A 71,857-nucleotide genomic window follows, 5' to 3' on the forward strand; every position below is an offset into this window, starting at 1 on the left:
AAGGAAGGAAGGAGGAAAGGGAAAGCGGGAGGGGCAAAAATAAACCAAGTTGTTACATACATTCAATAAGACTTCAAAGACAATTTTTACATTGTCTCCTCTGCAGCCCACTGAATTTAAGAAAACGCCTCTTCTAGCGGTCTACAGGCTTCAGCTCTCTGCCTGAAGTCTGGGAGAGAAATAGAACGTGTGGAAAACTGAATGCAATAGTGATGTTTGGCGTTTGCCTGAGGAGAATCCTCCAGGACGCATCCCTAAGATTCGAATGAGCTGCTCCAATAATGCTCTTGGAAAAGTCTCTCTTTGATTTTAGCCGGTCTATTTGGATTACGGTGGGCTCGCCAGCTTTCGTGCGTCGCCCTCCTCGCTTCTGCCTTTGTGCAGAGAGCAGCGGAGCGGTGTCTGAATCCCGCAGGCTGCACAAAGACCGGCTATCCGGTAACGCGCGCGGTCTCCTTACCGCGGGGCCAGGCGTCTCCGGGACGCTCGAATGCCGGCTCGGGGCCCCGCTTATCGGGGGCATCTGCGAGTCGCCTGCCAGCGGGCCTGGCCGTGCCCGCCCTGGCCTATCTGGAGGGGTGGGGGCGGAGGGGAGGGTGGAGACTGGATTTGACCTCGAGCTCACGCAGCTTTCGACTTCACGTCTTTGCTACGTGGCATTTCATTTTGCACCCAGGATTTCAGGACCGAGGACAGCTCCGCCGAGGGGGCAGTGTTAAAACCCACACTCCTTTAAGCCCAAGGGGTGGGCGCGGGACAGAGATTGCACATGAAAATCGAATAAAATAACTGGCTGGGGAAGGAAGGCATTGCCACGCTTTCGCCCTCCAGCGGGAAACTTCGATGGAAGAGCAGGTGGGTGCTCTAAAGCCAGCAGGGCAACTTGCTTCTTTCTACGCTCACAGCGCCCCACTTTCCATCTTGAAGTTGTTCTCGAGCTCTTGGTCACTGCAAGTAAATCTCCCTCATGAGAGGTGACCGGGTCACCCGCCCGAGCGCACCCACGCTCGCGGGGATTCCAGCCACTGGAGCGTTCGCAGGAGGGAGATGGCAGGAAGCCTGGGCGCTGGCTCCTCTACCCGCTGCTAGATCAAGTGGCTGCAGCGCAGGTGGCTGGAAGGCGCCCACAGAGAAAAATCGAACGCCATGTTCCGAAAGGTCCATTCCATCTTCCACGAGCGGAAGGCTGCGGCGGAAGAGAGTCTTTACTACGGGGCAGCCAGCCCGGCCGTCAGGCTCCTTCGCAGCAGCTCCGTGTATGTGGTCGGGGATCACGGAGAGAAATTCAGCGAGTCCCTAAAGCAATACAAGAGCGCCAGCAGCATGGACACAAGCCTGTACATCCTGCAGCGGGAGGAGGACCGCGCCTGGATGCATTCGCGCACCCAGGACTGCCTGCAGTATCTGCAGGAGCTGCTGGCCCTGCGGAAGAAATATCTCAGCAGCTTCAACCACCTGAAACCCAGCCGCACCCCCGGCATATCCTCGACTTCCTCCAAATCCTCCAAGGGAGGGAAAAAGGCCGTGATCCAGGCAACCCCCAAAGAAATAAAGGTGAGTGCCTGCAGGCAGAACCATTCCAAGAGTCTCCCAAGCTGTTTGAAAGCTGGACCTAGCCTCTCCTTCTCACCACCCGTTCCCAGCTTGATCTGGCACATTTTGAGTAAAGGCTAACTAGTTCACAGAATCTTTGCACGCTGTCTTCCCAGGCTGGGAAATGAGATGATGATTGAGTGGTATTTGGGTGACAGGGCCTGGCAAAGAATTTCTCAACAAACTGTCATTTTCATTTTTTTTTTATTTATAATTTTTACCTTTTTTTTAATGAGCACATCTAAAATTCCAAGTGGAGGGTGAAATCTTTATAAGAACTATATATTTTCAAATATCCAGCCCCCTGCAAGCCAAACAACTGGAAAGTTTATTTTGTCTATATCTTGGGTGCAGGCATTTTGGGGGCTCAGGGACAGCTTTAGAGGAAACAGGAAGCTTCAAGCCCAGATAGGCACAGCAGGACAGTAATAAAAGAAACAGCTTGATTTTATCTTGGTATTTATACTTATCACAGTACTACCAACCTAATCTTTGAGTGTTCTGGTGAAGAAGGCAGGAAGGAATTCCCTCTGTTTCACAGATGGGTAAACTGAGACTTGGTGATCCTGCCTCTGTAGGTTAGGCCACCTGATTTCAATTATAATCCCCTACAAATTCTGTTACTCATTCTTTTATTTCCCATTTCTCAATTATTATTTTTATAACTGTGGCTTGAGGCTGTTTTATTTCATACTTTCATGAATGGTTTTCTTGATAATTGGATTATTGGGTGTTCAAAGCAGACCCATCTCCCCCACTTATCTCCCCCACTTTCTTGCTGTCTCCCTAGGGTGCCCTGCAGAACTGTGTAAGCTCCATTCCTGTTGAATGATTAATTGGCTTGTGATCAGATGTTTAGGGCTTTGCCTAACTCCATTGGTTTCAACTGACTATACTTTATACAAAGTGGGAGCAGCTAAATAATCCTTTCCAGACTCTAAAAATACTCTGGAATTGGAGACTATACAAAAGGGCCCTAGTGCTTAGTGCCTCTGTGACCAGTCAGCTGTAGATTTGTGGGTCAGTCACTCAGCTTCAGCCCTCCCTGTTGAAGGAGGGGATTGCAGTGGCTTCTGGACTCCCCAACAGCTTGGATCATCTGGGGTTCTAGGTGCTAGTTAGATTTCTTCCAGGTACTACATTTCCCCACAACATGGAGTCCTTCTTGGTAGAACCAGCCTTCCTTCCACCCTCCTCCCTTCCTTGTTCAAATGGGGGCAGGTTAGAAGCAGAACTCTGGCCAGCTCTGCACCCATGAGAATGGCTGCAAAGAGGGGCACGGACATGAAGGAGATGCGTGTTCTTTGGAAAGGTATCCTATCATGATGTCATCAGCAAAGAGTTTGGGCTTTGGATCAACCAGACTGAGGTTTGAATTTTAGCTCTGCTATGCACCAGCTATGTGACTTTGTCAAGTTGAGTGTACCTCTCTGGACTTCTATTTCTGTTGTGAGAAATGGAAATAATAACATACCTTACGAAGAGTAAGCAAAGTTGTGCTAGAGCTAGCACTGGGCACATGCTCAGCACCCAAATGTTTACTGGCTCTGAAAGGTAAGGTGCAGGTGATTGTTAGTGGCCATTAGATGTGCTGCTTCTCCATCTGCAGGGGCTGTTAGTGGCCATTAGATGCGCTGCTTCCCCACCTCTCCTAAAGAAACAGCTGTCTGCGGGGTGTGTATGTGGGACAATGGGCACAGGCGCCAAGGTTAGCAAGGGGGCCCATGGCTGCTGTGTGGGGCGTTGTCAGGCAGGAGACTGGAAGGACTCCTTTCTCCGGAAATGCCATTGCCCTCCTGCATTGGTAGACAATGTCTGCTGTACTTCAAGTTTAGCACAAACACCCATTCCCCATCTCCAACCTTAGCCTAAACATACTTCCTTTCTAGCATCTATTGCATTCTATTGTATGGTTTGTTAAAATCTATCTGCCCCTGGGCTTGTTGAGTTTGGTGGGACTGAAACTGTATCCTTTTCAACTTTCTGTCCCCAGAGCACAGCAGCGAATGCGTACGGATGCTTTCCAAACCTTGAAGTCTGATTTTTGTGCCGTAGATCAGTGGAGAGCTGCATTTAGTATGGGACGTGAGTGGTGTCCCCCATGGTTCCAGGGCGCTAAGGCAGACCCTCACTCTCTCCCTCCAAATACCAGCCCCTGGCCTGGCCACAGAACCCAAATTCCCCCCTCTCTCCCTCCTTAGGGAAAAGATAGTGGCTTTCGAACTACTTTGATGAGAACTACCATAAAGAATATACATTTTAGATATTGGTTCCATTTCCCCAAACCATGCAACCAAAACAAAAGTTTCATGAAACAGACTCATTCCGGTTTCTTGAACACGCTATGACATTCCCAACCCACCCTGTGCCGTTCTTTTATTTATTTGTTTGTTTGATTTAAATGCTGTTGGCGACTGCCAAGTTGATTTCACAAGCTGCTTCTTTTTCTGCCCTGAGTCTACAGCAGCTAACCCTTGAAGCATTGGGGTACCAAATGGTTTGTTAGCCCAGTTCCCTGGAGATGCCAAGAGCCTGGAAGGGCACTTGCGTTGGCCAATGTGGGGTGGGGCGTGAGAACAGGCAGACATGGGGTGAGTCTGGGGGGGCGTGGGAAGCTGCTGTGGGAACTTGCTAAGGGGATCCCCCACCAGGCCCTGTGATATCTACTCCTCCCTCAGAGTGTGTGTGTGGGGTCATTACCAAAATGAATTAATCACATTTGTGTGGGGGGGAGTGGGGGGGTGGGCAACATTGAAAAATCAAAGTATAAAAGAAACCCACACCTGAGATTTTTGTGGTGTTATTGGGCTGGTCTGGGACTCACGGTTTGGATGTACAATGTTACAGCTTCCCAGACATGCACAGTGCACTCGGTAGAAGGACAGGGTATTTGAAACAGGTGCTGCCCTGGAATGGATAAGCTCTGCATCAGTTTGATGGCACCGGTGCTGACCTGGATCCCTTGGTGCCTCCGTCAGAGAAGAGGGGGTGATTCTTCCACACTGGCTTCCCTCCGTCCTTACCATAGCCTGAGCACACTCAAGAGGAAGCAGCATATTTCTCACTGCTGATGGTCCAGCCCCGTTACAAGGAGGAGAAAATCAAGGCTTGGAGACATTAAGCCATTTACACAAGGGACCCGAGGAGGAGGAGAAGGGTGCTGGGAGCCAAACCCAGTCCATGAGGTGCCGCAGCACCCCAAAACTTAGTAGTAGGCAAGACGCAGCGGAGAGTCCCAAAGATGCTGAGAGGAGGTACCCTGAGCCAGTAAACCTGAGCAAGGGAGGGTCATTAACCAAGTATCTGCCGGACCAGAGCAAAGTGCCCCCAAAGGTGGCTGCATAGCTTGGCTTCCGTCCATCCGGGGGAAACCTGGCTGAAAGGAAGTGACCCGAAGGCATGTTTTAAGCTCTCTTCTCTCCACCAATACATTCCGTTAAAATTTCCCTCTATCCTGAAGCCTTCTCATTTCATGGCTACCTCTGATGCCATTAATTTTTAAAAAAAAATTTTTGTAGAAATTAAAATCTGCCGTTTTAACCATTTTACGTGTACAGTTCAGTGGCATTAACTACATTTACTGACCGTAATCATCACTACCACACATTACCAAAACTTTTTCAGCACCCCAAATAGAAACTCTGCACCCATTAAGCAAAAACGCTCCCATTCTCCTCTCCCCCACTCCTGGTAACCTCTAATTACTACTTCTTGTCTCTGAGTTTGCTAATTCTAGATATTTCATATAAGTGGAATCATGCAATATTTGTCTTTTTGTGTTGTGATTCCATGTTTACTCTAGTTCTCCAGAGCATTTAAATATTTAGCTTGTACTTTTTTTTTTTTGCAACTTCCTGAAGCCTCCTATAAAAATAGCTGGTGAAAACAGTATGGACCCAGCCAGACATGAACTTTGTGAGATAGGTGTTGCCTCTTCAAATCGTTTCAGCAAAAAGTACGTGTGACCCTCTCAATTCAATCTACAAAATATCTGAGATGAGCCACAAACCAGAGTAATAAAATAGGAACCGAAATAGGAAAATCAGGAGTGAGAGCATCAACTGCAAATCAAGACCACTCAAAAGAATATGTGGGCTCTATGAGTTAGTGCACTTGCTACAGATGAGCTTTAAATTTGGCTCTGCACTCGCTGGAAGCTGTGGTAGGGAGCTGGACTCGCTTCAAAATTGCGACGAGCTGTGCATTAGAGCATACCCATTGCTGAGGGAAAGCGAGATTTTTTTCCAGCTTTAAATTTCAAAGTTTCTTGCCTGAGACTTGATATGGGGAATCTTGCATGATATGGTTCGAGTGCCCTCAGTAATATTTTAGCAACAATTCGTTCATAGATGTATGACTTATTCATTTATCAACACGCAGCAAGAGTTAGAACATGTCAGGAACAGATTCCTGTTCTGATGGGAGAAAGAGACCATAAACTGATTTCTGGAGGTGATTTCTCAGAGCCTCTGCTATGTCAACCGAGGGCCTGAGAACCATCTTCTGTAGATCCCTTCGATCTCAGGAGAGGTTCAGATGCCCAAATGGGACCTCACCCCCTCCCAACAATGTTGTAGAAATCCTCTGTAGACGTGGTTCCCTCTTGAAGAGAAAAGGGTCTGTGAAAAGCAAAAAGTTATCCCATTGTGTTTCTTGCTTTGTTCCCTTCCATCCCAGGGACCTGAAAAGCAAACTGCTCCTTCTATAGTTTGTTCTCAGGTCACGTTTGGGATGTGACTGTTTTTGACTTCTGCTCGTTTGTCCCCTCACCTTCATGGTAATTTCTCCAAGCTGCAGTTTCCTCTCCTGCTTTACAGGAATCTGGGCTATTTCACCTTCTCCCTTTACACTTCTCATTAACATCTTGTGACTCAGCTTGACATTTTTAAGAACAGCTTTATTGAGTTATAATTTACGTACCATAAAATCCACCTTCTTAAAGTGTACAATCCCTGGTTTTTAGTCTATTTCCCAGAATTTTGTGACCATCACCACTATCTGTCTGAGAAAATTTCTATCACCCCTAGAAGAAGCCTTGGCCCATTTCAGTTTGGCTTTTGATAGGAAGGGAAGGGGGACATTTGGAGATTCTGCTCCAACTCTGATCAGGGGTCCTCACTGCCACATGCTCGTCGGGCCAGGTGAGCAGGTAAACAGCCAGCATCCTGCCACGCGGGAGTGGGTGTCGGCCTGGGCAGACGGCAGAGAAGGGTCTGGGAGGCCGTCTAGAGCCAGGGCTGGCCCTTGGGAGCAGTTTAGGGTTGTCTGCAGTGCACCATGGGACACCGGCTGCATGGTTTAGGCTGGAAATTTTCCGAGGCTGGGGTTATTGGTTGCACTTCATAGCCAGAAGAAACTGCTTTAATTCTCCCGTGGTTTATCTGGCTCCAAGCTGCTTAGATTCCTGGTAGTGCTGCCTGGAAGAACCAGCTGCAAAATGTACCCCTTCCCCCCCCACCCCCCGCACCCACCGACTAAAGAAACCCACCTGCTATGAGAATGGTTTTAAAAGGATTAATTGAACCCTGGAGAATGCCTGCCAAAAGTGATGGACTCCTATTTTAAATAGTTTTATTCTGACAATAGCAAGCTTTTCTGAATTCATTTTCTATTGAAGCCACTCAATCCTGGTTCGTAAAATAAGACCACATCAGTAGCAACTGGACGACTCTTTCTTCTTGATGGCAACAGGGACTGCACCTAAAAATATTCTGAATCATCCATATCTAGGTAACATGTGGACAGGAAGCAGGTTCTGTTTTATAACTGCTGGGAATTATTTTTTTAGATCTGCTGGGAATTTTCTGCAAATACAGATTTTTTTTTTGCAATGATATTAAAATGTAGGTTTTCTAGGAGCATCAGTTACTGGGAGAGAAGGGATCTCTGTCATTTGGCCCATATCTGGTTCACAGAGTCAAAAGGCAGAGAAAATTCAATATAAGCTGCAAAGGATATTCCATTACATCGTTACACGCTCTTCTCAAGATGACAGTATAATAATGATTGATAACAGGGCCCGTGATTCCTGCGGTCCCTCTCAGTCAAGCCACAACATGTATAATTATATTCCCCACTTTATCCTCAAAAGCACATGCTGGTTGCTTAGCCTAGCAATAGCACTTTCTGCTCTCTTTCTCCTCTTTCCCGTCCCCTGTTCACCTCACTGACTCCTTGTGTTGTAGGAACTCAGCACAGAAGTCACTTCCCCAGGAAGCCTTTTCTGACATCCACAATCCAACATGAGGGGTTTCCCACCTCCTGTATTTGATTCTGATCTCAGCTCATGGAACTTGCATACCCCTTGCACTGACGTGGGCTCTCTGAAGGAGGCACTGAATCTTATCCAATTTTGTATCTCTACCATTGGAGCATGGTTTCAGGCACAGAGTAGTTGCTCAATAAATGAACAGCTACAGAACCGTCAACTATAATTTACCAAGAGCTGCTCTAAGATTTGATGGACAAGCTGGAAAAGTTATAGGTCTGTGGTTTTGAGGAGATAGAAGTTTGTCTTTTGTTTTAAAGAGAGGAAAACGTGGTTTGTGTATAGTCATAAGGAGTTGTATCCTAGTAACTAAAAGATCCAGTTTGCAATGAATCAAAGCTCACCATTAAGAAGACACTTTCCGAGGCGAACATTTTTTTTCTCAACAAAAAATTATATTTGCTCCTTCCATGAAATTTGTAAAACACAAAGCAGTGAAAGGAAGAAAATAAAAATAACTTAGAATATTTCATCTAAGTATAACCACTTTATAATGTTTAGGTGGATTTTCTTTTTTTTTTTTTTTTTTTTTATTAATTAAAAAAAGAATTAACAAAACAATTAGAAATCATTCCAATCTACATGTACAATCAGTAATTCTTAATAACATCACATAGTTGCATATTCATCATTTCTTAGTACATTTGCATCGATTTAGAAAAAGAAATAAAAAGACAACAGAATAAGAATTAAAACAATAATAGAAAGAAAAAAAAACAAAAAAAACAAAAACAAAAAACCTATACCTCACATGCAGCTTCATTCAGTGTTTTAACATAATTGCATTACAATTGGGTAGTATTGTGCTGTCCATTTCTGAGTTTTTATATCCAGTCCCGTTGTACAGTCTGTATCCCTTCATCTCCAATTATCCCTTCTCTTTTTTTTTTTTTTAATTAACAGAAAAAAAGAAATTAACCCAACATTTAGAGATCATACCATTCTACACATGCAATCATTAATTCTTAACATCATCACATAGCTGCATGATCATCATTTCTTAGTACATTTGCATTGGTTTAGAAGAACTAGCAACATAACCGAAAAAGATATAGAATGTTAATATAGAGAAAAAAATAAAAGTAATAATAGTAAAATCAAAACAAAACAACACAAAACAAAACAAAAACCTATAGCTCAGATGCAGCTTCATTCAGTGTTTTAACATGATTACTTTACAATTAGGTATTATTGTGCTGTCCATTTTTGAGTTTTTGTATCTAGTCCTGTTGCACAGTCTGTATCCCTTCAGCTTCAATTACCCATTGTCTTACCCTGTTTCTAACTCCTGCTGAACTCTGTTACCAATGACATATTTCAAGTTTATTCTCGAATGTCCGTTCACATCAGTGGGACCATACAGTATTTGTCCTTTAGTTTTTGGCTGGATTCACTCAGCATAATATTCTCTAGGTCCATCCATGTTATTACATGGTTCATAAGTTTATCTTGTCTTAAAGCTGCATAATATTCCATCGTATGTATATACCACAGTTTGTTTAGCCACTCTTCTGTTGATGGAGATTTTGGCTGTTTCCATCTCTTTGCAATTGTAAATAATGCTGCTATAAACATTGGTGTGCAAATGTCCGTTTGTGTCTTTGCCCTTAAGTCCTTTGAGTAGATACCTAGCAATGGTATTGCTGGGTCGTATGGCAATTCTATATTCAGCTTTTTGAGGAACCGCCAAACTGCCTTCCACAGTGGTTGCACCCTTTGACATTCCCACCAACAGTGGATAAGTGTGCCTCTTTCTCCGCATCCTCTCCAGCACTTGTCATTTTCTGTTTTGTTGATAATGGCCATTCTGGTGGGTGTGAGATGATATCTCATTGTGGTTTTGATTTGCATTTCTCTAATGGCCAGGGACATTGAGCATCTCTTCATGTGCCTCTTGGCCATCCGTATTTCCTCTTCTGAGAGGTGTCTGTTCAAGTCTTTTTCCCATTTTGTAATTGGGTTGGCTGTCTTTTTGTTGTTGAGATGAACAATCTCTTTATAAATTCTGGATACTAGACCTTTATCTGATATATCATTTCCAAATATTGTCTCCCATTGTGAAGGCTGTCTTTCTACTTTCTTGATGAAGTTCTTTGATGCACAAAAGTGTTTAATTTTGAGGAGTTCCCATTTATTTATTTCCTTCTTCAGTGCTCTTGCTTTAGGTTTAAGGTCCATAAAACCGCCTCCAGTTGTAAGATCCATAAGATATCTCCCAACATTTTCCTCTAACTGTTTTATGGTCTTAGACCTAATGTTTAGATCTTTGATCCATTTTGAGTTAACTTTTGTATAGGGTGTGAGAGATGGGTCTTCTTTCATTCTTTTGCATATGGATATCCAGTTCTCTAGGCACCATTTATTGAAGAGACTGCTCTGTCCCAGGTGAGTTGGCTTGACTGCCTTATCAAAGATCAAATGTCCATAGATGAGAGGGTCTATATCTGAGCACTCTATTCGATTCCATTGGTCGATATATCTATCTTTATGCCAATACCATGCTGTTTTGACCACTGTGGCTTCATAATATGCCTTAAAGTCAGGCAGCGCGAGACCTCCAGCTTCGTTTTTTTTCCTCAAGATGTTTTTAGCAATTCGGGGCACCCTGCCCTTCCAGATAAATTTGCTTATTGGTTTTTCTATTTCTGAAAAATAAGTTGTTGGGATTTTGATTGGTATTGCATTGAATCTGTAAATCAATTTAGGTAGGATTGACATCTTAACTATATTTAGTCTTCCAATCCATGAACACGGTATGCCCTTCCATCTATTTAGGTCTTCTGTGATTTCTTTGAACAGTTTTTTGTAGTTTTCTTTATATAGGTTTTTTGTCTCTTTAGTTAAATTTATTCCTAGGTATTTTATTCTTTTAGTTGCAATTGTGAATGGGATTCGTTTCTTGATTTCCCCCTCAGCTTGTTCATTACTAGTGTATAGAAATGCTACAGATTTTTGAATGTTGATCTTGTAACCTGCTACTTTGCTGTACTCATTTATTAGCTCTAGTAGTTTTGTTGTGGATTTTTCCGGGTTTTCGACGTATAGTATCATGTCGTCTGCAAACAGTGATAGTTTTACTTCTTCCTTTCCAATTTTGATGCCTTGTATTTCTTTTTCTTGTCTAATTGCTCTGGCTAGAACCTCCAACACAATGTTGAATAATAGTGGTGATAGTGGACATCCTTGTCTTGTTCCTGATCTTAGGGGGAAAGTTTTCAATTTTTCCCCATTGAGGATGATATTAGCTGTGGGTTTTTCATATATTCCCTCTATCATTTTAAGGAAGTTCCCTTGTATTCCTATCTTTTGAAGTGTTTTCAACAGGAAAGGATGTTGAATCTTGTCGAATGCCTTCTCTGCATCAATTGAGATGATCATGTGATTTTTCTGCTTTGATTTGTTGATATGGTGTATTACATTAATTGATTTTCTTATGTTGAACCATCCTTGCATACCTGGGATGAATCCTACTTGGTCATGATGTATAATTCTTTTAATGTGTTGTTGGATACGATTTGCTAGAATTTTATTGAGGATTTTTGCATCTGTATTCATTAGAGAGATTGGTCTGTAGTTTTCTTTTTTTGTAATATCTTTGCCTGGTTTTGGTATGAGGGTGATGTTGGCTTCATAGAATGAATTAGGTAGTTTTCCCTCCACTTCGATTTTTTTGAAGAGTTTGAAGAGAATTGGTACTAATTCTTTCTGGAACGTTTGGTAGAATTCACATGTGAAGCCATCTGGTCCTGGACTTTTCTTTTTAGGAAGCTTTTGAATGACTAATTCAATTTCTTTACTTGTGATTGGTTTGTTGAGGTCATCTATGTCTTCTTGAGTCAAAGTTGGTTGTTCATGTCTTTCCAGGAACCCGTCCATTTCCTCTAAATTGTTGTATTTATTAGCGTAAAGTTGTTCATAGTATCCTGTTATTACCTCCTTTATTTCTGTGAGGTCAGTAGTTATGTCTCCTCTTCCATTTCTGATCTTATTTATTTGCATCCTCTCTCTTCTTCTTTTTGTCAATCTTGCTAAGGGCCCATCAATCTTATTGATTTTCTCATAGAACCAACTTCTGGCCTTATTGATTTTCTCTATTGTTTTCATGTTTTCAATTTCATTTATTTGTGCTCTAATCTTTGTTATTTCTTTCCTTTTGCTTGCTTTGGGGTTAGCTTGCTGTTCTTTCTCCAGTTCTTCCAAATGGATAGTTAATTCCTGAATTTTTGCCTTTTCTTCTTTTCTGATATAGGCATTTAAAGCAATAAATTTCCCTCTTAGCACTGCCTTTGCTGCGTCCCATAAGTTTTGATATGTTGTGTTTTCATTTTCATTCGCCTCGAGGTATTTGCTAATTTCTCTTGCAATTTCTTCTTTGACCCAGTCGTTGTTTAGGAGTGTGTTGTTGAGCCTCCATGTATTTGTGAATTTTCTGGCACTCTGCCTATTATTGATTTCCAACATCATTCCTTTATGGTCCGAGAAAGTGTTGTGTAAGATTTCAATCTTTTTAAATTTGTTAAGACTTGCTTTGTGACCCAGCATATGGTCTATCTTTGAGAATGATCCATGAGCACTTGAGAAAAAGGTGTATCCTGCTGTTGTGGGATGTAATGTCCTATAAATGTCTATTAAGTCTAGTTCATTTATAGTAATATTCAGATTCTCTATTTCTTTGTTGATCCTCTGTCTAGATGTTCTGTCCCTTGATGAGAGTGGTGAGTTGAAGTCTCCAACTATTATGGTATATGAGTCTATTTCCCTTTTCAGTGTTTGCAGTATATTCCTCACGTATTTTGGGGCATTCTGATTCGGTGCGTAAATATTTATGATTGTTATGTCTTCTTGTTTAATTGTTCCTTTTATTAGTATATAGTGTCCTTCTTTGTCTCTTTTAACTGTTTTACATTTGAAGTCTAATTTGTTGGATATTAGTATAGCCACTCCTGCTCTTTTCTGGTTGTTATTTGCATGAAATATCTTTTCCCAACCTTTCACTTTCAACCTATGTTTATCTTTGGGTCTAAGATGTGTTTCCTGTAGACAGCATATAGAAGGATCCTGTTTTTTAATCCATTCTGCCAATCTATGTCTTTTGATTGGGGAATTCAGTCCATTGACATTTAGTGTTATTACTGTTTGGATAATATTTTCCTCTAACATTTTGCCTTTTGTATTATATATATCATATCTGATTTTCCTTCTTTCTACACTCTTTTCCATATCTCTCTCTTCTGTCTTTTTGTATCTGACTCTAGTGCTCCCTTTAGTATTTCTTGCAGAGCTGGTCTCTTGGTCACAAATTCTTTCAGTGACTTTTTGTCTGAGAATGTTTTAATTTCTCCCTCATTTTTGAAGGATAATTTTGCTGGATATAGGAGTCTTGGTTGGCAGTTTTTCTCTTTTAGTATTTTAAATATATCATCCCACTGTCTTCTAGCTTCCATGGTTTCTGCTGAGAAATCTACACAAAGTCTTATTGGGTTTCCCTTGTATGTAATGGATTGTTTTTCTCTTGCTGCTTTCAAGATCTTCTCTTTCTCTTTGACCTCTGACATTCTAACTAGTAAGTGTCTTGGAGAACGCCTATTTGGGTCTAATCTCTTTGGGGTGCGCTGCACTTCTTGGATCTGTAATTTTAGGTCTTTCATAAGAGTTGGGAAATTTTCAGTGAAAATTTCTTCCATTAGTTTTTCTCCTCCTTTTCCCTTCTCTTCTCCTTCTGGGACACCCACAACACGTATATTTGTGCGGTTCATATTGTCCTTGAGTTCCCTGATACCCTGTTCAAATTTTTCCATTCTTTTCCCGATAGTTTCTGTTTCTTTTTGGGATTCAGATGTTCCATCCTCCAAATCACTAATTCTATCTTCTGTCTCTTTAAATCTATCATTGTAGCTATCCATTATTTTTTCTATGTTTGCTACTTTATCCTTCACTTCCATAAGTTCTGCGATTTGTTTTTTCAGTTTTTCTATTTCTTCTTTATGTTCAGCCCATGTCCTCTTCATGTCCTCCCTCAATTTATCGATTTCATTTTTGAAGAGGTTTTCCATTTCTGTTCGTATATTCAGGATTAGTTGTCTCAGCTCTTGTGTCTCATTTGAGCTATTGGTTTGTTCCTTTGACTGGGCCATATTCTCAATCTTTTGAGCGTGGACAGTTATCTTCTGCTGCTGGCGTCTGGGCATTTATTCAGATTTCTCTTGGTGTTGGACCCAGCAAGGTTGTAATATTTTTCTGTGAAATCTCTGGGTTCTGTTTTTCTTATCCTGCCCAGTAGGTGGCGCTCGTGGCACACGTTTGTCTGCGGGTCCCACCAGTAAAAGGTGCTGTGGGACCTTAAACTTTGGAAAACTCTCGCCGTCCTGGGGGTTCGCTGGCCCGGGGTCCGAACGCAGGGAGGGTTGCTGGTCGCCGCAGCCAGGGAAAGAGCCCGTCCGAATTTCCTAGTCGGCCCTGGGCAACAAGCGTGGCGGGAGGGCGCCAGCGGCAGCGGCCCGCCCGAGAGAGTGCACGTTCCCCGGGAGTCACGGGTTTGGAAGGGGCCTCCCCCACCCGTCACCGTTCTCCGCGGCCTGGGGGTTTCCGATCCAATTCTCTCAGTTGGTCCGGGGGCTGCGCGTGGTGTGGGCGCCAGCTGTCTTTGTTTCAGGGGACCGCCTCTCCAATTCTCCCAGCCGGCCCGGGAAGGGGGAAGGGAGTAACTCCGGCCGCTTGCCACCCCGCCCGGTAAGGCCCGCGCGCCTCGGCGATCTCACCCGAGCTGCTTCTCTCAGCCAGCCAGCCGTTCCAGGATGGGGTACGCTGTCTTTTTTATCTCTGTTGTGGCTTTGGGCGCTTTCTGTATCGTTTCTACTCCCCTAGTAGGTGTCCTGGAGAAGAAACTAAGATCCGCGCGTCTTACTAAGCCGCCATCTTCCAGGAAGTCCTAGGTGGATTTTCTTCTAGTAATTTTTCAATTGTGTTTGCATATAAATGTAAGTTCATGTATTTATATTTATATTAGAGTTGCCAGATAAAAAAAGGATGTCCAGTTAAATTTGAATTTCAGATAAACAATAAATAATTTTAGTATGATTATCCCATGTAATATTTGGTACACACTTATACCAAAAATTTATTCATTGTTTATCTGAAATTAATATTTAACTACCATGTGTATTTTTACTTGGTAAATCTAGTAATCCTAATATGTGTGTGTGTATAAATTTACTAAATTGGTTCATACCATATATACTTTTTATATTTTCTTCTTTTCATGTAATATTACATATTGTAGGCTCTTTTCCATTTCATTAACTGTTTTTCTTTGAAATTGCAGGTTTTATTGAGATATATTCAGAAGTATACAATCAATGTCTCATGGTATCATTATATAGTTGTGCAATCATCATCATACTCAATTTTAGACCATTTTATCGCTCCAATAGAAAAAATATCAGACACACAAAAAGAAAGACCAAAACACCCCATATTCCTCCCCCTCCCTTCGTTATTAACCTCTATTAGTGTGATATACCTATTACTATTGATGAAAAAATATTAAAGTATTGCTGTTAATTATAGCCTATAGCTTGCAATAGCAGTTTATCCCTATATACCACTCTATAGTACATTTGTAGTAGTTCATGCAAGAACTTATTTATATTTCTAGTGTTAATCAGTGACACACATGACTCTAAACAACCCCTTTCAACAAAATTCACCTACAATGTGGCACTATTACTTATAATCCCCAAAACGAGCTGCCATCACCTGTACCCATTCCAAAACATTTAAGTTTAATCTCATTAACAATTCTGAACATATTAGATGACCAATCCATCTCCTCTAGCTTTTGTCTATTCTAGGTGCCCTATATTCTACGTTTTAAGACTCTGATTTGCATTCTCTAGTTAGTTCACATTAGTGAAATCATAAAGTATCTGTCCTTTTGTGCCTGGCTTATTTCACTCAGCAGTATGTCCTCAAGGTTCATCCATGCTGTCACATTCTTCAGGACCTCACTCCTTCTTACTGCTGCGTAATATTCCACAGTATGCCACATTTTGTTTATCCTCTCATCTGCTGCTGGACACTTGGATTATTTCCATCTTTTGTCAATTGTGAATGATGCCATTATGAGCATTAGTGTGCAAAAGATGGTCTGTGTCCCTGCTTTCATATCTTCTGGGTATATACCGAGTAGTGTAGTGAAGTTGTCGGGTCATAAGGCAACTCAATGTTTAGTTTTCTGAGGAAACACACCAAACTGTCTTCATAGAAGCTGTTCCGTTTTACATTCCCACCAGCAGTGAATATGTGTCCTGGTTTCTCCACATCCTCTCCGACAATTGTAGCTTCCTGTTTGTTTAACAGAAGCTATTCTAGTAGGTGTGTGATAGTATCTTATTGGGTTTTGATTTGTATTTCCCTAATAATTAATGCAGATTAGATTTCTCATGTGCTTTTTAGCCATTTGTCTTTCTTCTTTGGAAAAATGTCTGTTAATATCTTTTGCCCATTTTATAATAGGGTTGTTTGTCCTTTTACTGTTGTAGGATTTCTTTATAGACACTGGATATCAAACCCTTATCAGATATATGATTATCAAACATTCTCTCCTGTTGAGTTGGCTGCCTCTTTATCCTTTTGATAAAGTCCTTTAAAGGCCAGGAGTGTTAAGTATTGAGGGGTTCCCAGTGATCTATTTTGTTGTTGTTGCTTGTGCTATGGGTATAATGTCTAAGAAGCCACCTCCTATCACTAGGCCTTGAAGATGTTTCCCTATATTTTCTTCTAGGAGTTTTATGGTATTGACTTCTATATTTAGGTCATTGATCCACTTTGAGTTAATTTTTGTATAGGGTGTGAGGTAGGAGCCCTCTTTCATTCCTTTGGATAAGTTCTCCCAGCCCCATTTTATTGAAGAGACTATTCTGTCCCAGTTCACTGGACTTGGGGGCATTATCAAAAATCAATTGACCATAGATCTCAGGGTCTATTTCTGACCTCTCAATCTGATTCCATTCATCAATATGTCTCTTTGTGCCAATACTATGCTGTTTTGACCATGGTGGCTTTATAATAATTTTAAAGTCAGGAAGTGTAAGTCCTTCCACTTAGTTTTTCTTTCTCAAGATATTTCTGGCTATTCAAGTTCCCTTTCCTTCCAAATAAATTTGATAACTAACTTTTCCAAGTCCACAAATTATGTTGTTGGAATTTTTATTGGTATTACGTTGAATATGTAGATGAATTTGGGTAGAATTGACATCTTAGTGACATTTAGCCTTCCTATCCATGAGCACAGAATGTCTTTCCATCTGTTTAGGTCTTCTTTGATTTCATTTAACAATGTTTTGTGGTTTTCTGTGTATAGGTCCTTTACATCCTTGGTTAAGTTTTGTGGTAGTTAGATTCAGGTGTCAACTTGGCCAGGTGAAGGTGCCTCATTCTATTGCTATGGACATGAGCCAATGCATGTGAACGTCACCTGTTGCTGATTACATCTGCAATCGGTTAGGAGGTGTGCTTGCTGCAATGAATGATGTTTGATTTAATTGGCTGGTGCTTAAATGAGAGAGCTCAATGTAGCACAGCCCAAGAGGCTCAGCATACCTCATCTCAGCACTTGCAGCTCAGCCCAGGCCTTCGGAGATGCAGAAAGGAATCACCTCGTGGAAAGTTGTTGGAACCCAGAGGCCTGGAGAGAAGGCTGGCAGAGATCGCCCTGTGCCTTCCCATGTAAGAAAGAACCTCAGTTGACAGCTACCTTTCTTCTGAAGAGCTATATGTTAACTAAATAAATCCCCTTTTATTGAAAGCCAATCAATCTCTGGTCTGCATTCCAGCAGCTAGCAAACTAGAACAAATTTATTCCTAGATAATTGATTTTTTTTAGTTACTATTGTGAATGGAACTTTTTTTCTTAACTGCTTCCTTGGATAGCTCATTACTAGCGTATAGAAACACTATGGATTTTTGCACATTAATTTTATATCCTGCCACTTTGCTGAATTTGTTTATAAGCCCAAGTAGCTTTTCATTGTTTTCTCAGGATTTTCCAAACATAGGATCATATGATCTGCAAATTATGAGAGTTTTACTTCTTCCTTTACAATTTGGATGCTTTTTTTTTTTTTTTTTGCCTAATAGCTCTAGCTAAAACTTCTAGCAAATTGTTGAATAATAGTGGTGATGGGGCATCCTTGTTTCATTCCCAATCTTAGGGGGAAGGCTTTTTCAGTCTCTCAGCATTGAGTACAATGTTGACTGTGGGTTTTTTATACATGCCCTTTAACATGTTGAGGAAGTTTCCTTTAATTTCTACCTTTCCATGTGTTTGGAACAAGAAAGGATGCTGAAAAAAAAAAAAAAGGATGCTGAATTTTCTCAAATGCCTTTTCAGAGTCAATCAAGGTGATCATGTGATTTTTCCCTTTTGATTTGTTAATGTGCTGTGTTACATTAAGTGAATTTCTTGTGCTGAACCAACCTTGCCTACCTGAAATAAACCCCCATTGGTCATGGTGTATAATTCTTTTAATGTGCCATTGGATTCGATTTGCAAGTATTTTGTACAGGATTTTTGCATCTATATTTACCAGGGAGATTGGCTTGTAGTTTTCCTCTCTTGTAGTATCTTTATCAAGTTTTGGCATTAAAATGATGTTACCTTCATAAAATGAGTTAGAGAGTTTGTCCTTTTCTTCATTTTTTTGGGGAGAATATGAGCAGGAATGGTGTTAGTTCTTAATGGAATGTTTGATAAAATTTCCCGATGAAGCCATCTGGCCCTGAGCTTTTCTTTGTAGGGAGATTTTTGATAACTGATTGTCTCTTTATTTGTGACTGGCTTGTTGAGGCCCTCTATTTCTTCTCGAAACAGTATCAATTCATCTAAGTTGCCTCAGTCTGTTGGCATATAAGTTGTTCGTACTCTCCTCTTATGATTTTTAAAAATTTCTTCTGGTTCCTTGATAATGGCTCCCTTTTCATTTCTGTTTTTATCTATTTGTATCTTCTCTCTTTCTGACTTTGTCAGTCTAGCTAAGAGTTTGTCAATCTTGTTGATCTTCTCAAAGAACCAATTTTTGGTTTTATTGATTTCTCTATTGTTTTTTGTTCTCCAACTCCTTTACTCCTCTTTGCTTTTCGTTATTTCTTTTCTTCTACTTCCTTTAGGGTTAGCTTGTTGCTCTTTCTCTAGTTTCCTAAGTTTGTTCAGTTAGGTCTTTCGGTTTTAGCACTTTCTTGCTTTTCAAGGTAGGCATTTAGAGCTATTAATTGCCCTCACAGCACTGCCTTCACTGTATCCCATAGGTTTTTACATGTTGTATTCTTGCCTCATTCATCTCCAGAAATTTGTTGATTTCTCTTGCAATTTCTTCTTTGACCCACTGATTGTTTAAGAATATGTTGTTGTGCAAATACTGGTTCTTTGGTGGTTATTACTTTGCAACTTCATGTCATTAAGATCAGAGTGCTTTAAATAATTTCAATCTTTTTACAATTATTAAGACCTATTTTGTGCCCTAGCATATGATCTATCCTAGAGAGTGTCCCATGAGCACTTGAGAAGAATGAGTATCCTGGTGTTTTGGGGTGCAATGATCTATATATGTCTGTTATGTCTAATTCATTTATCATATTGTTTAGGTTCTCTATTTCTTTACTGATCCTCTGTCTGGTTGTTCTGTCTATTGAAGAGAGTGGTGGTGTTGAAGTTTCCCACTTTTATTATTGTTGCTGAAGTATCTATTGCCCCCTTTAGTTTTGCAGTGTTGGTCTCATGTGCTTTGGAGCACCATTATTGGGTGGATAAACATTTATGATTGCTATTTCTTGTTGGTGAATAACCCCTTTTATTAACATATAATGCCTCTTATGACATTTGTGCATTTAATGACTATTTTGTTCCACTATTAATATAGCTAGTCCAGCTTTCTTTTGGTTACTAACTGCATGGAATATCTTTTCCCATACTCTACTTTCAACCTATTTGTATGTTTGGGTCTAAGATGAGCCTCTTGTAAACAGCGTATAGATGGATTATATTTTTAAATCCATTCTACCAATCTGTTGTCTTTTGATTAGGGAGTTTAATCCATTAACACTCAAAGTTATTACTGTAAAGGCAGTTCTTGATTCAACCATCTTACCCTTTGGTTTTTATTTATCTGATCTATTTTTTCTCTCTCTCTTTTTATCCATTAAGTTATCCTGATTAATACCATTCAATTCTGTACCCTCCTCCAGACCTCTCTTTTCTGTCTTTTGTTTCCAGCTGACATAACTCCCTTTAGTGTTTCTTGCAGGGTAGGTCTCTTGTTAACAAACTTTGCAGGGTAGGTCTCTTGTTAACAAACTATCCCAGTATTTGTTTATCTGTGACTATTTTAAACTCCCCCTCACTTTTGAAGGACAGCTTTGCTGGATAAAGAATTCCTGACTGACAATTTTTCTCCTTGAGAATCTTAAATGCACTATACCATTGCTTTCTCACCTCTGTGGTGTCTGATGAATAGTCAGCACTTAGTATTATGTGGCTTCCCTTGTATGTGGTGAATCACTTTTTTCTTGCTGCTTTCAGTACTCTCTCCTTCTTTCAACATTTGACAGTCTGATTAGTATGGGTCTTGGAGTGGGTCTATTTAGATTTATTCTATTTGGAGTTCATTGAGCTTCTTTGATTTGCATATTTATGTCCTTTATAAGGGTTGGGAAATTTTCCCCAATTATCTCCTCAAATAATCTTCCTAGCCCTATACTCTTTTCTTTCTGGCATACCAGTGATTCTTGTATTTGTGTGTTTCATGTTGTAAATTGGATTCCCTGAGATACGATTCAAATTTTTCCATTTTATTCACTATTTGTTCTTTTGTTCATTCGAATTTGGTTGCTCTGTCCTCTACTGCACATGTTCTTTCTTCCTTCTGCCTTTGTGTGTCTCTGTTATATTTTTAATGATTTACAGTGGCTTTCATTTCCATAAGATCTGCTACTTTTCTATTTATTCTTTCAAGTTCTTCTTTATGCTTTTCTAGTGTTTTCTTGATATCCTTTATCTCTTTAGCCATCTCACTAAAGTTATTTGTTTGAGTGTCTTTGATTAATTGTTCCAAATTCTGTATCTCCTCCAGCTTTTTAATTTGATCACTTGGCTTTTGGACATACATTCTTTCTTCTTCATGCGCTTTGTGAGCTTTTGCTGGTTTCTTGGCATTTGATTATCTTGATAAGGTTATTTTGAAACTTGACTTCCCTTGCTTGTCTAAGACTCTGTAATTGTTTCTGCTTGCATTGAAGGTCCTCTTTGACACTTGGTTTACTAATAATTCCCAGCAAAGCCAAACTGGGGCTTCACACAGGGGAGCAGCCATTTTCAGAAATCTGTTAAAGGCTAGGTAGAAAAGTAGTTTGCCAGACTGCACTTACCCACAGAAGACCCTTTTGGGCCACCTCTTTCCCATAACCCCACCTCTCTCTCACTGCAGCACCCACTGGGTAGAGACCTGACCAGGCAGCAAGCAGACAAGGCTCCAGGTCTCTATGCACATGGGAAGCCATTGGCTCTGTGGGGTGGGGGGTGGGCACTGTGCACCTAGGCCAAGACCCCACTTGTGGGCACAATGAGTCTGGTGATTCCCAGGTTCCTACATAGAAACATTTCAGACTGCAGGACTGAGAGGTTCAACGTCTTCAGCCAGCAGCTGGCCCAGAACTGCCCTGCTTTTTCCTGATCAACAAGACCACCTGAGGGGGAAGGGTGTCTGGTCTTACAATGCAGCTCCCTCCCTCACCCCCTTCTCTCCACTTGTGCATGCAGTGAGTGCTCCATGCTTCCTTGGAGAAGGAACCAGAGTGTCTCTCTCACCAGCCAACTGCCAGGTCAGCACTGCTCTATGTCCTCTTCTCTTCCCAAGGAGAGGGCCCCTCAGTTGTCCCCCAAACCAGGTGCCCATAGCAGACTGTCTCAGGGATGGGGGTAGGCATTTGATAACACAACAAGGCCATATGTGTGAATAAAACAAGTCTATTGGCTCCTGGGTTCCCCATGGGAAGTCAAGGCTGCAGGACTGAGAAGGTTGCCCTCCCCAGCTGGCAGTCAGAGTGGGAGTGTGCTGTTCCTCAGCTGCCCTCTCTGGTTGGTGTGCAGCAGTGGGCCTCAGGGGTGGTCATAACTGAACACACTCACCCCAGATTCCAAGTCATAGTTTCTCCATTTTTCATCCAGGTCTTCCCTATATAATGCAGATGTCCTTCTCTGGTTACCCAGACCCTGGAACTGATGTCCTGGTTGTTTTCTGCCTTTACTCTGGCTGTTTTGTGGTGGAGGAGTGAGCTCTGACTACCCTATTCTGGCATCTTCCTGGAAGCCAACCGTAACTGGTGTGATGGTTTGAAAATGTTATGTACTCCAGAAAAGCCATGTTTCTTTTAATCCTGATCCAATATTGAGGGTAGAAACTTTGATTTGATTGCTTCTATGGAGATAAAATCCACTCATTTGTGGGTGTGGCCTTTTGATAAGATAGAGCTGTGACTGTGCCCATTTAAGTTGTGTCTTGATTAGTTTACTGGAGTCCTTTAAAAGGGAAACATTTTTGAGAAAGTTCAGAGCTGATAGAGCCAACATGAGGCCCATACTTTTGGAGATACAAAAAGTAAATGCCCCTGAGGAGGCTGTTTGAAACCAGAAACCAAAGGCTCCAGCAGACACCAGCCATGTGCCTTCCCACATAACAGAGGTGGTCTGAACCCATCGACCTTTCTTGAGTAAAGGTATCTTTGTCTGTATGCCTTACTTTAGACATTTTTATGACCTTAGAACTATAAATGTGGAACTTAATAAATTCCTTTTATAAAAGCCAACCATTTCTGGTATATTACTTTTTGTCAGCTTCAACAAACCAAAACAGATTTTGGTACCAGAGAAATGGAGTGCTTCTGCAGTTTGCAAATACCAAATATGCTGTAACAGCTTTTTAAATGGATAAGGGAAAGATTCTGGGAGAGTTGGGAAGATATTGATAGAGAAGGCCTAGAATGCTTTGAAGAGACTGTTGGTAGAAATGAAGACTTTCAAGATACGCTTGATGAGGCTTTAGACAGAAATGATGAATGTGTTATAGCAAACTGGAAGGAAGGTGATCTTTGTGGATGGAAGACAGAACTTGAGAGTGATGAACTTGGATACTTAGCTGAAGATATTTCTGAACTAAATGCAGTATTGCTTCTCCTTGCAGCTTAGAGTAGAATGTGACAGGTGAGAGATAAGTTGAGAACTAATTTCTTGGATGAAAAGAAAGCAGAAATTGATGGTCTGGAAAATTCTGGGATTCTAGAGAGGGAGATCTCAGAGAATAGAACCTCATATGAAGATTTAACCAAACGTGGAAGCAGTCAGCCATTATAGGACAAGCAAGTATTAGAGATGGAGCTATCAAGAAAGGATTTGTGGAAAGTCCTTTAGTATGATGGTTATGATCTCTGAGTACTGCATAGAAAACCAACAAGAGTATTGTGGGTTCATACAAATGGGACCACTGCCAGTCTGAACTAAAAGGGCCAGAAGAGGGACAAATTGAAGGAAAAATGATTTCAGAAGCAGAACTATGAAAGCTAAGATCTGGAGTCAGGAAATCTCAGGCTTGGTCACTGGACCCATCCACACATGTGGAGAGGGTGAGTTTGCCCTGGAAGCAGACAGCAGGCCTTCCACTTTGTTGTTCAGGAATAGTTTTGGTGCCCCAGGCCTTAGAGAGGGTGAATCACATAAATGGGATTGAAGGGAGCCTGGTGATCATCCCATTCTTCTGAGGGAGTTGAACATGTGCCCTAGAAATTGTGGAGAGCTTGGGTGCTGCCCCAATGTTTGGAGAGTGTGGGGCCAAGAATAAGGTGGTTCTCCCAATGATCCCCAGTGTTGCAACCTTCACCCCAGTGTTTTCAGAGAGCAGGGCTGCTGCCTAAGCCTTTAGAAAGGGTGGGACTGCCACTTTCTAAATCCCTGAGGATAAATGACTCTCAGCTTTGAAATCTGATGAAGTTTGCCCTGCAGATTTTTGGAACTGTTTTGGCCTTGTGGCCCCTGCTCTCATTTTGATTTCTCCCTATGACAATGGGAACATGTATCTTATGACTGTCTGTCCTTTGTATATTGGCAGCAGATAACTTATTTTGGGTTTTACAGAACCACAGCCAGAAGAGAATTTTGCCTTAGGACAGATCATGCCTGTAACTGACTTTGATAAGATTTTGTACTGTTTCTGACTTTGTGTTGTATTTATATTGTTACTGAATGGTTTAAGGCTTTGTGACATTGTGATGGAATGAAGGCATTTTGTATATAGAAAGAACATGTCTTTTGGGGGTTCAGAGGGTAGAATGTGCTGGTTTGAAAATGTTATGTACCCCCAAAAAGCCATGTTCTCTTAATCCTCCTTATGAGGCTGGAGCCCTTTGGTTGGATTGTTTCCATGGAAATATAAGTCACTCAATTGTGGTGTGACCTTTTGATTAGATGGAGCTGCGATTGTGCCCATTTAAAGTGTGTCTTGATTAGAGTACTGGAGTCCTATAAAAGGGGAAACATTTTGGAGAGAGTTCAGAGTCAACAGAGCTGAAGAGTCTCAAACATTTGGAGATGCAGAAATTAAATGCCCAGGAGAAGCTGTTTGAAACTAGAAGCCAAAGACTCCAGCAGATGCCAGCCACATGCCTTCCCAGTTGAGATGTTCTGGACCCATCAACCATTCTTGAGCCAAGTTATCTTTATCTGGATGCCTTACTTTGGACATTTTTATGGCCTTAGAACTGTAAATTTGCAACTTATTAAATTTCCTTTATTAAAGCCAATCCATACCTTCCATGCAGGAGAACCAGGTTTGAGTCCCAGACCATGCACCCCTTGTTCCCCCCCAAAAAGGTCAATCCATTTCTGGTATATTGCATTCTGGCAACTTTAACAAACCTGAACAACTGATCTTTGAAAACAAAAGTTTTAATGGCAAAAAAAGTTACTACTTGCCTTCTTTGAACAATTGTTAAAATTGTGAATAAGATCCTTATACCTATATCTTGCATAAATACATATTACTCTATGTCTGAAAGGTATTTTTAGCAGAGATTACTAGATGTGTGATTATTGGGTCAATGGTGCAATGTCATTAATTTTAAAGATTCTTCTACATTTTGCTTTCCAGAAGTATCTTATCATCTTACACTTTTCATCAGCAGTGGATCAGATGCCCTTCTTACTTCATTTTTGATGGAACAAAATATTGCCATTAATTTTAAAGTTTAACACTTTAAAAGACAATTGCTTTGTTTTATGGTACTTTGATTATTGCTTGAGCAAAGAATAGCTCTTTTTTCATACTACTGTGTACTTTTTTAATGGATTCTGTCATGCTTTTATACATTTTTATTTTGGGTGTGATGAAGTTATTTATTTGGAGAGATACTTCTTATATTAAGGATATTAACACACTGTTTATCATTTACATTAAAAAATTTCCCCAAGTTATGCATATTTAATTTTATTTGATATCTTTTGGTGTACAGATGCTACTGAGTTTTTTTGTGGTCAAATATGTAAATTTTTGTCTTTGTCATTTCTTCCACTGTTTTCATGCTTAGAAGTTTCTTCCATTTCCCAAGACCCAATGGCTATTCACTATTTTTCCTTTCTATAGTTCCATTTTTAAAAACCCAACTCTTTAATCTATCAACAATTAAAATTTTCCCAAATAACAAATTTCTCCAATACCATTTATTGACAAGATCATTCCTTCTCTTATTGGATTGTACTGTTCCATTTATAATATGTATAGATATTATATTATGTTTCAAGGCTAAAATTTAATTCTATCAATTCAATTCCTAATGGTTTGATAAATGTGAGGACAAATTTTTCACCCAGAATTTTGCTAGGTAAAGGATCATATAGATGATGAATAAAGGGGAACAGTTGCCAAGTGTCAGTAAACAATTATGGCCTTAAGTTATAAAACTGGGGATAAAAAACCTAACCCTATTAGCCGGAACCTATGCATCTACATTCTCTTTTACAAAGACAGAAACTGTACAGCTATGTGCCCAAAACTATTTTAATTTTTAATGTAATAGATACTACCAAGGCTTAATTATGCTAGAGTTCCTGACAGACCGTTCTGCTATTCTAATCACTTTGTTTGATTTTCTCAACTCTATGTCTATTCTTCAATTCTTTCTTAAACTCTGGCGAAGTCTACCAGTTAGCTTAACTATTGAGAATTTGTATTTGAGCATATATGCTTATGCATTTCCAAGGTGTTTTTCATACCTACCTGTTCTTGTTTCATAAACTCCCATTCTTTTTCACAAACCCCTTTTCAATTGGGAGTGCACATTTCTCTAAGTGCTGTACTATAAAAGGCATCAGATAAGACTCATTTTTGATTTGGTCTTAAATATCTATCCCAAGAAAGGCAGAAGGCTCAGAGAATGTATTATAGTTCTTGCTTATAATTGACAGAAATTTGATTTACATGGCTTAAGCAATATGGAATGTATCAGCTCATAAAATCAACCAAGGGAAAGGAAGGGCTGAAGCTGGTTGTAGAGACAGTAGGTGTCAGGAAATTAGCCCTCAGGACTTCCTCCTCCTCCATTTCTAATCTCTGCCTTTCCCGCATGTTACTCTCAAACTCTTCTACCACACACAAGCATTTTAGCCAGTGTGTCAGTCAGCAGCTTCCAATTCACAGCATCCTATTTTGGTCACCATAGGGGAAGAAGCTTCTTCTCTTAGCTATGGTTACAAAAATCCCAGGGCAGGGCTCTGACTGGCTCCTTTTGTATCAGGTGCCTACCGTCTGGCTAGTCTCTGTGGTCAGGAGGTGTGGTCTGGGGAAGGACTCACCCTTTTGTAAGTCATGGAGTTAGAACAAACATTAGTCTTGAAGAAGAGAGTTGAAAGTGTGAGAGGTGGGAGACCAAGCACATGTCCACTCCAGAAGGTTATGTGACCTGGCTGGAGTTGGCTGGCTTGTAAGAGCCAATTGTTAAATTTCAAAACTTTTGTGAGAAGACTGTTAAATACAGTCTTTACCAGGTTTTCTTCAGTGAAATGTATTTCACTCAGTCTCAGAAACTAAGCAACATGGCAGATTCACAGCTTTCTAGGTAAAACTTGTGTTTTAATGAGCTCTTAGAGAAGAATGAGCCAGGGTAGACCCTTGACTTGCCCCCACATGGCGTAATTAAATGATAGATTAATAACTGTACCTATTTTCTCTTCTATTTATGTCACAACTTGAGCCTAAATTTGGCCACTTTAAATACTAGCAGCTCTGACAGAGCATTTCAACACAACTTCTCTTTCACATTGTTAGCATTTTATAAACTAACTGTACAAGCTCCTGGTTGAGTGTTTATCAGCAGGAAACAAAGGCAAAGAAAGATAATTTATTTAGCTGAATGCCTGATAACAGATATGTGACCAAGAATGAAACACATCTTGTCTTTTCTCTCTCTTTTTAAGGTCATTAGAAATTCATTAAGCCATGGTCATTAGGGATCTGGGATACCCCTGCTGCCAGGCACTGTTTCAAATGTACCTTTTTGACCCTACAGATTTGAGTAATCCCATTATGATTTAGTTTTAGCCACATTCAATCCTTTCCATGTTTTATGGCTTCCATTGCAAGGGCTCTCAGAGACTGAGTGGGCCACGCTCTCTTCTCTCACCCACCTCTAGCAGAATGCCAGCTCCAGGAAATACTTACAATTCAGCGCGGATGTGGCAGAGGCCATGGCCTTCTTTGACTCCATCATTGCAGAACTGGATACAGAGAAACGGCCCCAGGCTGCTGAGACGGACCCACTGAATGAGGACGTGGACTTCGAAGGTAAGAGCTCTAGAAGGAGAGTCTCTCAAGGAGGGCTGGTGGAGCCCAAGACACAGTGGAGGGTGAGTTGGGGTCTTCGGAGGTGACTTCTCTGGCCCCAGGGAAACACCACGTCTGCAAGCAGGATCCTGGCCCTGAGCTTGTTCTCTTTGGAGCCTCTTGCTTAATTGCCCCTGCCTCTGCAACTCCAGCTACCCCTCCAACACTCCAGAGACAACATTTGGACAAAAGCTCCTCTCCTATGGTCCATTTACCACAGCTGAGATGGGCTTAGAACTTTCGTAAGACTTCATAATGGAAAACAATTATTATGTAAAGGGAACAGATATATTATCTTTCAAAATCCAGCTTCTGACCCTGCTTAAGCTAGCTTGTCCCTGGGGCACCACTGTCCACTGGCCCTTTGCCCACTCTGTCGCCCCTTTGCACCCGCACCCCTCTGCATGGCCTTGGGGGACAATGTAGGCAAGGACTGGGTACCATAGAGGGGACAAAAGGAAGGGCTGATGACATCCCTTCTCTCCTTATCAAGCTGGGGGCTTATCACCGGCTTTATCCAGATGGAGAGCAAAGAATTCAACCTGGGAATTAGTTGAGCCCATTTTAAAATTCCACTACTCGGTCATAAATTTCATTAAACTTTGACTTGCCCCAGCACAGTAATTACATGATAATTTTATTCTGGGGATTATTGATGTCTGGTAATAAACAGCCTTTGGTACAAAATACAAAGCTTTTCTTGATTTTTATCTAATGTGCAAAAGATCGCATTCTTGGAGTTCATTGTTGTTGCTTTGGTTTCAATAGACCTGAGATTTCAGTTTTCACTGGATTCTGCAAAATTTTATAGACAGTTACACGTACTCTCAAAGTTCATTACACCTTGCAAGGTAATTTGCTTGTCTTCCTTTCTCATCCAACCCTTTTAGTCCTTGACAAAGGACACCCCTTGCCTTAGGAGTCAGGCCTGGGAAACTGAGGATATTCGAGAAAGGATTATGAAATCCATTGAAGATGGAGATGTCATTTTCACAGCAATAATAAAATGAAAATGCTCTTATGTTTTTTTTTCTCTGATAGTAATATCTGCTCATTGTAAATCAAATTAATCAAATAACTCACCAAAATACAAAGAAGAAAGCTAAAAGTAGTACCTTTAATTCTATCACCAAGAGATAATAACATGTTTATATTTCACGTATACACTTATACTCACTTAAAACAAACAAACATTCCAACATTGAAAAGTTAGAATGGCCATAGCCCAAATACCCCTAAAGAGTGGGATAAAAAGATCAAAGGTGATGGTGGAGCTATACAGAGAAGGTAGGGCTTAACAAACGTATGATTGCTGAATCATTAAATTGATAATTCTTTTAGTTTCCAGTATCTTAGAGCAGCTAGAAGTAAAAGCCTAAAACTAGAATTGTAACACTTAACAAATTCTGAAATCTGTTCTATAACTAATTACTGTGCTGTGCTTTGAAATTTATTGCTTTTTTGTGTGTGCATATGTTATTTTTCACAAAAGGGAAAGAAAAAAAGTTGATTGTGTGATAAAAAAATGTTCAAACCTTCATAGCCTCCTATATTCCGGAGCAGCTAGAAGGAAAAATCTGAGAGGATGGTATGGGAGCCCATGACAAACGCTGGGATCTGTCCTGTAACTACTTGTTTTTTTGTTTGTGTTTTTTTTTTTTGGCATGGGCAGACTCCGGGAATCTAACCCAGGTCTCCAGCTCAGCAGGCGGGAATTTTTGCCACTGAGCCACCATTGCACGGCCCTCTAACTGCATGTTGAAGAGTGCTTGAAAACTATTGCTTTTTTCTTACTTTGCTCTGTATATATGTGATATTATACAATAAAAAAGTTAAAAAACAAACAAACGAACAATTATAGCATCTCTTTGCTATTTTGTTGCTGCTCTTTTCACTTAACAATTTACATCACATCTTGGACATTTTCCCGGGTCAGTACATATAACCCTATCACATCATTTTTAAGGGACGCTTAACATTCCATCATCTGCCTACGCCATAATCTCTGTGTCGAATCCCCTTCTCCGGGGTACCAGGACTTTTCTAAGAATGGGCAGTTGTGACCATTGTGTTTTATTAGTATTTGCTTTGAGTCCCCAATCTGATTCACTTTCTCCTTTGCTTTCTGCCCCTCTTGAGGGCACCTCCTTCTCTGCTGCACCCCCTGCTTTTCCCTTCTAGTGGCCACCAGCTCGCGGGAGCACAGCCTGCACTCCAACTGGGTCCTGCGGGCACCACGGAGACACTCAGAGGCCACTGCCGAGCAGGCTGTGCACTCGCTCCACGGCCAGTTCCAAAAGAGCATGGAACGAAGGACCATCAGCACGCAGAGGAGACTCGAGAGGCACCCCATTTACTTGCCCAAGGCCGTGGAAGGAGCACTCAGCACCCTGAAGTTCAAGCCCAAAGCCTGCAAAACAGAGTGAGTGCCTGGACTCAGTAGGATGACCGAGACACTGTCATGGCCTCCAGACTTTTGGGGGTGTTTACGATAGCTTGAGCCTTCCTCCTACGTGAATAATTGTTTTTGTGTATTTTTTTGCTGGGGGATGGTCTTAGATTTTTTTATTTTGTAATAGCCTGTACTGTAACCCATTCCACTGCTGTCACCAATGGTTGCTTCTGTTCTGGATCTGCCCCCCTTTCCTTCTGGCCCCTTCACCCTCACACTTTGTACCTCCATCTTCCATTGTTTCCCCCCAGTGCCAAGGATGCGGGGTCATACGCTACTGAATTGTAATGAGACTTTGGGTTAGAAGAGGGTAGAGTGCCAAGAAGGAACCAATGTCAAATGAATTAGATGTCATTGCCTTTGCCACTCTCTGAGATGGAGTGGTTGCTGGCTGACATATCTTTGGCTACTTTCCTTCCAGATCCTCTCTCCCTCAAGCCTATTTGCCAACTCCAACTATACCCCTTTCCCGTTCTTATTATCTTCTCACTCAGAGCTGTAAGTTCTCTTGGCAGCCCAGGCCATGTTGCAGGGACCTCACCTTTTACAACACAAGGCTGATCCAGCTGTTTTCCTTCCTTTCTGCAACAGCTGTCCCACTATGATGGATTCAGGAAGGTAGGGGCTTTCTAAATAGCGTTTTCCTCCCATAGAAATAGACTACATATTAGACATGGCAAAATCATGACCCAGACCTCATCACCCAAACTCCCCTTCAAAGCAAGGAAGGGTCCAGCCTGGGGGCCATCCACGGCCCCCACGATGGCACTGCTTTGTGCTCCACCAGGGCCAGGGCTGGGGAAGCACATGCTTCTCTCCCCTGGGATGGTGATGACCAGAGAACGCCTTTCCCCCAGGTGACCAGCCAAGCTGTCTTTAAACCCTCTGTCTCTTTCCTCCCTTCCAGCCTGGGGAGCTCCAGACAGTTCCTCTTCAACTTCTCGGGAGAAGACATGGAATGGGACACTGAGCTCTTTGCCCCAGAGCCCCTGGAGTCTCCTGGGGAGGACTACTATGAGACAGAGAACCCCAAAGGACAGTGGCTGCTTCGAGAGAGACTCTGGGAGCGGGCTATGCCCTGACTCCACTCGGGTCCCTCGGCCTTTCTCAGGCCAGGTCCAGAGAAAGTGACAGTTTTCAGCGTTAAAGATGGCAATCACAGCCAAGTAAAACCCTTCAACGCATTGGTGCCCAATGAGTGCCAAACAAGACCAGCAGCTTCCCAGAGGATTTGCCTCAGGACACCTGTGGAGCCTTGGTGTCCTTGTAAGAGCGGGTCAGCAGGTTGTCACAGCTGGGCTGGACTTCAGTAGCAGAAGAAACAGAGACCGTGGAGGGGGAGTCCAGGCCACTCCCCCCACTTCTCCAGCCCTGTCCCGGGGGCCTGGTTCTCCTGAGTGACTGTCCATTGTGCTCAGTGTGATAAAAAAGCCTGCCCATGCCTCTCTGGGCCAAAGTTTTCAAAGAGGCAGTTTTTCTTTCCATGAAACCCAGAAACACTGTGGCTGTGGCCTGAAGCTGCCTTCCTGTTTTGCAGAACACAGTTGAGGAGGCGGCTCCTTTTGCCCTAACCCTTTTCACTGTTGTCCCTTGTCTTGGGTTGGGCTGAAGGTGTGGCCAGGGCCTTGGCTGTGGGTGCAGGAGGCGGTGGGTGAGGCAGGGCCCCCCTCCAACCCATTTCCGACCGGTAATTGGTTGGGGAAGAGGAAGATGGAGTTATTTTTCTTCCCCTCTAATTCCCACCCAGACCACCTGTGCCTCTCCCCTCCCCGAATTAAGTGGAGAAACCAGATCATTAAATTCTTTGGGTCTATAAAGAATTTCTGTGTTTCAGGAACTATCTGAATCATAATTGCATTTTAAAACATACATTCTTTGCATTTTAACATACTTTTTTTTTTTTTTCCATATAGTTGTACCCACTCGAGTTTGAGAACCAGTGGCCTGGAGATTGCATCCTGGTCTGTCCATTCTCATCCATTTCTGCTGGCATTTCCTTGCAAAACAGGCACCTAAAGGAAAATGCAGGAGACTGACTGCATGAATGCAGGAGAGCCAGTGAGGACAAGGCAGGGAGACTGACCAGGAAGCACCAGCACTCATAAATTAAGCCAAGAATCCTCTAGGAAAAGACCATTTTGAGAACTGGAGAAGGCTTCTCTTCTGCCAGGCTCATGTGATAACACTTCTAATGTCCAGTTTTTAGAAAGAATCTCTCTTTTGTGAGAATTTGGCTATCCCAATCTAAGGATTTGTAATTCCTGTGAGAGAAAAAAATAACGAGTAATTCTGTGGCATTCTTAGAAATTTTATATCAACCCATTTTTAGAATGAAAGCATACAGGACATGTTTCAATACTTATGATTTTTTGAGTGTCAACTTCAGTGTTCTGGAAGTTTCTTTTATTTTCTTGCTTATGCTAACCCCGATATAACCAGAAATTTGAGTGAAAAATAACTACTTTGGGAGATTTGTTTTATAAACCGCATTAAAGCACCACAACTTAACGCATCACGAATCTTTCTTTTCCCCAAATGTGGCCTTTCTTTGAGGGTCTAAATATGAACGTTCATTGCTGGGGATAAACCCAGCAGGATAAAGGTCTTTTTACCCTGTTTTGTATCAGACTACACCTTATCGCAGACGGACCCTGGCATTCTGTGGTGAAGAGACTGTGTACATTTTGCTTTTAAAGATAAGAAAAAAAATAAACAGGGAGGGGAGGATGTGTGGAGCCCCGATTTTCATTTTAACACTGATCGCTTGTGGGAAAAGAAACGGTGTTTTTTCTTTTTGCTTCATGTTTTGCGTCTTTTCGTCTTCTATGCACAGACTGCCTGAAATGAAAATTCCATGACTCAGAAACATAAGGCACTGGCTTCACCTTTGGAGTGCTTTTAGGCCTTTGAAATTGGTGATAAACTCCAGGATCTGGGCGCTGCCTGGTAAATCCTGAGATGGTATCTGCTGGGGCGCTGAGCTAAGTCAGGTCGGAGACAAGACAAGCCGATTCAGTAAAACCAGCTGATTTGACTGATTCCCACCCCCCCACCCCCCCCTTTGAATGGTCCAGATAGTCACCTGAATGAGCTGCCTGTTGGCACACCATGCTAAACGCTCTAGCTTTTCCGGGACTGTCTCCATTTTGATATGTGACATCTCCCTGTGCCTGGACACGACCTCAAAAGAGAGCATGTGAGTCCGTAGCATCTGGTTTGCTCTTTAGCCCCTGGTTTCTGGCTCCCACCACAGGGTGTCTTCTCCTCTTTCACTAAGGAAGTTGCGGTGGAGGGTCTTTAGTTTGATTTGAATGGCGAATACCCAGCCTTTTGCCTGTTTCTTTTGCAACTAAGAACGTGGCTGCAGTAGCCATGTGGCAGGGCTCTCTGGGACCACGGTGGTTCCAAAAAGAGACTGCATCTTCTCTTCACTGAGGGCCTTCACTGATGGTGTACTGGTTTTCTGTTTCTGCTGTAACAAATCACCACAAACTAGTGGCTTAACACAATTCTAATTTACTCTCTTAGTTCTGGAGGTCAGAGGTCTGGAATCAATCTCACTAGGCTAAAATCAAAGCGTCAGCATGGCCGGTTCCTCCTGGAGGTTCTGCGGGAGAATCAGTTTCCTTTCCTTTTCCAGCTTCTAAAGCCCACCTGCCATTGGCTCACGACCCCTTCCTCATGTCACATCAACCTCTTGCTTCCATCGTCCTCTTGCTTCCATCACCCTATGTCCAATTCTTCATTGTGACCTCCTACTTCTCTCTCACAGGGACACTTGCCCACCCAGATAACCCCCGATAATCACCCCATCTCAAGGTGCTTAACTTAATCATATCTGCAAAGTCCCTTTTGCTATACAAGGAAACATTCATTCATTTCAGGAATTAAGATGTGGACTTCTTTGGGGGACCATTATTCAGCCAACCACATATAGTATCACAAAACGTCCTAGACCGTCTCAGGATCCCAGCAGCCTAATACCTATGGCCAACTCTGACTTAGCTGTCGTTCCTGAATTTCTTTGGAACTGGCTGCTGCCTTGTAATTTTGTTAAGGTAAAATTCTGTCTTGCTTAGTGAGTTCCATTTTGCAAAGACTTTTCCATTACACAAAATTCCAGGTGGAAAAATACAACACTTCAATCCCATAAGAATGAAGAATGGAGAGCAGTTCTATGTTAACATTGCCACCGGTCAAGAGTGTAGGAGCTCCTTCAATCAACCCCTCAAGTCTGTGTGCCAAGTAACAGAGTACAGGATGTGGTTTCTGTCCTCCAACAGGTCCAAATGGGGGAAGATAAGCAAACCTTGGTAAAAAAAAAAGTTCCCCCTGCCTCACTGAGTGTCTACAACAGGAGCTCCATGAAGGAAGAGAGCCCATTTAGCTTGAGGAACCAGGGAAGGACTTTGTGGCAGAGGCAGAGCCTTGGAGGGTGCTTCGGTAGAGGGCAGCCAAAGGCTGACATTCTGCATCCCCCGTGGGAACAGCAGGCAATCAGAACAGTCCCAGGAAGTGTGGTGTTACACGTCACATTGCATTCCCAGAAAAGTGATGTGTAAGTCCTCACATCCAGCACCTCAGAATGAGACTGTGGTAGTTTGAAGTGGTTTTGCACCCCCAGAAAATGGCATGTTCTTTTCATCCATTCCTGTGGGTGCAGACCTATTGTAGGTGGGACCTTTTGCTTAGGTTATTTCAACTGAGTCATGACCCACCTCATTCAAGGTGGGTCTTAATCCTCTTAATGGAGCCTTTTAGAAGAGGATAAAACACATACAGAAACTAAGAGATGAAATTCAGAGAAACACCCAGAGAAGTTTAGAGAAAAAGCCACAGACAGAGAAGCCAGAAGCTGAAGCAATGAAATCTGGGAGAGAAGGACCAGAAGATGTCACCATGCGCCTTGCTACCTGATGGAGGAGCCCAAGCTCACCAGTAACCAGTCTTCAGAGAAAGTATTGTCCTATAGATGCTTTAATTTGGGGGCATTTTCAAGGCCTTGGAAATGTAAATTGTAAGTTAATAAATAGCCCCATTATAAAAGCCAACCCATTTATGGTTATTGCATTTCATCAGCTTCAGCAAACTGAAGAGTGACCTTACCTGGAGAAAGGGTCAATGCAGATGGACCCAGTTAAATTCAGATAAGGTCATATGAGAGTAGAGCAGGTGTCTTTTTAAGAAGAGGGGAAGAGGCAGACAGGAAAGAAGATGGCATTGTGATGATGGAGATAAAGACTAGAGCGCTGCAAACCAAGGAACACTGAGGATTTGCCAGGAAGGATTCCTCCCCACGGACAGTGGAGGGGGTGTGGCTTTGCAGATGCCTTCTGGCCTCCAGAATTGTGAGAGGATACATTTCTGTTGTTTTAAGCCACACAGTTTGTGGTATTGTGTTACAGCAGTCTTGGGACATAAAGACAGCAGAGAAAAATAAGGCGAGACCCTTGGAAGAGCAGAGTTTCTACTGTGCAACCGTGGGAAATCAGGTTGGGTAGAAGGGGAAAGTCAGAAGAGGGACATAGAACTATCTGATTTAGGAAGGGGTAAAGAGTCAAGCCTCTTATCAGGTCTTGAGCTGCAGAGTGGCAAGATGAAAACAGAATCCCCAGAAGGTGGTGGCAGAGGAAGACAGGAGGCTGGGCCTTGGAACACCGCCTGGGATGCCCTCAGGTAGAGACTCCCAAACCCTTGCCCTGGTCCTGCCTGGCTCTTAGCATCCCTTGGTGTCTCTTTTTTTTTTACTTCTTCCCAGAGCATGTTGTTCATCCTACACCTGGCTGGTACTTGCCAGCCATTCTTGACATTCGCTATCTGGTAGTGTCACTCCAATCTCTGACTCCACCTTCACATGGCATTTTCCCCTGTGTCTGTCTGTCTGTCCTCTTTTTACAATGACACTGGTCATACTGGATTAAGGGCCCACCCAACTCATCATCTCATCGTCACTACTAATTTCCATCTGTGATGGCCCTGTTTCTGAACAAGGTTGTATTCTGAAGTATTGGGAGTTAGGACTTGAACGTATCATTTTGGGAGACACAACTGTACCAACCACATCTGCCATGCTTTAGTTTTCTTCATTGTGTCCAACGTTAGCTAACCTATGATCGTGCGCACACACACATACACACACACACACACACACACACACACAGACACATTTGTCCATGTCCCTGTTAGACTGTCAGCTCCAAGAGGGCAGAGCTCCATCTGTTTGCTTCACAGTTCTATCCCCTTAGGGCCTAGAATTGTGCCTATGCCAATAAACATTGGTTGTCTGACTGACCAATTGAGTGATTGTGTAAATTCGTGAATTGATTAAGGCATCAGAAGGGAAAAGGTTGGGGACCATAAAAGAAGATGCAGGCTGAGCAAATATCACAGGCTTGTTAAAATAAATTCAGTATGAAATGCTCGTGATCAATGGAAGGGAGGGGTAAGGGGTATGGTATGTAAAATTTTTTTCTCTTTTTCTGTTTTCGTTTTATTTTTCTGTTCTTTTTATTTCTTTTTCTGAATGGATGCAAATGTTCTAAGAAATGATCATGATGATGAATATGCAACTATGTGATGATATTGTGAATTATTGATTATATATGTAGAACGGAATGAGCATATATTAAGGATGTTTGCATTTCTTTCTTGTAATTTTTTTAATTAATAAAAAATTATTTAAAAAAATATATCACAGGCAAAGGGTCTGTGCTGGAGGAAGTGTGGAACATTTGAAGAAGTTCAGAAGTCAGGACCCGAGGGTAAGCAAGAAAAGAAAATCCCTGCCTTGGCAATCTTGTTTTGGAGGAAGGGGGTGTCCAGGCAATAGACATAAATAAATGAATCAATGGCATACGTTCATGCATGCGTAGATAACAAAATGCCAGTTAATGACAAATGCTATGAAGAAAACAGCAAGGAATAAAGAATGGAGAGACAGAGGTTGGGGTTGTTAGTCAGGGAAAGTCTCTCTGAAGAGGTGGGACCTGAAGAAAGATCTGAAAGAAGTGAGGGATTCAGTGAGATAAGGGAAAGAACTGCCCAGGTAAACGAAGGAGCCAGAGCAAAGGCCCTGAGGTAGGAGGCATCAGGGGGCCCTTAAAGCCGTGGGAAGGAATTTTCTGGGAGTCCCAGAAAAGGTTCTGAGCAGGAGAGTAACAATCCAATATAGTTTTAAAAGATGATTCTGGCTGTTGGTGGGAGCTGGGGGGTTTGACTGTAGGAGCAAAAGGAAATGTTGGGAGACCCATTGGGCAAGAGATGGGGGTAGCTTAGACAAGAGTGGGAGAGATGGAGGTGATTTGAGATGACTGGATTTAGGATAAATTCTGAAGTAGAGACAGTCCATTTCTCTGTGAATTAGAGAGACTCTGGGAGCTTTAGTTGGAGCAACTAAATGAATGGACCTACCATTTACTGAGCTGGGTACTGTAGGGGAAGTTTAGAGGGAGGGAAACTAAGAGTTCTATTTTGGATGTGTTACCTTAGAGCTTTCTGTGGGCTTCCAAGCAGACCTTCAAATGGGGCTGGGGCAGTGTGTAGAGCTCAGGCAAGTAGTTGGGACTCGAGGTACCAAATGGGGAGTCCCTGGTGTGGAGACAGAATTTGGAGCCGTGGCCCAAAAGGAGGTCACCCAGTACTAGTGAGAGCTAAAGGAAGAGTAGGGCAGAGGACTGAGTCCTGCCATACCCCAACATCCAGAAGTAAGGAAGAGAGGAGCATGCGAGACATGGGGAAAAGCAGGCTGACGAGGTGAAGAAAGCACTTTAAGGTTGGGGTAGATGGAGCATAATTAACAGGAAGAGATGTGGAACCAGAGGCGGCTGAGACCTGGTCATTCAGGGCCCAGTGGGAAAACCAGTCTTGGCTTTGATTCAAGATGGAGGCATCGACATCCAGAGAGCTTGCCAACATCACCTATGAGACCCAGCAATAGACGACTGTGGCAGTTCCTAAAACTCAAGCCCCTCTTGAGGGGCAGTTGAGTGAAGTGGACCAGGGCTGTCCCCAGGGAGCCTGCATTATCCTTGTGTGACCATGGCACACCTTTCTCTGGGTGGTGGGTGGCTTGCATGGAGTAGGGTTGTGGGTGGGAAGTGGCTGGCTTTGCAAGTGGAGGGGAGCGTGGTGGGATTTCAACCCCCAGGCACTCCCTCTGCCAAGAACCCTCATACAATGAGCAAAGTACAGAATCTTATTCCATGGCCCCAGGCTGACCCTAGAACACAGGCTGTGTGAACATGGGCTGTCCTGGCCTTATTTCTTTCCAGTGTGAATTGGGCATCATGGCAACAGTTCTTAGCTTACAGTGCTACTGTGAAGATTAAATGAATTTATACCTGTTAAAGTGCCTGGCATACAATAATTTGTTGCCATCACTTAGGATATTCAAAGATGCCGCCATATACTCTGAAAATAGCTGTAAATGAGAAATCCTAAAAAGGTTTGAGCATAACTGGAGAAAGTAAAGTCTCTTACAAAGCCTGCTTTGAAGGAGACATCACTGAACTCATGTGTGGTTAAAAGGGGACTCTGCAGGGGGAAATCTGACTTGAATTTGGCTGCTCCTGCACCCCCCATACGGCCTTGGACTCAACAGCCCTCAGCCTCAGTTTTCTAATTGTAAAATGGGTGTAGTGTGAGTGTCTCTTTCATGGGATTTTTGTGGGCACTTATGATATAATGCACATAAAGCAGTTTGCACAGTAGCTGGCACATGGCACACAACAAAAATTGCAATTGATATTATCATGAGTCCTTGGAAGCATCAGTATACAAGCTATGGTAAGTTGATTACAATGTGACAGTACTTTATTGTCACGCCTCCTCTACATGTGGTCCCTAGACCACCTGAATTTCTTATTTGCAGCCTTTCCAGCAATCACATGGAAGTAGAATTTAGGTTAGATTTGTATGTTGCTGAACTTGGTCATAAATGAGCTCACAAATGAACAAAGTGCCATAGTCGTTGCTTGACTTCTCATCTCTAATTTTGCTTATTATGTGTTGTACCTAACCTGTAAAGAGAGGCAAATTGTATCATCCCTGTTTCGGCCAGTCATCCCTAAAGGGGATCACCAGCCCCATTTTCCATGGACAGGCAGAGGAAGGCCTTGCTTGTGGTTAACGTAGAACTCGGTGGCATATCCAGAGCTAGGATTGTAACCAAAGTCCAGTCCTCTGAGCCATGCTTCTCCACCGGGTCAGGATTCGTGGCCATTCAAAGCACAGCCACGGCCGGTCCTCCGTGGAGTTCACCCCGTAGTGTGGCCCGTTGGTATGCATGCCTGTAGCCACAAGGTGGCGCCTCACGCCCAATAATTCCGTTTCCCATTTTCCGTGCCGCCGAAGATTTGAAATTCAAACTTGAAGGGAAACGGCCATGCCCCTTGTTTCTTCTTAGACCCACGCAGACATCATTGCCAGAGAGCACGGGGCTCTTTTTGCTAGTTTCCTCAGTTCGAAGGGAAAGGCTATGATTTGAAATCCAAGGACGGATTTCACACAACGCTGCGCCCAACTTCACAGACAAAGCAAATCAGTGTGGTAGATGACAAAAGTGGACCCTGCAGGAGGAAAGTTCTGACTTTCCTGGGAAAGGAGGTTTTTTATGCAAATATCGCCTGCCTCCTAAACAGACCTCAGCTTCTTCCAGAAAAAAAAGAGGTTGACATTAGCCATTTTTGTTCTTTCTTGGAGGCCATGTGGGATGCCTGAGTACGAATACCAGCTCCACCACTAACGAGTTTTGGGGGACCTCAAGGAGGCTATCTAACTTCTTTGTACCTTGGTTTTCTCATCGCTAAGGGAGTTGATATTTGGACCTACTGCAGAGGATTGTTGTCAAGATGAATTAAGTGGAACCAAATGAAATTGCCATTATTCAACAGTATTTGGCCCACCAAAACGGGAATTTCATGTGGTTCTTCTGAAAAATGCCAGTGCCTTGAATGGCATCAGGCGCATTTCCACATTAAACTTACAAATATGAAAATATGCCTGAGGAAGATATGGTTCTTTACCATGGCTGTATCTGTAGTCAAATCATCCTTACCTCAAGCTACCTTTCACTGAAATATTAGTCCTACCAAGGGAGAAAATCAAAGCCAACTGAGAACCACCTGTGAGTAAAGCTGAATGCTCTTTCGTCCCCCGGTCTTGTCCAGGGCCTCCGGACCGTCTCATGTAAATTAACCTCTCAAAGACTGCTCCATCAGTCCTGGACCAATACTGAAATTTCTCTCTTTTTGGATGCACACACATCAAAGCTTAACCATTCCACACCACATTTTCTCAGCAAAATAAGTAATCCACTTAGTCAAAAGTAACCATCAATATGTTTGCTTTGATGGGCACTTTTGAAGCCTTAGCCCAAGGAATGAGACGTTCAGACACGTGGCGGGGCCGTGGGGGATCTACTTTAGCAGAAGGGTCTTGGGGAGCCTAGCAGTTGGACCACTTTAACCCTGGTGGTCCTTGAGCAAATGCAGACTCCTCTGCTGCTTTAGGCGCTGGTAGGAAGCCTGCAGCCAGCTCTGCCAACAGGAAGCCTGCCTTTAGGAGGGGCTGCTACATTTCTAGAAATGTCCAAATAACCAACGAACCAACCAGATAATGGTGATATTTTGTCAGAGAACATTTTCTTCCCTTGATACATTCTCTCAACATGCTTGTGCTCCTTTCTTTCCTCAACCTCTAGTACTTCTTCGTGGTATCTTACCTGTTTGCCCTTGGCAGAAATGAAAGGTTTGCATCTCTCATTGCTCACTGTTCATAGACCACAGGACGTGAGATGCGACTTGTTGTATCTCATTACGTGTCATAGAATAGAGACCGGATGATGTGTTTACATGTATAGGTCTGATTCAGGGAATAATGTCTGAACTCTTCAATTCACTAAATATAGGTTAAAAGTTAAAAAGCCAGAAACAAAAGAGGACATAGTGTATGACTCAATTTACATGAAGTTCAAGAGATAGCAAAACAAGTCTATAAGTGATAGTAGTTTGAAAGGTGGTTGTGTTTTTTTTGGGGGGGGGTGGGTGGCTTTGACTGAACGGGCATGAAAAACTTCCCATGATAATGAAAAGGATCTATATCCTACGTCTTTATTTGGCTGCGAGTTATACCAGTGCATGTCATTTGTCAAAACTCACAGAACTACACACTTAAGATTAAAAATTGCACAGTGGAAAATGTCTCTCAACCCAGATATCACAATATAGTCAGGGAGGCCCATTATGTAAGGGAAGAGAGAAGGGAATTTCCATATACTGAAAGGTCCTTACTGGGCTGTCCATGCAATTGAAAAATAGATAATGCGTCAGCCAATTTTCCAGACAGTTTCAAAATTCAGGGACGCTTGTCTTCATGCATAGACTCCCTCTGTCTTTTCAGATGTTTACAGAGTATTTACCAAAAGTAGGCAGTTGGGTGGTGATGATAATTAGGAAAACTGGCAGCGAAAATTAACACATACCACAGAAGAGGGGTAATTGCCATATACAATATTATTATCAAATGGTCTTCATTAAGGAATCCAAATGGTTTGAACAAGCTCAACATCGTTGTTAGAGGAAAGAGCCTTCTTTTCTTGTTATCCTGAGTATGAAGCTGCCATGTTCCATGAACGATACGCCATATGGCACTTAACATCAGAATCAAAATGAGCTTGTGCTTTTTGTGTGAGATGCTGAAATTTATTAGAAAATCAGAAGGCCTAATTTCCACCAAGTTCCTGGGACCTGCCATCTGCTGCATGAAAAAGAAAATGCAGATTTTTTTTTTTTAACCATTTATTTATTGCGAAATGTGAGAATGCTGGGGTACGTGTTTAAAAGAGCAGGGCTGGAGGGGGGAGGGGTATGAGAGAAAGCCAGAGCGAGCCCACTTGGCAGGGGAAAAAGAAGTGTCGGCTGAATGATGGCAATGGCTTTGGAAGCTTAATTATGGAAATCACCTATTCCAGAGCCTGTTTTTCTGTCCCGACCACATGTTCCTTCCACATAGGAACCGTACATGAAGAGTTTAGCTTTTGAGAATTAGCAAAGCCCCATTTCAAACAGGAGGCTTAAATAAGTCCTCGTCTCAGAATATTTGGTCTCTCCCCAGAGGGTAGGAAGGTATGACTGTAAAGAAGGGGAAATATTGCAACAAATTATTTGGAATTTTATTGCTTATGCTGGGGATGCAAAGATAAAGATATTGAAGCATTTTCAGGAGGGCATGTCAGATGTCTCATATCTAGAGGCCCACTTCCCTGGAATACCTTCCTTCTCTGGCATTGTCAGGTTCGCCAGATGCTTCCTTAATCCTGAGTCATATCCAGATAGCTGTTTTATACCTCCACAGGGCACTGCAGCCTGGAGGACTTGCAGGGACCCTTGGATGTCATAGTGTTTATTTATTGTTTCTCTTGTTTTCACTCCCAAATTTGCATAACTGTTGGAACTGCTGCAGGCACCATTCATTGGACATGGTCTGTGGTGGGACCTCTCTCCTCTGACCACAAGCAATACTCAGGAAATGGACCTGCGGGGAGCAGTCTACCACAGTCTGCAAGGAAATGGCGTTGGGGATGAAGGATAGGGCTGTACGGCACCAGGGAACTTCACATTGCAACATTATAGGGTCAAATTCCGGTCAAAGCACGCCATTTGGGATCACGTCCAAGGAGGCTGAATTACAGAGCTCTGAATAGGCGATCTCGTCTGCAAGACAATCTTTCCGCAGGCATCGAGAGGCATCCCCAAGGCCAGCAGGGGCCCTGGGCACGCCGTGGAACTGAGAGTCCCAGCGCTCCCAACGGCGCCACCACCGCGCGTGGCCATCGTCTATCATGTGAAAGAATGAGCGGCTGGGCGAAAGCCTGTAGGTTTCAGGGCTCCTGGCCTCTCGGCTGAACTCATCTAGGAAAGGATGCTTTCACGTGACTCAGAATAGACCTGCAGTGTGTGAGTTTGCAGGTAGTGGGAATAAAAGATAATCAAGGAGAGATTGTGAGGTCCAGCAAAGGATGGGTCAAGGCAGCTCGTCCTCTAAGCCTCCCTTTATCCGGCAGGGAAGCAAACTGGAGAGGGCCGTGCCCAGCACGCAGGCGCCCCGCGAACACCCACCAGCAGGCGCCTTGCCGGGAGATGGCGCTCGGGGCAGGCTGAGGGGCTGCCCCAGGTTTCCGGCTGTAGCCCCCAGAGCCTTCGAGGTGTGCAGCCCTGGGGCGCCAGGCAGCAGGCCCCCATCACCAGGGGCCTGTCCACACCCTTTTTTGTTTTGTTTTGTACTCCCTGGGCCACTGGGGACTTAACAGTTTGCTCTTTGCTTGGTGTCCCCTGCTACTTAGCTCCTGATTTCCCTGAAGACGACCTAGAGCCCATACAAGACGGGCTTCTGGAGAGGCTGCATTGCTCCTGGGTTCCCGCGGGCTGGCGGGAGCTGCCGAGCACACCGGGGAAGGCTAGGACTGCAGACGGCCGCGGTGGCAGCATGGTAAGCTGGTCTCCACATCCGCTCCCCCAACACCCCTTGGCTCCGGTAAACTGAGCCTCGCTCTCTCGCAGTGCATCTTAGCTAAGAACAATCGCTTCCGCTTCCTGAGCACCTACTCCGTGCCGAGTGCCCCGTACCCGTTATCTCGTTTAATACTCACTGCAAACTTTTGAGGCAGTGTCCATTCTTCTCCTCATTTTCCAGAAGAGATCATTGAAGACAGGGAACGGCCAGGGTCGCACACGCACTCTGACTCCAGAACCATTCCTCCCTAACCCCAACCACAGTGCTCAGACTGAGCACTGATAGTTCCGCTTTAACTTTGAGCAGAGTAGGCTCAGAGAGGTTAGGTAACTTGCCCAAAGAGGCACAGCGAGAATGCACCAAGAGGGGAACCCATCTGGTTCCCAAGCCCACACTCTTTCCTCTAAGCTGCATCTTCTTCCGAGGCCCATTTATGCTGTATTAACTAGGAGATTTCCCACTCTTCATTCCCCAGCCATCAGATGGTGTACCCAGGGAGTGGGATTGACCTTGGAATGGGGAATCCTATCTTTATTGAAAGATTTAGCTGATGCTTAACATTTTGGGACTCTTTTTTTTTTTCCTTAAGAAACAAACTGCTCTTTTAGAATCCTGCTATTTCTCAGGTAGGTCTTGCTACTGCCAGAAGTTAAATTATAGGTGTAGCTACTACCCAAGCAGTCCCTGGGAGACTTAGATGCCACCAGGCCAGTGCCGTCCACATCTGCTTGATGTCTTCACTAGTTTAACCACAATAGTTCCAGAGCGATAGAGAATTTGAGTTGCCAAGGTCCTCAGGTATATAAGGAGTATGTCTCTGGGTGAAAATGTCCTATAATCTGGTGCATGAGATGTTGAAAATGCCTTGAGCCTAAGCTGGCCAAATTATGGGGGGCTAGCCCATCTGTTGCCTCCTTCTGCTCTCTCCAGGAGAAGAGAGACTCCCCTGCTTTCAGTGGCCAGGAGAAGGGCACACCTTATGGTGAGCAAAGGGTGAAGGGGGCTCTAGGACCTAAGTGTTTGGGGACCCCAAACCAATTAACAGTGCCGCCGGCTTTGGGGATTGTTGAGCTCCAAAGAACAAGTGCTGGGCCCAGGTCCTACTACCCCTCAGTCCACCAGCCTGAGGGACACTCTCCCAGTGCCGTGGGGAGGCCAGCAAACTGGAGTCCCCTGGCCTCAGGGTGCTCCGTTACAAGGGAGGAGGGGGCTCTGTCACTGAGCACTCCTGCCAAGATGGGACAAACAGCTGATGTCTGAGATAACACTGGATTGATTCTCAGTAACTGGCGTCTTAAAGGGACTTCATTAAAGAGTTCAGACTCGAGGCTTTGATTCAGTACTTATTAAATACCTACTGCATGTCAGACCTGTGCTGGCACTTAGTCAGTGTTTAGATGAATCACAAGTACTTCCTGACCTTATGTGGCTTGTTACCTAGCAAGGGAGAGGGAAGTATATGTACACGCATGTATGTATGCGTGAGTGTGCATATCCGGGTGTGTGTAAATATGTGTGTATGTGCAGACACATGTGTGTGTATACACATGTGCACACGTGTCTGTGTGTCTGTGTTAAAACTGACCTGTTTAACAAGTACCTGGAGGGATGTGGCGGTGAGCACGGGGCTGGTATCTGCCTGAGAGGAGAGGGAAAGGCTCCTGAGACAAGCAGCATCTGAGCCGTGACTCGCCATAAACTGACTCAGTGACAGGGGAAGGGACAGTATGTGAGAAGCGAGGTTATTTGGGGGAAGGATGGGGAGGCCTTCTGGGGAGGCCGGAGATCGCAGGAGCAGGCCATAGTGGAAATATAAATTGGAACATCCCTGGGGGTGCTTTGAGTGCCACGCCAGGGCTTGGTCTTGTAAATGGGTCACAAATGGTAGAATTGGGGTGGTGGGGGACGGGGAGGCAGGAAAAGATAGAACGATGATAGGAGGTGACTTTGTGGTGGGAAACTGGACATACGGCCAGGCGGAACATACCTTCTGTAAGCTCAGCAAAGAGCTGCCACAGGTTAGCCCACTTTCCTTCCTGTCAGCGCCGTCCCTTATTTAAGAGATCCTTGTGAGTAGAAATCCAAACTTATAAACCTTGAGACTGCTATTTATGGGACCGAAGGATGCTTCACTTTAGGAAGAAATCTTTGTGCATCCGAACTCCTTGGGTGCTTTCAAATAGAATTCAATCTCCCACGAGCCCTTAGAGCAGGAGTCCCGCCCCCCGCCCCCCACCATTGTGGTGGCATGCGGGTTGGCCTGTGGGGCTGATTGCCCCTCGCTAAGCAGAGGCATTTTAGAGGCCTTTCTTTGGTTTTTTAAAATGCTGTTTTATTTTTCTGGTGGAGGAAAGAAAAGAAAGATCACAGATTATGCAACAACCCCTGTAGAAATTTCTTTCTGCTAACCCCACTTCTGGGGCATAGGCCTTTTTGCTCTCCATTCTGTGTCCTCCGTACTCACTCTCAGACCTGGATGCACTGTTATGAAGAAGAGAAGTTTTGTGCTTTCCCTTGCCTTTGACAAGGTGTGCGCCATTCCAACCCCTACTTCTGACGCACCCCCACTCTTGGCACTGTTGTGCTTCTGAGCTCTTCATTCCGATGAAGCCAAGGCCCTATTTCTGAGTGGATTACAATGAACGCTGAGCACTTTTCTTCAGTCTCCTCTAATTAGAATCTGATCTCAACTTAAGCTCCGATGTTTCCTCTAGGGAAACCCCACGAATGGTGGGCTATCAGGTTTACATTGGGGGGCTTCGGCACAGCTATTAAATGAGCCAACTCGCTAGACGCCAGAGTACCATTAGCTTCCCTAAGTGGGTGCCATTGCACTTTTCCTAAAAGAGACCCATTAAAATGTCTATGGCTGGCATTTCATGCCTCATTCTGCATCTTTCCCTCTTGTCTTGTTTTCCAGTACGGATTTATCAATACCTGTCTGCAGGCTCTTGTGATAGAGAAATTTGGTGAAGAGACATGGGAAAAATTGAAGTAAGTGTACTAAAAGAAAGAAGAAGTGATCCTGGTGCAACCGAGAAACCAGAGAACTGGTTTCTACTAATGTTTAAAATTAAACCAGTTAGCTGAGTGGACCCAATGTAATATAGAACTGGTTCTCAGAGATTCAGCTACTAGGGACATTATGGAAATACTTTAAATACAGCAGATACAGAAAAACACTGCTATCCTATACTTGTCTTTCACTCCTAAATTCCTGATTCAGACCAGCCCAAGTTCCTAAAACCAGCCTTAAAACACAGTCCCATGTGCACTGGCACTAGTCTATTTTTTATCTTTTGAGGGAATTCGAATTTGACCTATTTAATCATAGAAGAGAAAGCGACTACATTATTTCCTTGGTATGTAAATGGAGTTGCTGAAATCCCACAAAAGAGGAGGCATCCCCTTTAAGTGTGGCCAGAATCCCTTAGCGATATAATCTATTCTTTAGTTAATTATTATAGCTGTCCCTCTCTACCTCAGTCTGGACAATTCTTATCACTGCCATTTGCATCTTCTGTCTCTTCTTTCTGGATTCTTGAGTGATGGGTCTTGCTTTCTTAGAGCTCCTAGCCTCAGGATGTTAGAGGTTGGGGCGGAAAGCGTCCTGGTCCTATGAAAAAAAGAAGAGACAAAAACATAGAAAAATTATTGGCCTTCTCAGTTAATCAGCTACATGCAAATTGAAGCAAATTTGGCACTGCTTTGCCTGATACATCTCAAAAAAAAAAAGATAATAACCAATTGTGGTTGAGATGCAGCAAAATAGATAATTTCTGATGGCATTGTATGTCAGGGCAGTCTTTTTGGAAAACAAGTTGACAACATGTACCAAAAGCTATGAAAATGATCATATCCTCTGAACCAGTAATTCCATTCTTGAAAAGTATTTTAAGGGAAAAGCCATAATATGGGGAAAAATGATGTCCAATGCAGCTTTATTTATAAATAATGAAAGAAAAAAACAAGTCTTTAATGTCCACAAATGAATATGCATCATTACGTATATCTGATAACGGAAAAGATCATGAAGCAACCTGAAAAATTTTATCACAAAATTTAGTATAAAAAAAAAAATCAGGGCACGAAATCGTATAGCCACTATATAAATCACACAGAGACAAAACTAATAATTAAAAGTTGTTGAACTGAAAGGCAAAATATGTTCTGTATATTCTGGAATGTTTGCATTTTTTTTTTACTGTAAAAACAACTTAAATAAAATACTTACTGCAAATTTTTCTCTTCCCCACCTATCCCCATTTTATAATTAAAATACAGTAAGTTCTCATTCTTTGCAGAAGTTGAGTTTTAAAATCACAGCGAGTAACGAATTAGTAAATATTGAGCCATGGCACCTGGAAAAAACTCAGGGTTAAATTTCTGCTTTATGTGTGTTTCTGTTAAAAGACATCTTATTTAATATTTGTTGTATTTCATTCACCTTGAACTCACGGCCAACAGCACTCAAACTCATGCCCAAGTGAAATCTTGCACGTGTATTTTCTCTGTAAAGCACATCGCAGCCTTCTTGCTTCTGGGGAAATGCACTAGAAAGCACTTCAGCACAACACTTCAGGACCATTTGAAGAGCAAAATTGCCAACAAAAGGCACAAAAATGTGAAAAACACAGCACCGAGTGTGCTGCAAAAAGGACACTTGTTACAGCATGGGCTTGTTCAAGCTCAGCTGGGAATATGCACAGAAAACTCAGGGTTTCTGCTGCTCTGTGCATGTCTATGAATGACGGTGAAAGTGCTGTGAGTATGGATTTGGGGTTACCAATCTAGTTTAGCAATTAAGCCATTTCACAAATACAGAGGCCGCTGTTAGCAAGATCAGCTGTAATGAGAGCTGAGCCTGCATTTGACTTGCCTGCAGTGGCACTGCCTCACCCTCGGGAAGCCCACAGCCAGCACTGCCTCCCACCTCCTTACTCTAGGGGAAGGTGGTCCAGGAGCCATTGCCTCGGGCTCTCTGGGGTAATTTGCTTAAGCTCCACGAGTTTGGATGGGAACAAGAAGCTCTGGTCTCACGGAGGCAGAGAACACTGCTTTCCAATTATTTTAAATAAGAACCCTAATGAATTATGATAAGGGAATCCTTGAACTGTTGGGTCCTTGAGCTATCATGTAGCTCAAGTCTCATTTTACATTTAAGAAAACTGAGGCCCCGAGAGGTTGAGTGATTTACCCAAGACTGCACAGCACATGGGCGACAGGGCCTGGTGCAATGTCTGAATCTTAAAGTATTCCTTTCAACCCTCTCAGTTGCCTTATGAGAAGCATTTGAAGACTCTGAGACTATTATTTTTTTAATGTTCATGTTATTGTAAAGGATAAACTCAGTAAGAAAGAGAAGGAAAAGAACAGTCTTGTAGTGAGCATTTTACTTTACACAGGGCACCTTTTATATTTATCTAATTAAAGCCCAATTAAGACCCTACAAGGCATGCTGTTGTTTCTTTTCACCCAGGAGGAAACTGAGTCCCAGAGAGGGCCTTTGCTGAGGGTCACAGTTAAATAACAGGGCTGGCTTTGAAATCTGGTCTGGGGCTACAGAGCTTCTTTTTTCTAGCATGTTGCCTGAGGAAAAAGGGTGGCAGGCAACAGGAGTGAATTTCCACTAACAGTCTCTGGGTGAGGAAAATGGGGCATCTCTTTAAGCATATTTGCAGAACCCCTGTAGTGTTATGAAAACCTCTGGGAGATTAAAGACCCAAATAAGCAATTCTGCCTGGGTGGGTTTAGAATCTGTAGAAATAGCACATGCATCCTTGAAATATAGGAAATCAGGTGTTGACGGTCCATGTCAGCCAGGAAACTGGGACTGTTTGCTCTGCCTCCTTAAGAGGAGAAGGAAGAGAGCCCAGGAGAGCTGTGGTTGGGTCTTTCCCAGTGGGGAGGAGAACCACCTTGGAAAATAAGGCATTTATGCTCTTGTGCTCCTTTTGCCCTGAAGTTACTGGACACAATTGCAAATCCCGAGGAAGCCGTGGCTGGCTTCAGCATGGGTTTTGCAGCCACAGTGCTTGAGGTCACAGCCCAGATCACCTCTTACAGCTTGTCTGACCCTGGGCAGGTTACAAAAACTCCGTGACCCGGGCTTTCATGGAAAAATGATGATCATGAAAGTGACTAATGCTGTAGGGGTTTTTGCCAGTGTTTGGTGAGATAAGACAAATAAGGACCTTAGAAACGTGCCTGGCACACTGTGAGCACTCGGTGCATTTCGGGTGCTGTAATGGGCGCTGGTGCTCTCTATTTGCCTTTTGGACAAGGTGGTGGCCCTCAGGCAGGTGGGGAGGGACAGTCAGGCGTGCACCATGCTGGCCTGACTGGAACTGCCCAGAACTGTGTGTTCCTGAGCAAGTTGCTTCACCTCTCTGGAGCTGCATCTTCATTGATAAAAGGGGAATGGCACACCTGCAGATTGAGGAGAAAACGAATGGAACAATGGACCCAAAGTGCAGGCGGGTCCTCAGTAAGTGTCCGTTTTCCCCTCACCCGCATTTGCTTTCCACCCTCCTGGAGACGGTGCAACATTAGGACTTAGATTTGGTTTTACACTACTAGGAGCGACTTCACTGCTGGTCACATAAATGTGCTTTCATCTTGAAGAGGCAGCTGTTCTTCTAAGGCCTCTCCCGCTGCTGGAGGAGACCTGCCATAGCTGCAGCAGCTTCACCTTCTAAAGTGAGCATGATTCGATGTCCTTGCCTTGCCTCCCTCTCTCTCCAGCCTTGTCTACCTGACCAATGCCATTACCTCGTCCTGCCTCTAGGAACCTCACGAACTCTATTGACCCCTTACCCCCACCCCAACAGAAGGAAGGGTTAGTTTTTTGTTGACTGGTTTTTGTCTTCTGGACCTCACATCATCCGAACTCCTGGCTAGGATTTTCAGCCTCAGCTCAGCTGGTGGCTTAGAAGATTCTGGCCTGACTGGGAGAGAGGCAAGGACTCCGGAAACAACTGGAAATCGGGAGCACTCAAACAGGAGAGGAGGTAGAGCATCAACGTGTTTAGTGCTATTTAAAAGAAACCATCTCGCCCTCCCTTAAATTATTAAGCAGATGTAGCACACCCAGCGACCTGAATTCTGGTTGGTTGAGAGATTCAAATCCAAGGGAGAAGAAGCAGCTTTCCATGTGTATGCAGAGGGAAGAAGCTTCTTCTTTTTTGGATATACTGGTGGATTATTTGCTGGATAGGGATTCTATCCCTATTTGTAGGGATAGAATATCTTTTCTTCTTGCCCGTGGAGGGACAGTTCTCATAGCATCCCTAAATGAACAGGAGTCCACCTGAACTCCAAGATGATAAAGTGTATTTGAATGAAAAGATTGCAAGGGGGTCAGAGATATATCCAGAAAAGAACCCAGCAGGTTCTGAGTCTGTGTCACCAGTTTTAGCCCTTTAATCTTAAAATACCAATTCCCTGCTTAATGGAGTCTCAAAGGATATGTTTGTATATAGAGAAGATGATACCTCTGTGACTGATTGGAAATGCATCCTTAAATTCAAAGCAAAGCCTATCCTACAAACCCAATCAGTTATAAAAACTGCATCATATTAGAACTCACTGAAAAAAAAAACTGTAGCACGGAAAACTCAACTTATAAAACACAAATTAAGGCAGGATTATTTGTTGCGCAAAAGGCTTTTTGCTTCAGGCTACATTTAAATAAGCTCTCTGGTGCTTTTACAGCAGAATTTTAGCTGGAAAAAAAATCCTCAATCCCAACATAAATTTTAGGATGAAATGATTAGGTAAAATGAAATATGTCTTCATACTTCATGACATAAATGTTATTTTATATGAGATAATCAAAAACATATGTTTCTCCTCTTTTTGTGTGCCTGCATTGTTTATTCATCTCACATACAGCCTGGATTTATAGAGTTCTGATTTATGAACCATGCTTTTATAACCTCCTGGCTAAACCTTTATCAAAACTTACCAATGAGAAGTAACTGATAAATTCGGAAGGGTCAAACCTTTGGAGTCATTTGAACCTTCACATTTTGCCTGCATCACTTACTAGCTGTTCGACTTGAGCAAGTTTATTGATTCAATGACTATTTCTTTGGCTGCAGGTATGTGCCAAAGCAGAGTTCTAGGCAATAGAACTGGTGGTGAAGGGAACAGATAAAAGGTTCTGTGTTCTGAGAATATGTACTGCAAAGTGGGGGACAGACAATAAAGTAAATAAACAGAAACTTATTCAATTGCAATAAGTTCTCTAAAAATATAGAGTATTTGAGTGCCTCTAGGGAGAAATCATGCCAGTTTCTCTGAGGTCATCAGAGAAGACTTTTCTGCATAGGTGATATTTGAGCTAAAAGAAAGGAAGGAGCTAGCTGGTCTTGGGCTAGGGCAGGTGTGTGTGTGCTGCAGGCAGTAAAAGCAGGAAGTGCTCTCTGGATTTGGCAAATTGGAGCCCCAGGAGAAAATTCACTGTGATTTTTAAGAGTGGGAAGTCTGGTAGGTGATGAAAGTAAGATGTGACCCAGTTAGGGACCAGGATATGCAGATGTAGAACATGGAAAGGTGAGGAAAGTTTATTCCAGTTGCAATGGGTTATTGAGGTCTCTGAGCTCTGTGTCCTCAATTGTGAATGGAGAGAGTAACGGTGCTCAACTTCTCCACTTGTAAGGATTGCATCACTGCATAGGTGCTACGTCTGGCATATAACAGGTACTCAGAAAAGGTCTCATTGAGAAACCTAGGCCAGGATTTGGCTTGCAAGGATTGACAAGCCATGATGTGAGCTCAGGTTTGAAAGGAGATAGTTACAGGGACTCAGAGGACCCCCACAGAGAAACCTCAGGGGAGCAGGAAGCCAACTGGGCTCTCTCCATCCCCATGCTGACTCTATTTTCCCGGATCTCTCTGTGAGTCACTTCACTTAATTTCTGTTTCTTTCACATATTTTCCATAAGACCTTTCAAGTCAAGAGGCCACATCATCTGACCAGTTCTGTTTCTCAGTGTCTCCATTATAGAAACCTGAGACACAGGATTTGATGGGCCAGCCTGGGTCGGATGTCCATCACTGGCTCAATCAGATGATCTTTGGAGGGCAGGGTGTTTAGAGAAGGTTATGGGTGGGGTACTCAGGATTGGCATTTCTTCTCCACTGTGTAAGTGAATGTGTGGAGAGGGATGGAAGGCTGGAGGATTTATGTGTGGATGGAGGAAGAATCAATGAATGGTAGACAGATGGATACCAATCCCAAACTGATCCATATAGAGAGGGGGTAGATGAGGGAAGTTCATGGTTTCTCTCTCGAGGTTTATGAATGGGCTTTAGTGAGTCTTAGAAGCCTATGGAGTCAATTATGAACATTTTGGGTAGACGAGTCAGCATGTATTTTCTGGGGAGAAAGTCCACATTTTTGTCTTAGTTTCCTAGGATTGTTGAAACAAAGTCCTAGAAACTAGGTGGCATAAAACAACAGAAACATATTGCTTCACAGTTCTGGAAGCTGGAGGTCTGAAACCAAGGGGTTAACCGGGTCACAGCCCCGCCCTCTGCTGTGTTTAGGGAAGGAGTCCATTCCATGCCTCCCTCCTGGCTTCTGATGGCCACGGGGCAATGCTTGATGTGTGGTGACAAGATGCTAATCTGTGCCTCAGTGGTCCCACGGCCTTCTCCTGTGTCGGGCTGGGTCTCTTCTCTCCTTTTGACACCAGTCACCTTGGATCAGGGCCCACCCTAACCCAGTTTGGCCTCATTTGAACTAATCACACCTTCAAAGACCTTATTTCTTACTAAGGTCACATTCTTGGGATCAAGGATTAAGATTTGAACAGATCTTTTGGGGGAGACGATTCAACCCATAATAATATCCATCAGCATCGCCAAGCGTTCTTACCACCTGCAAAGCTCAAGGATGCCTGCTTATGCGTTCTTGGGACCTTGGTTCTTGCTAAATAGAAAATACATCTAACATTCTGATATCTTGAAAAACATCCCTTCAAATACATTGAAAACCTATTTGAGCCAGGAAAAAAAGAAAGCCCAGGATGGCTCTGATTTTAATTTATCTCTCTCTAATCCCTCGACTCAGTTTGCCTCAAAACCCTGCCTTAGAGATTGCAAGCTCCATTCCTCCATGTGTTCTCTACATTTTCCATAAATAAAGTCTAATTTTAATTAGCTGAAAGCTATTATACTTTTAACTTGTCTCCAGGCAAGCTGTCTGTCTCCTCCCTCCTAGCCCATTCCTGGCCATAAATATAGTTTTTGATTTATCTGGCTGACTAAAATCATACATCGTCAGAATTAGAAGAGGCTCGGAAGTCAGTTTGGTCAGGATATCTCAATTTTCCTTCGTCAAGTCGTACCAGAATATCTAAGGGTTAAGAAATAAAAAAAATAAATTTGACAATATGATATTATTTTATATATAAAGTAGAAATTGTTTTCTAATAAAGATCATAGAGAGTAAAGCCTGAGAAATAATTTTGTCTAGTGGGACAATGTGATGAATGAACCTAGCAGGTATCGAGATGGTATCATGAGGTCTGGCGTGTAAATAACTCGGAGAGCCTTCGTTTTAAAAAGGATATGAAATAAAAAAAAAAGATATGTTACCCCTGCCATACAGCAGAAAAAAAATTTGAAAAGGATACAAAATTACAAATGAAAGTTTAACAGAAATGAGTATTTAGAATGAAAAAACTTTTGAAAGCTGACAGATAAACATCAACATCTATAACGTAATGTTATTATCATTAGTTCACTCCCTGAGCCACTTTTATACCATTTTCCCCTCCATATTTGGTTGCATTTGGTTTGCCTCTTTGTATGACAATAATTTCCTATCGTTTTCTATAAAGAAAAGGGAATGAATATTCTTCTAACATGGTTAGGTGAAAAATGTGTTCATTGTATACTATGCTTCTTGATAGCTTAGGAAGATTTCTTTCTGCACAATGTCTCACTCTCCGTACTCCACAGGTGCTTACTGAGGTGTCTTCCTTGCCCACCTCGGTTTTAGGGTGGCCTCCATGGGATGAGATGGACCCCAATTGATGATTGTGCAGACTCTCCTTCATATGCCTTTTGGGGGGTCACATTAAAAGCTGGAGGTTTGCAGAATCCACTGGGGGCGATGTCCTGGGGTGGGGGTGGGGGGGATGAAGGAGGTGCAGGAGGCCTGGAGCCCCTCCCAGGGCCATCTCCAGGGAGTCCAGGGTGAGTGAGCCCCTCCTAGTTGGAGATGGCTCCACGCTGGAGGGGGCTGGGTGGCAAAACTTCCTCCCACATCTTGGAAGCCCCAACTTCCTAAGCGTCAAAAGCAGATGGGACTCACTCTTCGTTTAAGTAAGCAGTTCTCTAACATTTTAGTCTTAGGGAGCTTTACACTACTAAAAATTGAGGATCCAGTTTGTCATATTAGAAATTAAAACTGAGAAATTTTTAAAATATTTCATCTAGAAATAACAATAAGAAAGTTATTGCATCTGAACATAAAGCACGTTTTTATGAAAAATAACTATTATCTAATTTAAAAATTAGTGAAATGAGTGGCATTATCTCACATTTTTGCAAATCTCTGTAATGACTGACTTAATAGAAGGCAGCTGGATTCTAGCTTTTGTGGTCTATCAGTTGTGGAATGTGGTGGTTTTTGTTTGTTGGTTTGTATGGTAGGGTCACATTGCATTATTTTTCCATGTGAGTATCCCATTATGACAGCACCATTTGTTGAATTTTTTGTTTTGTTTGTTTATGGGTTTTTTTTCTTTTTTGCTTCTTTGTCTTTTGGGAAGTGCATGGACCAGGAATCAAACCTGGGTCTCCTGCACGGCAAGCGAGAATTCTACTGCTGAACTAAACCTTGCACCCCTCGATGTGTGGTTTTGACTGAACTATATGAAGAAAATCTGTTTCCTGCAGGTATGTAGTCATAGAAGAAAGAAGAACTTTAGAACTCAGATAATTGTGGATATTCTTCTTTTAAGTCTCACCACAGCTCAACAAAGTGTGAGTTTCTTAAATGTCGGTTACAGGTTGAACTGAAACTATCCATTTTGGGGGGGTATTGGTGGTGGTGCTGCATGGTGCGGGAATTGAACCCGGGTCTCTCAAAAGGAAGGCAAGCATTCTGTCACTGCATACCACTAATCTTTAAACCCTCTACTACATTGAAACCCCTTGATCTGTCTTACACTTTGAAAGGAACTTTTTGCCTTCATTTTGTACCATCATGCTTTAGTCATTTGGAAAATATTAGGTCGCTGAGCTATGCAGATCTTACAGATGTCGACATATTTCATTCTACAGTATCAAAATCGCTTTTGCCAATACCACCACCACGTCATCAGAAACGCCTCTAAGTATTGGGAAGCTAATAAGCTCATAGTGGCAGAGGCAAGTTTTCCAAAATCCTGATTTTCTACTGAAAGCTGGAATTTTATCATTGGCAAGAAGTTCTGTGAGTTTTTCTCCTTGAAGCAACGGGCTCACTTTGTTCATTAAAAAAAAAAAAGTCACTAAATGCGCAAGTCCGAGTAACCACAGTGTATCTATCAGTGGTTCATTCAAGTAGAAATGATTTTCCATGGAAAAAAAAAGTGGCCAATTCAACTAGGACGGCAAAAATACAAGAGCATTTCCTGGAGGTGACCACAAATGCTTTATGCATACTCCCTATTTCATCACTTGGAATATTCAAAAGATGTACGCTCAGGGTTGAGATTTAATAAAAAATGGTCATTTTTACTGCTTCACTCAGCATAGTCTGAATGAAACTGACATTTTTTTTTTTCCTATGAGCGTGTATCAGTGGCTACTAGTATAGCTTGTGTTCTGCTGCCTGGATTGTGCTAAGGCCATAGCAGTTTTACTAAGGCCTGAGGCCACACTGTTTTACTTTCCTTGGCTGCTGAAGCAAATGCTGTACAATGGGCCGAGTCAGACAATGGGAGTTTATTAGTTTATGGTTTTGAGCCCCCAAAAAAGTCCAAGTCAAGGTGTCAACATGGTGATGGTTTCCTGTCCAAAACTGGCTTTCTCGGGCTCTCTGCTTGGTCCTGAGCTCTTCCGTTATGTGGCAGAACACATGGTGGCCTCTCCTGGTGTCTCCCTTCTCTTCCAGGTTCCACTGAATTTCAGCTTCTTGTTTCCCAAAGCTTTCTCCATCTGAGTTTTCTTCCGCTTATAAAGGACTCCAGTAATAGACTTAAGGCCCATCCAGGGCCACACCTTAATTGAAATAATCTCATCAGAAGGTCTTACTTAGTGTGCATGGGTAGTTCAGTGGTTAGAATGCCTGCCTTTCATGTGGGAGACTCGGGTTCGATTCCTGGACCATGCACCGAACAACAACAACAAAAAAGGTCTTACTTACAGTGGGTTCGTACCCACAGGAATGGGTTAAGTTTATAGAACATGTATTTTCTGCAGCACATACAGCTCCAAACCACCACATCTGCCATTGCTTTTGCACCATCGGCACAAATGTCAACCAGTGAAAAAGGCAGACAGGGTCTTAATTTTATTATGCATGTAGTTTTGGCCCCATGGATCTCCTAAAAGCACCTGACAAACCCCCCAGGGGTTCCACAGGCCACACTTCAAGAACTGCTGGCTTAAGTTTCAGAGTCATTCTCAGTAAATCAGAGAGGCTGAAGGGACCCATCATTGGTGGGGATGGGAAATCACCCTGGAAGCAGTGACACTATCCAATGTCCTCACTTGTAAAGGTGAAGAGACAAGAAGCGCAGTGAAATTTGTTTCAGGTCATCTGCTAGGTTACGGTAGAGCCAAGTAGCTCACATATCCTAAAGTCTTTTATAAATATTTTTCAAGTTCCTATTGTGTGCCAGGCACAATGCTAGGTATTGGAGATGAAAATCAAAAAACATTTTCACTGGCCTTTGGGAATTTGTAGTCTGGGAAGAAGGCAGACAGATAAATCCAAGGCAGTATGTGCAGGCCATGCTGGACAGCGGTAAGTACTTAGGAGCCTTAACAGCATGGAGGAAGCTCATTTGCATCTGAATATGACTCAGGATGCCAGAATCAGTGATTCCTAAGCTGCGTAAGGAAAGAGGAGTGAAAGTTTAGATGGACAAGAGGGAGTGAGGGCCTTCCTGGCTGAGGAAGAGCCCGTGGGAAGGCATGGGGGAGTGAACTGCCATAGTTCATTCCCGGAACTGCAAGATCCTGGCGGAATGGGTGCATAGAGGAGGTGGCTGGAGGAGAGAGTGGCAGGTGCAGGGTTAGGCTGTGACCTTCATCACAGAAGCCACGGGGAGCTGGTGGAGTCAGCTAGAATGGAGACCAGGACAAGTCCTTCCGCAGCTCCCATTACAACCCCCTCAAGCAGGTGTGTTATACCAATACCCACCCTTCAGTAAGGGAGCGCTCCAAGGAAGGCTCTCCCGTGGCTTAGAATGGGTCCCATTTTCTTGGCCTGAAGCTGGTGGCAAAGTGCTCTTTCTTTTTCCGGCGGGCTCCGTGGCTCAATCCGGACTCTTAAGAAACCATTTCATCAGTTTAGTGATATCGAACTAGAATTTCTGAGATCTAGAATTGGTCATCATGACCTTGCCAGATTGAATCCTAGAAAGCGTTTTCCTCAACACTGGTTTCCCAACTTGGAGAGTCGTCTGGGGTAAGTGGTTAAAACAAACGGATTCCCAGACCCCACCTCCAGGGATCGGAATTGTTTCTGCTTATTTTGCTCCCCAAGTTGTCCTGAAACAGGCCGCCTGACACTGGTTTTCTGCCCACATATTTTGGACATCACTAGATGGAATTAACTAAAGAGGGACACACATTTAATGCCTAACCGTGTGCCCGTTAAATTTCAATTCATCACAAGCTCATGCATAGGTGTGCAGATTGCTGCCTCGTGTGCTTGACATTTTTCATCGGGTAAGCTAGAAATGCTTAATTCTTATTTCATTTGCCCCTTGTGTTGCTTTTCCAACTCCCAGTCTCTACAAAATATATTTTGTAACAGCCACTTTTCCTTCCATCTCTCCTTCTTACCGAAAGCTTTGCCATCCCTTTAGAAAGTATCAATTGGTTAACTTCCTTGTTCCGTGTTTTTTTATTCTTGGTGAGCGCACCGTTTTCCTAAAGCAGTTCAAATGGCTACTTGTGTGCCTCTGTGGAAAGGGTTAAATATAAGATCCCAGAGATCAATAAACAAGGCTGAAGGTCTTCGGGGTTCCTGCCACATAGTCCTAAGGCAAACCCAAATAAACATTTGACATATAAGTGCTATCTGGAAAACCCAGGCTGCCAGACCCAGAGCTACAGAGTTTCCTCCCTTTCCAAGGGTCCTGGACAAGACATATTTCCTTCTGGGGGATTCAGAACAAATGATGGCAACGTGTCAAGTTTGAACTTGGGACTTGCCCAAAATGTTGGGATTTTGCTCCCTGCCTTGGCAGGTGGCCCCCGAGGAGGCGGGTGGAGGGCTAAGGCTGACCCGTGGAGCAGCACACTTAAGGAGGTGGGGGGTTGCCCCCCTTGCCTGCCCTGGGCCCACAGCCAGCTTTTCGGATGGGGGGGAGGGGTGGCACCGGGGTGGGAGGGGGTGGTCCAGGCCCTGAGTCTGTTGGAGAATCTGGGTGAATGTGTGCTTGTGGTGGGGGAAGGAGCACTGCCCTTATTGGTCCCCTCCCTTATATTACAGAAAGGGAAATCAAGGCCCAGAGTAGGGAATGACCTTCTCTCAGAGCTCCTTTGTATCAGGACCAGGCTCAGAATAGGTCACTCCCCAATCCTCATGCTATCTGCCTCTTTTATCCTTGTGGCAGCACTTCCTTGGGTCTGTCTGGTAGCTTTCTGCCAGGCTCTCTCACTTCTGTCATCCTATATTATCCTCATTGACACCCCCTGCTAGAGGGGCCAGGTGTCATTACCCATTTGACAGCAAAGAAGATGAAGGGATGTTTAGCCCCAACATACAAAGAATTTAGGAATGAAGAAGGAGCTTCCCATACTAGGGGGTTTTATGGGTGGAATTCTGCCCCCCAAAAAGATACGTGGAAGCCCTGATCCCTAATACCTCCAAATAGGCCCTTATTTGGAAATAGGGTCGTTGCAGACGGAATTAATTATGATGCTGCAACTGGATCCCAGTGGACCCACAGTGTGATTGGTGACCCTATGAGAAGAGAAGAAAGAAAGACACACAGGGGAGGAGGCCACGCAAAGATGGAGGAGGCAGAGATCGGAGGGATGCATCCACAAACCAAGGGACAAAAGGCTGATCAGCGTGTACCAGAAGCTAGAAGATGCAAGGAAGGAGTCTTTGCTGCAGGTTTCAGAGAAGTAGGAACCAGCTGCTGCCTTGATTTCGGGCTTCTAGCCTACTGAACTGTGGGGCAATAACTTTCTGGTGTTTTCAACATCCAGTTTGAGGTACCTTGTTTCGGCAGCCTTAGGGAAATAGGAAGGTTCTGTATCTGGAAGAAGAACCATCCCAGGCTACATTTCCCCAAAGGGAAAAACCAGGGCCATTGAGTAAAATTCAAAGCAGTAAGATATAGGCGCTATGTAGGTTTTGGAGTTCAGAACTTAGATCCTTCGTTTGCCAACTGGGTGATCCTAGCAAGATGTAAACCTCTGAATGTCAGCTTCATCAATCGTACAAGGCGTTATCAGAACTAATATGCAATCTTCTTGACCAAAAGTAGATGCTCAATAAATAGAAGACATTATTCAGATCTGGAGGTAAGTTTCTACTCAATAGAAGAAAGACCTTTCAAAGAGGGCAGTCTGTAAATAGAATGTACTGCCTTGTAAAGAATTGATCTTCTTGTCACTGGAAGCAATCAAGAAGAAAGTGGAATACCAGCAGACAGAGATAATGTAGGGTGTGAAATTGGACAATTAGGAAACTTCCCACCTCTTCTAATTTCAATATTCTCTGATGTGCTCTGGGATAAACTCAACTCAAATATTCCATAGCTTTTCTGTTATTCAAACATGCTTTCTGCTGCCATTTAATGCACTATTCATTTTGTCCAGAATGTTTTCCTTTGTCTATTCACCCTTCAGTCTAAAGTAACCATCCTTTTATCAGGCATGCATCCCTGACCTGTCTTCCCTCCCCTCTGATGTGTAGGTTAATGACTTACTCAAGGGCCAAACCAAGAGTCCAAGCCTTCTGGCTCCCAGGTTGAGCCTCTTTTCAACCTGGTTGAATTTTGTTGGCTTCTGCAAGACCAAAGTTCATCAGTTATTTGGTCTTGAAGACAACACAGTCAACCAGATGGCAAAAGAGTGAGACATTCGAGTAGCTATTCAACCTGCTTCAGAGAATGAAGCTTCACAGGCAAACAGTTCTGAGTTCACCAGCATGTAATAAGTTCTTACCCTTCGCCAAGCACAGTGCCACTTTCTGAGGGCTCAAAGATAAGCCTAAGTCACAATGCACACCCTCAAGGAGCCCAGTGTATGGGGTGGTGCCAATCATCTTAATATCTGTTAGGGAATGCACAGTCTACTGTGGGAGCTTGGAGAAGGGGGCTCTTGGCCCCACCTGGGGTCCTAGGAAAGCTTCTTGGAGGAGATGCCACCAGTGTCTCACATCCCTTAGGATCAGGAGGGTTTTGGATACATCATCTCTTGCTGAGCCAGTGAATATATTCCTGGGACCAAGTTCCCAGTGAAGAGTTTTCACTGCATCTTGGTTTATCTTTCAGAGCTTCCGTGAAAATACAAGACGCCTTCATGACGTACACAGTATATGATGACCTTGTCACCATCAATCTCATCCAAGAGGCCTGCAAGGTTCTGGGTAAGTAGGAAAGGGCTCACCTGTGACCCTTTCCATTTGAGCCTTCTCCATTGTCACTATCTAAAGCACTGCCATCACTCCTGGCCTTGATGTTAGCTTTGGCGGATTTTACAATATGAGTAACAAACCATGAGAATGTCCTTTGGGCATTCAGAGTCTTGTGTAGGATATGGTGTGCTTTGCAGGGGGCTCCCACTATCTTCCCTGTCATTAAAATGCCAGTCACAGTCATGGTTGGGAAACCATGGAATATGGTCCCAGTTATGATACACATGCCCCCAAGGGTGATTTATCCTGTGGATGTAGCAACCAAAGGATGGGTCAGGACAAAGAATTCTAGCTGTGCTTCTTTCTGATTTAATGACCCAGGACATGTTACTTAAGCAGTTATAGTTTCCTCACTGGTCAAAGGAGAACACAAATATCTACCTTCGAGAATTATTCAGAGGATTCACTGAGATAATGTATGTGAATCTATCAATTGTTCTGTCTGGCATTTAATAGGCTCTCAAAAAATATATCCTTCCTTCCTTTTTTCTTCTCTCTATATTAGTTTCCTGGAGCTGCTGTAACAGGGTATCACAAGCTAGGTGGTTTAGATGTATTTGCTTGTGGCTCTGGAAGCTGTAAAATATGAAATCAAGGTGGCAGAAGGATTGGCTCCTTCTGGAGGCTCTGAGGGTGAAATCATCCCATGCCTCTTCCTTGTTTCTGGTGGTGGCCAGCCGTTCTTGGCATTCCTTGGCTTGTCGCTGCATTGAAACAATCTCTGCCTCCAGCTTCATGTGACTTCTTCTCTGGGTATCTTCCCATGGTCTTCTTGCAAGAACACTTTTCATTGATTTAGGGACCACCCTAACCCAGTATGACTTCATCTTTACTCATGACATCTGCAAAGACCCTATTTCCAAATAAGCTCACATTCTGAGGTTCTGAGTGGACGTGCATTTGGGAGCACACCAGAACAGCTCAGTACACCCTCTTTTCCTTGACTCTCCTCATCCATCCTGAGCACAAATGAGCTGACACAGGCCTGGAGGGGAGGGACAGCAGGCAGCCAGGCCATTGGGAGCCTCCTGCAGGAAGCCCCCTTGGCACTCCCAGGGTCTTTGAGGCTCCTGGGCTCAAGGAGCCATGAGGGGTTGCATAGCATTTAGGGGTCATTGCAGGTGCAGATGCCATCAGCACCCATACCTGGCATCCTTGGGGCAGAATGGTGTAAAGTGTCAGGGTTGGGCCCAGGAGCTCAGGGCCTGGCCCGGCTTCCTGCTCATGCCTGAAGCCCAGAGAGGGTCAGGCAGTGGTTTCCAGCTGTTTTTTACACTGCTACTGGGTCCCTGCAAACTGGCTTGCTGTCCTCAGGAGCTCCTGGAAAAGTGGCTGGGATTTGCATTGAGGAATGCCTGAGGTCCTTGCAAAGCCTGGACAGGGCAGATTCACTGAGGCTGAGGTTGCTGAGCCTGGGCCGTAATTGGCTTTCTCTCCACAGTAGGCAGGACCTACTCCTCTTCCTCCCTCCACCCACCCATCCCAGCCAGTGCTATCCCTGGCTCACAGGGCTGCGCTGGTCTGTCCGGGAGCCCCAGAGCCAAGCAGGGTCCAGAGGAACCCATAAGGTTTGCCAGGACGTTGGCGAGAGGGGCTAGGAGGAATCCAGGGCACCAGCTGGTATTTAAAATCACTTCCAGTCAGACGTGTGTGATCCCCTTATTCTTTGGTGCTCACCCTTCCTGATGGAATTAAGACAAGTCTGTGCCTAAGACTGAAATAAGGCACAGGGAGTGAAACATTCGCTTGTGCTCTTGAGCTCCTGCAACTCCGGCTCCAAGAGCAGCCGGGCCCCCCGGACACCTTCTGCAGCCCATATACAGCCTCTCTCTGCAGGCCCCTGGGGGAGCACGTGGTGGTCAGCAGACAGGACCCTCTGGGCCTCCCAGCAGTCCCAGCTGGGCACCCCTCACCGCCACCGCCACCCCCTCCCTCTACCCATGAAGGCATGCGCTCTTCCAAACGCCCTCTGTTTCCAGAACAGTGCTGGGCCAGGAACTGGGGAGTACACGTGGCACGAGCAAATCCCACGCCTACCCTCCTACCTTGTGGAGCCCTTCTTGGAGGAGCTCCCAGAAACCTTTGTCTCCCCCCACAGCTGATGCCCGGGGGAGATTTGAGGAAGGCTTGTTTTATCCAAAAGCAGGTGGATCAGGATTTCTCTGCAGAAGTCTGATGCCAGAGCACGTGCGCTTTACAAAGCACCTCACCACATCCCTGTGGGCTGGGAACCAGGAAGTCAGACTTCTAGACTCAGCCCCACTGCTGAGCAGCCGCCTGCCTCGACCACTCAGTATTTCTCAGCCTTCTCATTGAAGTACTTGCCAGATAGATTTTGTCTCATGTTCTTAAAAATACCTTGCTGCTTTTGCTTTGGATTACAGGTGTGCCTCATTTTGTTGTGCTTTGCTTTATTGTGCTTTTTGCAGGTGTTGCGTTGTTGACACGTTAAAAGTTTGTGGCAACCCTATGTCAAGCAAATTTTTGGGCACAATTTCTCCTACAGCGTATGCTCCCTTTGGATCTCTGTATCACATTTTAGTAATTCTAGCAATATTTCAACCTTTTTCATTATCATCGTATCTGCTATGCAGGTCTGCAATTGCCATCTTTGACGTTACTACCGCAGTTGTTTTGGGGCGCCACAACCCGTGCCCATATAAGACGGCAAACGAGTGATTCATGCTATGTGTGTTCTGACTGATCCACTGTCTCGCCTTCCCCGGCCTCTCTCCCTTTCCTTGGGCCTCCTTATTCCTGAGACACATCAATACTGAAATCAATATTAATAACCCTATAGTGGCCTCTAGGCATTCAAATGAAAAGAATAGTCGCATGTCTCTCACGTTAAACCAAAAGCTAGAAATAGCTTAAGCTTAGCGAGGAAGGCATGTTAGAAGCAGAGACAGGCTGAAAGCTAGGCCTTTTGTGCCAAACAGTCGAGTTGTGAATGAAAAGGAAAAGTTCTTGAAGGATTAAAACATTCTACTCCAGTGAGCAAACAGATGATAAAAAAATGAAATAGCCTTATTGGTGATATGGAGAAAGTTTTAGTGGCCTGGATTAGAAGATCAAACCAGCCACCATATTCCTTTAAGCCAAAGCCTAATCCTGAGCAAGGCCTCAACTTTATTCAAATCTATAAAAGCTGAGTGAGGTAAGGAGGCTTCAGAAGAAAAGTCTGAAGCTAGCAGAGGTTGATTCATGAGATTTAAGAAAGAAGATTTTTCCATAACATAAAAGTGCAAGGTGGGGCAGGCCGCAGTGGCTCAACAGGCAGAGTTCTGCCATCCTGGAGACCGGGCTTGTGTCCCAGTGCCTGCCCATGTTAAAAAAAAAAGTGCAAGGTGAAACAGCAAATCATCAGAAGATCTAGCTAAGGTAACTGATGAAAGGGGCGACACGGAACAATGTAGACAAAACAGCCTTCTGTTGGAAGCAGATGCCATCTAGGACTTTCTTAGCTAGAGAGGAGAAGTCAATGCTTGGCTTCAAAGCTTCAAAGGACAGGCTGACTCTCTTGTTAGAGGTTAATGCAACTGGTGATGTTAAGTTGAAGCCAGTGCTCTTTGATCATTCCAAAGATCCCAGGGTCCTTAAGGATTATGCTAAATCTACTCTGCCTGTGCTCTCTAAATGGACCAATGAAGTCTGGATGGTGGCACATTTGTTTACAACTTGGTTTATTGAGTATTCTAAGCTGACTGTTAATACCTATTGCTGAGAAAAAAAGAGATTCCTCTCAAAATATGACCGGTCATTGACAATGTGCTTGGTCGCCCTAGGGCTCTGATAAAGACGTACAATGAGATGACCGTAGTTTCATGCCTGCTACCACAACATCCATTCTGCAGCCCATACATCAAGGAGTCATTTTGAGTTTCAAGTCTTATTATTTAGGAAATGCATTTCGTAAGAATATAGTTACCATGGATGCTGATTCCTTTGATAGATTGGGGCAAAGTCAATTGAAAACCTTCTGAAAAGGACTCACCATTCTAGATGTCATTAAGAACATTTGTAATTCATGGGAGCAGGCTAAAATATCAACATTAACAGTAGTTTGGAAGTTGACCCCAAATCCTCATGGATGGCAAATGTGGTAGAAATAGCAAGAAAACTAGGATTAGAAGTGGAGTCTGAAGATACGACTGAACTGCTGCAAACTCATGATAAAACTTGAACTGATGAGAAGCTGCTTCTTATGGATGAGCAAAGAAAGTGTTTTCTTGAGAGGGAATCTACTCCTGGTGAAGATGCTGTCAACATTGTTGAAATGGCAAGGGTTTAGAATACTACATCAACGTAGCTGATAACTGCAGGATTTGAGAGGATTGACTCCAGTTTCGAAAGATTTCCTGTGGGTAGAATGCTATCAAACAGCACCACGTGCTACAGAGAAATCTTTCATGAAAGGAAGAGTCGTTCAATGTGGCAAACTTCACTGTTGTCTTATTTTAAGAAATTGCCACAGCTACCCCAAACTTCAACAATCACCATCCTGAACAGTCAATCAGCAGCCATCAATATAGAGGCTTCACCAGCAAAAACATAACGACTTGGTGAAGTTAGGCAATGGTTAGAATTTTATAGCAAAAATGTATTTTAATGAAGGTGCGTACATTGGTTTTTTCAGACATGATTCTATTGCACACTTAATAGACTATAATATAGTATAACATAACTTCTATATGTATACTGGGAATCCAGAAACTCATGTGACTTGCTTGATTGCAATATTCACTTTATTGCAGTGATCTGGGACCCACCCACACTGTGTCTAAGATATACCTGTCTGTGAATATGACACTAAACATGGTTTTTCAAACCACACAGGAATACCCTGCCTTGGTTCAAATATACACGATCCCCTCCATACATACCTTATTGAAAATTGCTGGCCCTGGATGCTGTCCTTAAAATCCCTTCTCATCAACCACTCTGCAGGTCTTATGGTTCTGTGAGACAGTTCGTGGCCCCCACGCAAACCTAAATGTTTACAACTGCCTCCTTTCTTCCAGCTAAGTCATAGGAGTATCCAGTTATGTTCCTGCCACAAAAAAGAATAAAACTCATTAGGTGGGAATACCATGCTGAGAAGTGACTTGACTAGAAAAGCTGGAGTTTTTTTTTCTTTTGCATGAGCAGGCACCAGGAATCAAACCTGGGTCTCCAGCACAGCAGGCGAGAACTCGACCTGCTGAGCCACTGTGACCCACCCAAAAGCTGGAGTTTTTACAGAACTTGAAAAATAAAGAACAAAATAGCTTAGACTGGGTGGTGAAACCAAGCCCTACTTCAGCGTTTTCTTGGTTTCATTTCAAGGGGGTCTCAGCAGCAGGAAGATGTAGGGACCATATCATGAGATGTGAAGTCTTTGGGTTAGTTTCTATCCCTCCACCACGGGCACCTCTGTCTAGAGTGAGAAGGTGTTACTTAACACCAGGACCTAACGGTAAATTCTTCTTTTGTTTTTTTTTTTTGCGTGGGCAGGCACTAGTAAACAAACCCAGGTCTCTGGCATCGCAGGTGAGAACTCTGCCACTGAGCCCTGTCACACTGCCCATTTTTTTTTTTTTTTTTTTGTATGCTGTATGGTGGGGGGTCACATTTCATTCTTTTTCCATGTGACTATCCTGTTATTGCTGCATTTTAAATTTATTTATTTATTTTGGTAGGGGGAGTGAAGGGACTGGGAATCAAACCTGGGTCTCCTGCATGGCAGGCAAAAATTCTACCACTGAACTACTCTTGCACCCCTTCATTGGGTTTTGATCTCCTCGAAAGGAATGAAGAAGGAGCTCAATTGGATTCCAAATGGAAAGCACTTAGAAACGTCAGGACTATTGTTGGTGCTCAGAAAACGCGAATTGAGTGTGAGTTGTGAAGGGGCGGGAAAGGTGTTTCTACATTTGGTACTTCCGCCTGTTGTCTCTTCAAAGTAAAGAAGTTTGCTGTCCACCTCCGACAGCTGTAGTTAGGAATAACATTCTGAGCCCTCCAAGCCGGGGCTGGCAGACCATGCATCACAGGTCTAATATGGTCCTTCGCTTGTTTTGTCAATAAAGTTTTATGGGAACTCAGCCATACCCTTTCATTTGCATATTGCCTCTGGCTCCTTTTGCATTCTAAGGGAAGAGCTGAATAGTTGTAATGGAGACCATATGACTTCTAAAGCTGAAAATATTTACCATCTGCACTTGACTGAAAAATTTGCCATCCCATGCTCTAGAGAATGGATCTTTAACAAATATTTTTTTCAGCGTTTTAAAAATCTCTTTTTGTCGAAGAACTCTAATCAGTTTTTCGATCTTCAAAGAGAAAAACTATGTACTTCTGATAACACTTTGATTTCTGTTCTTTTTAAATGTCTACTGCGGTGAAATCCTTATAACGTAAAATCAATCACTAAACCATGGGATCGACAATGCCTCCTGACCAAAAGCAGGGAAAGAAATGTAACAAATAAGCTATCAGTGGCTGAGAGAGTTCAAACAGAGCTGAGAGGCTGGCTTCAGCTAGACATTGCTACCAATCATGGTTTGCCAACCCTCAACAAAAACCATTCCTGCCAACCCTAAAAAAGCAACCTAGGGCTTTATCTGAGATTCTACAAAGGTTCCATGCACTATGATTACTTTCCAGAAACCTACAACATGCAGATGGGTCCCTGGTCAAGCTAAGTTCTGAAATGCAGAGGGGCTAGCCCTTCTAGAACATCAACTAGTTCCATCTCCCTACCCCATATTATTAACAGCCTCTTCCAACATGAAAAAGTTAGAATGGGCATAACCCAAATACTCCAAAAAGGAAGAAAGATTAAAGGAGAAGGTAGAGTTATACAGAGCACGTAGGGTTTAACAAATGAGTATGATTGCTGAATCATTATATTGATATTTCTTTTAGTCTCCATTATCTTGGAATTAAAAACCTAAAATGTGGAATTGTGACCCATACTAAACTCTGAAATCTGTTCTAAAACTAATTGTTGCAGTGTGCTTTGAAATTTATTGCTTTTTGTGTATATGTTATTTTTTGCAACAAAAGAAATCAACCATTTCAAAGTGCACAATTTAGTGTCATTTAGTATATTCACATTCCTTTGCTACCAGTATTTCTATCTAGTTCCAGAACATTTTTCATCCCCCCAAAGGAAACCTTGTACCCATTAAGCAGTTTCTCCCCATTGCCCTCTATCCCCAGCTCCTGGCAACTACTAATCTACTTTCTGTCTCTCTAGATTTGCCTTTTCTAGATAGTTCATCTAAATGGAATCATACAGTATGTGGTCTCTTGTGATTGGCCTCTTTCACTTAACAAAATGTTTTCAAGGTTCAACACTGTTGTCACATGTATCAGAACTTCATTGCTTTTTGGTCTGCATACTATTCCAGTGTTTAGAAAGACCACACTTCCTTATCCATTTATCCATTGATGGACACTTGGGCTATTTCCATGTCTGTTTTCTTAACCAGGTGTGATCGTGACCATTTTGTGGTGGGCTGTGACTTTAACAAAGAGGTGCCTAATGCACTCACATATACAAACTAATCAGTAGGTCTGGAGAAAGCAATGAGTCATGGTGCCGGCTGCTCCATGCCACCTCTACCGCAAGACAAAGTATATGACTCTGAGTTCTCTCCGCCTAGCTTTGAAAATCAGAAGCCTTTTTTCTTACTCTTGTCTATCTCAGCAGCATCTGTTGGCCTACACCTGAATGGTAGATAAAGTTTAGTGAGTGCATTTTTCCCATAAAATTTAGGATGCAAACTCAGGTTAGCATATGCATGAGAGCTGGTATCATGAATTCCCCGGGAAACCTGGATTTGGGTGATTATTCTGTATCTATAACTCCCTTGAGTCAGAGGGAGCAGGGTACTGCCAAAGGGAAGCCAACAGGAAGAGCAGTTAGCGTTTAATGAAATACACTGGTCAGTGGAAACCTCCCTTTGACAAAGAAGAGAGCACAGTTAGTTACACTAGGCAGTATTTGCGGTAGGGTTTTGTCTTCCCAGTGGGTTCCAGGATGCCATTTCCCTACTTTTAAGCAATGGTTGGGACTTTTCCAGACCCCTCTGCCGCTGCATAGTTCTTTGCTTTCTAATTAGCATGATTCAGGATGGGACCAGATGGCAGGTTGAACCTTGCATAAGGAATTGTTCTGTACATGAATAAGTACCTACTCAGTATACAAGTAGGTTATTAGTGATCTGAAGTGACAAATTTAAAAGCAGCACACAGCAGCTATTTGGCACAGACACGCCAGACCAGACTTTGCTTGGTAAGGAACCACTAGCAAAACAGTTCCAACAGTTAACTATGAGCAAATGCCAACCACCCTTCTTTGCACCCACTTCTTTAAAAATTAGTCACAACCTAAAACCTACAAAGTCTGGGAATCATGCGCTCAAACATTTGCTCCTCAGCTTGACCCTTGGAGGTTGGGTGAGTCACAGTTTCATGTGTGAAAGATGAAGAAGCAACTGCCCCAGCTCAACTCCAAATCACGTCTTCTGACTCCTAGGCTGGTGCTGAATCCCACAGACCTGAGGAGCAGGAGATCCAGGGAACAGTGGCAAGGGTTTGAGGATCAGATAGCCGAGAAGGAACCCCTAGACTCTACTGTGTCCTGGCCATGTGACCTGGGGCAGTGCTGATTCTCTCATTGATAGTCTTATGGATTGAACTGGGCCCTCCCAAAAGATACGTTAATGTTCTAATCCCCAGGACCTCAGGATTTGACCTTACTTCTTGTTTGGAAATTATCATTACAGATGGAATCAGGCAAGTTAAAATGTCATCCTGGAGGAGGGCAAGCCCTTACTCTAATACAATTGGTGTTCCTATAAGAAGCAGAAAATCAGACACCAAAGAGGGAAAAATGCCATGTGACAACTGAGGCAGAGAACACCAGGGTCTGCCAGTGAGTCACGGCCCCTGAGTTTGTTTCCTGCAAGCTTCAGAAGAAACATAGCCCTGCTGTCACTCAGATTCCGAACTTCTAGCCTCTGTAACTGTGAGAATATAGGTTTCCATCATTTTAAGTTGTTTGGTTTGGGGTACTTTGTTATAGCAGCTCTGGAGAGCTAAGACAGGTAACTACAACATCTACCTCCGAGAGTTGCCATAAAGATGAAGTCAAATAATAGGACTGGGTGAAAGGGTAGTTCAGTGGTAGAATTCTCACCTGCCATGCAGGAGACCTGGGTCGATTCCTGGCCTCTGCACTCCCCCCGCCTCCCCTGCCCCGCCAAATAGAAATCAACAAATGGGGCTGCAGTAATGGGATAGTCACATGGAAAAAGAATGAAATGTGACCCCCACCATACAGTATATAAAAGAAAAAGGAAATATACAAATAAATAATAATAATAATAGGACAGTTGTCCCCTTTTTCCTGCCTGCCCCCCACCTCCACCCAGCCACCCGTAGACTCCTAGACTCCTCCCTTCTGCTCTGACCCCTGATGCAGCAAGATTCCTCTGCTCCAAAGCCTGCTGCAAAGCAGCAAGCCTCTTATTTGCCAGGGCTTAAGCTGGGCTGCCTCATCTCTGCAGAGAACCTCCCAACTGAGCTGCTTCCTTCCATTTCCCAGATTCTTTTTGCCCTCCACCCTAAGACATGTGCTGCTACATCTGAAATCCAAGCTTCTCAGTTTGGAATTTGCTTCCTGTTTGCAATCTACTGCACCAACATGGGTAGCTATTTCTCTCCTTTTCTTAAATTCCTCTTTCTCCTACTCTTAAAAGACTTCCTTCCTCCATGATTCCATTCCCAACTCAGGGGATTTCACTTGAGAATGACAGCATTCAAGATAAATGCCTCTTTTTAGATATCTGAAGCTTATTCCTTTGGGTAGCAAAGTTTTGAAAGTTATCCATTTTCTAATGGGAAGGTTTCTAAAGTGAACAGCGTCTATGTCCCTGTCTACTCGAACAGCATATGACTTTCTGGATGACAAGCACTGCTTTCGTTGCCTGTATCTTGGCAGGATGGATGGGGGTCTTGGGAAGTGTAGCTGTGTGTGTGGGGGGCACTCTGTTTGAAAACCTCTATTAAAATAAAGTGCTGTATTTTAAAAATTAAAAAGAATAGGAGTCTGCTATGCCAGAGACCCAGGTTCGATTTCTGGTGCCTGCCCATGCAAAAAATAAATAAGCAAATAGAAAGAGTCTTTGTTGACAGAAAAATAGCTGTCACAAAGCATCTCCATTTGCCTTCCCAGGAGAGATTGCGGAGCCCTCTAACAGGCTCTTAAATAGGACACCCAGCCCTAGGACTGTTGGCTGTCC

General features: G+C 43.3%; 2 protein-coding genes across 2 annotated transcripts in view; both read left to right on the forward strand.

The window, feature by feature from the left end:
- The first annotated feature begins 1,146 nt into the window (after window positions 1–1,146).
- On the forward strand, window positions 1,147–31,908 carry C4H13orf42 (chromosome 4 C13orf42 homolog). The gene is made up of 4 exons (XM_077155823.1): window positions 1,147–1,554; window positions 27,591–27,738; window positions 29,959–30,199; window positions 31,137–31,908. Exons 1-4 carry the CDS (start codon window positions 1,147–1,149, stop codon window positions 31,309–31,311), a joined length of 972 nt encoding a protein of 323 aa, XP_077011938.1. The 3' UTR covers window positions 31,312–31,908.
- A 29,527-nt stretch (window positions 31,909–61,435) lies between these two features.
- LOC143679251 (guanylate cyclase soluble subunit beta-2-like) overlaps window positions 61,436–71,857 on the forward strand; it is a 63,131-nt gene continuing 52,709 nt past the window's right edge. Inside the window, exon 1 of the mRNA XM_077155824.1 lies at window positions 61,436–61,517. Within this exon, the coding sequence (XP_077011939.1) occupies window positions 61,451–61,517 (67 nt within the window). The 5' untranslated portion in view covers window positions 61,436–61,450. The remainder of the gene's footprint in view (window positions 61,518–71,857) is intronic.

This window comes from Tamandua tetradactyla, chromosome 4 (assembly GCF_023851605.1).
Source record: "Tamandua tetradactyla isolate mTamTet1 chromosome 4, mTamTet1.pri, whole genome shotgun sequence".
NCBI lineage: Eukaryota > Metazoa > Chordata > Mammalia > Pilosa > Myrmecophagidae > Tamandua > Tamandua tetradactyla.

Coding starts and splice junctions, on each gene's coding strand:
- C4H13orf42 (XM_077155823.1), top strand. CDS start 1,147: ATGTTCCGAAAGGTCCATTCCATCTTCCACGAGCGGAAGGCTGCGGCG. Junction 1,555..27,590: donor CAACCCCCAAAGAAATAAAG/GTGAGTGCCTGC, acceptor CACCTCTAGCAG/AATGCCAGCTCCAGGAAATA. Junction 30,200..31,136: donor CCCAAAGCCTGCAAAACAGA/GTGAGTGCCTGG, acceptor CCTCCCTTCCAG/CCTGGGGAGCTCCAGACAGT.